Source organism: Polypterus senegalus, chromosome 7, assembly GCF_016835505.1.
Source record: "Polypterus senegalus isolate Bchr_013 chromosome 7, ASM1683550v1, whole genome shotgun sequence".
Taxonomy (NCBI): Eukaryota; Metazoa; Chordata; class Cladistia; order Polypteriformes; family Polypteridae; genus Polypterus; species Polypterus senegalus.
In genome coordinates this window covers 9,946,517-10,018,605 of record NC_053160.1, presented here as the reverse complement: position 1 = coordinate 10,018,605, position 72,089 = coordinate 9,946,517, and the positions used below count along the sequence as shown (strand labels likewise).

General features: G+C 40.2%; 2 protein-coding genes across 2 annotated transcripts in view; both read right to left on the bottom strand.

Annotated features, from left to right (window-relative positions):
* The window catches only part of srp72 (signal recognition particle 72), a 54,560-nt gene extending 37,811 nt beyond the window's left edge, over positions 1–16,749 (bottom strand). Inside the window, exons 1-6 of the mRNA XM_039758220.1 lie at positions 16,623–16,749; positions 8,957–9,077; positions 5,171–5,294; positions 4,904–5,047; positions 2,609–2,720; positions 2,155–2,186 (exon numbers count right to left, since the gene is read on the bottom strand). Coding sequence (XP_039614154.1) covers positions 2,155–2,186; positions 2,609–2,720; positions 4,904–5,047; positions 5,171–5,294; positions 8,957–9,077; positions 16,623–16,722 — 633 coding nt within the window. The 5' untranslated portion in view covers positions 16,723–16,749. The remainder of the gene's footprint in view (positions 1–2,154; positions 2,187–2,608; positions 2,721–4,903; positions 5,048–5,170; positions 5,295–8,956; positions 9,078–16,622) is intronic.
* Positions 16,750–36,668: 19,919 nt separating this feature from the next.
* Positions 36,669–69,938, bottom strand: leprotl1 (leptin receptor overlapping transcript like 1). The gene is made up of 4 exons (XM_039758219.1): positions 69,805–69,938; positions 54,950–55,025; positions 45,887–46,073; positions 36,669–38,754 (listed from the first exon to the last, which is right to left on the bottom strand). Exons 1-4 carry the CDS (start codon positions 69,818–69,820, stop codon positions 38,638–38,640), a joined length of 396 nt encoding a protein of 131 aa, XP_039614153.1. The 5' UTR covers positions 69,821–69,938; the 3' UTR covers positions 36,669–38,637.
* Positions 69,939–72,089: the final 2,151 nt, after the last annotated feature.

Here is a 72,089-nt window from a genome sequence, read left to right as displayed (position 1 = left end):
GGTACAAGCGGTTATCCCTATTGCTTGTACACTTTTTTCTACCACATCTTGTCCTTCCCTTCACCTCTCTATTAATGTGCCTGGATACAGAGCTCTGTGAACAGCCAGCCTCTTTAGCAATGACCTTTTGTGTTATGCCCTCCTTGTGCAAGGTGTCAATGGTCGTCTTTTGGACAACTGTCAAGTCAGCAGTCTTCCCCATGATTGTGTAGCCTACAGAACTCGACTGAGAGACCATTTAAAGGCTTTTGCAGGTGTTTTGAGTTAATTAGCTGATGAGAGTGTGGCACCAGGTGTCTTCAATATTGAACCTTTTCACAATATTCTAATTTTCTGAGATACTGAATTTGGGGCTTTCATTAGTTGTCAGTTATAATCATCAAAATTAAAAGAAATAAACATTTGAAATACATCAGTCTGTGTGTAATGGATGAATCTAATATACACGTTTCACTTTTTGAATGGAATTACTGAAATAAATCAACTTTGTCATGAAATTCTAATTTTATGACCAGCACCTGTATAACATGTTTCTTTGCACTGTCCATGCCTGTTGCACACACCACACGGAGTAGCTGGTGACTGTTTGAGCTCAGTGGGTGGCAGAATGTCCAGGTAGTGCCGTCATGACAAGTCAGATACCTGAGCCTACAGGTTCCACATCATCCAAGTGATTGTCACTATCTTAATCACTGTTAATTACCATCAAAATATTCATCTTGTGACAAATCTAGTTGTTTCAAAACAAAGGCTTTATACCATTTTTGAGACAACAAATACAAGCTGTCTATTTATAGCACTATTAAATAAAAAAAGAAAAACTTACAGCTATTCTCTGGAAGGCAGCACTATAATAGAGAAATGTGACCTGGCATCAAAGGTCATTGATATATTGTATGTTGCACCTTGACAGGCTCAATGAGATAGAAGTTAACTCGTACTGTCCTGAATGGATCCGTCTTTCTTTATCAGTGAACCACAACTTGTGACCACCCTTTCTCTTTTCCAATGTAATTTTTGTCCATGTTTGTATATCTCCCTCTTATAATAAAAAAATCCTGGGACAAGATGTGACTTTTTCAGAGAGATACTTTCAAGTACCATGAGACGAGACTTTGTGCCAAGAGATTTAACCACGCCCGGTGCCGGAAATAAAAGACAAACAGAGTAGATGACAAAGTAGAAGGTCGAAAAGAATTAAAAAAACGTTGCCGTGATACACATACAGAGCAGGTTAGAGATAATGAAAGAACTAAAATTCAAAAGTCTGAAAAAATTATAGTAAAGATTGCATTAGCGCAAACAAACAGAAATTATTACTCGGTGAAATAACAGAACAGCGAAAAGAGATCGAATATATTGTTCGGATTTAAACTTTAAGTCGGAGACTTGTACATCGTCTAATTCGTGTTGAAATCAGGGAAAAGTAGTGTTTCTTTTCAATGAAGAGATGTAACCGCGAGAATTAAAAGATTTGTCGTTTGGTGAAAGTGAAATCCACATACACGAGCGGCAGAGACAGCCCCTTTTGTTTGGTGTGCCCACTAGTTGTAATTATTTTAAAGATTATTTCCTTTAACACATTAAATAATTCTGCAGTTTTTGTTACCGAAAACTCGCATATCAAAACGCTCACTGCTAGACCTCTTTCATATATGACATATACAGTTAATTGGCAATTAACCTAATATGATGCATCTTTGCAGTTGTAGGGTAGATATCAGTCCACTAGAGATTTTTGGACTGCTTCCCAAGTATAAAATGCGCTTCACTGCACAACTCCATTTTGAAGGCTAAATGCACATACAAGAAAAATGTTGTTCCGCAGTGCTACAATAGCAAGTGGGACAGGTGAGATTAACCACTGAATCATTTTCATACAATTCCTGCAAATTCTGACTAAATTCTACAAAATGTTGCAGAATTTTTCGGACAACCCTCATATTTCTGATGTCTAAATACAAAATCATGACAGTCTCTAATTACTAGAGTCACCTTTGCCTGAATTTTCATCAGTGTATAACAAATACATATCAAAGGATAGTTGATTAATGCAAGATATGCCTGTACATCATTTCAAATGGGTGACAACGGACATTAAACAGTTTAAAAATAAAGAAAAAATAAAATAAGATTCAGGAATGTACAACTTACAGAATCCTCAGATAAAGACTGACTGCATAACACTAAAAAGAAACATAAAAAAAGATAATATAAGGAATGTTGCAAAACGCTTCCTTTGGCTGAACACACAGTACAAGTAATTAGATTTAATGATAAAAAACAAGATTTAATAAACAAAGTGGCAGTAATGGTAACGGGTGTCACTTGAACAGCAATGAAGATTCAAATGATACATGTTATTAGTATAACTGGCTAAAATAACAGTATTTGAATATGGGTGAAAAATTTAGGGGGCTACATGATGTCTACAAAACAAAAATTAGATTATTGTATAACGACTAATCTTTTGCCAGTGTACTAACTAAAGACATATGTACATGAAACCTTGAAGTTACTGTCAGTTATTTCACTGTCTGGTAATTATGAACAATGTCAAATGCCAAAAATCTTCAAAATTAATATAAAATGTTTTTAACATCCTCACCTTCTGCTTCCTGCAGCTTTTTCATAGCTTCTGTTAGTCTTCCTTGACCAATAAGAGAACAGGCCAAATTGTAACAAAGTTCATATGTGGTTTCATGTAATCCAAAATCATCCTATATAATAATTAAGAAACATTAGGCAAGGAAAAATGAAAAAAAAAATGTTCATATAATGTTAAACCTACATAGCACTTTAGTTATATCAAGAGTAACAATAAATGCTTATTTTGAGTTTTAATTAAATACAGCACATTTCCAGAATTCTATCAAGGGTTACGTGTATCAATGCCAATACAGGCACATCCTCAAAGAGATCCCTATCTGACAAAGCAGGTCAGAAAAATGTTACTTTTGCATCACACAACAGTTTTCAGTATTAACTGGTACAGGCGGACTGTGGAACACTGAAACATCCCACTCTAACTACTACCTATTAACACCAAAAATTTCAAACATTTTTATTCCACTTGATATTTAATACTTTTGTGCACAGTCAGGTCTTTAGTTATGGCAGCTCCAGAGACAAAAATAACACCCAAATGCTTCTTTTCAACTGAATTTCACTTTTTTTTATTTTTTTTTTTTTACACTTACAAATGAAGAAAACTAGTTTTGCGGCAGATGAATATGTAGCAGCCATTACTTGTCACTGAACATACCCAGGAGTGCACGTCACAGGTAAATAGTTAATGTCCATGTATGTCTTACAGCCATGCCATTTCAGCTGTTGGTGACACGTTTATTAATCTCTCAGCAAAGACACCATTTCTCTTCTGTGGGATCAATCGTCAGGTACTGTTGGATTTTCATGACTTTTGCAACTCAATGAGGTACTATACTGGTCAGGCTGGGGAGCATGCACTGGTACAGCGTGTTGCTGCACCCACCACATAAGGAAGCACTTCAAAATCCTGGTTGGCAACCCCTCAAAAACAAACACACAGTCAAATCCCGTCCTCTAGACATGACCATCTATCTGCTGCAGCCAGGTGTTATGTCGACATCCCCTTGACCTGGTCCAGCCACTCGGGTCCTCAACAATGAGGGTCCTGTGAGCTGCATCACCGTCGGAGAGTCGCGCCACGTGGCTGTAGTGCCATAACTACCATTCCCTCACAAAGCAGGTAATGTGCCTCATTCGTGACTCCATGAGCAACCACTCATTTGACACAAAGTCAAACCAGCAGTACTGTACCAGTATCAAAAACTATAGAATTTTTAAGCATAACATCAACATGCAGTATGTACTCTTGGTTCACTGTAAATTATTTATTTTGCAATTTAAAATACAGTAAAACTCCTTCACTGTCATTTTATTAATAAGTTGTGAAACATTTTAATGTCAAATAAGTATTGAAGAATTACACATTTCTGATGGCATTTCCATGAATGGATATTTTCAGGTAGAAAACAGGCTATAAAAATCTTAAAGAACTGAACTCATTCATAACCCAAGGGCCATCTGTATGTCATGTTGTTTTTCATTGATTGCACTAAACAGGTTTTGTTCCCGACTACCTGAATACAATTTATAAAAGGTAAGCCGCCTCATACAAATGCAGTTTAGAAAGTCACAGTGCTATTAAAGACTCATGCAGAGAAAACTGTGAAATTTTGAGTTTCCTAATGATGTTGAAGATTAGCTTCAGATTGCTGAAGAAATACAGAATCACTTAAGTAAATAAATGCATATAAAACGGCATCCCAGCCTGACTCACACTTCAGCCCAAGTACAGTGCTGCCATTAATCTATATATAATATAAAAGCCACATACCACTGACTCACTCATCACGAAAACTCCCGAACCATGAGGACTTGGGACTTTTAATTTGGAACGTAGGTTACCCGTGGCCCATAGATGCTCACTAAAAAACGGTTTTAAAAATTTCGTGGTCTAAGGTACGGTGCCCTCCTCACTCACACGCCTCCCTCGGCGCGTAACCTTAACTCCGCTTAGTCGGCAAGAGAACTACTTAACGGATTTAGACCTTTTTATTCCTATAATTTGCTTGAACATTCAGGATGATTTTGCAACTTCTCTCATTGCACTAAGAATCATAATTCGCTTGCAGGAGCAATATATTCGCGCTAATCTGAGACAGAGGCTGCGGGCCGAGGGGAGGGGAATGAGTGACGTCAGGAGCAAAGAGTCGGACAGGGCCCTCCTCACTGTCCTGTTTCACTAATACATGGGTGAAGCTGCGGGGGATGGCTAGTCTAATATATAGAAAGGGGAGGAGGGGTTAGGGGCATTACATGATAAAGTTGACAAAGTATTCAGTTAACAAAATATTACCAGAGGAGGTTTGTCCCAGATGTTCATTGCTGCCACCACTGCTGACATATTGGTTTTTCTCTCTTCTTCATAGTCATCTTGGGAGTTTCGGATCAAGTCCCTGTACACTGTCAAGCACTTCTCATAGCGTTCTAACCTATATAGCTTAAGTAATACACAAGGGTAAGAATTCAAAATATATATATATAGTATGTGCATTTTAAGTGGTGCCACTTATCATTCTGAACCATTTATTTATTAAGTACAGTGTAATCAAGAGAACATTACCACTTGGCCATAAAGTTCTTTCAACTTGTTTGTTTCCTGATTGGTATTTTCAATTGTTTTCAGGGCATTCTCCACTCGGTTCAACCTGTATTCCGAGTAAGCTTTTTCAAAGGCAATAGCATCACTATTATTTAAAAAAAAGAAAAAAAAAAATCAGTGAATAGCTTCTGGATTCTATATAATTTTGTTACACGTTACCGTTTCACACACAAGTGACAAACAGACTTCACACAAAATTATTCTAATGTGCATATTATGGCACTGAACCTTTACTTTTAAAAAAAAAAAAAAAGGAGAAAGTCACTTTAAGCGATTTACCCGGAATGGCCAACATGGAAATATGTTTTTGACATATAATTCAACATTCAGTTAAAATAAATTATGTTCAGCTAGCATGCGGGACCTTCTTTCTATGTATCCAAACAGGGCACTCCTGACACATCCCCAAACCCCGGTATTAACAGAAGAAGCCTGACAATACACAATAATAAACCTAGTGCCTCTGTGGACCTGTTCAAGAACACCAATAAGACCCCTTTACTAGCTCATGGGGTGGATGGTCCACTTGCCTTTGTACTACAAAACTCTTTGCATTCATTCCTACCTGCCTCCTACTTCTTTCGCAGCCACTTCCTCTGAATTGCCACTTACACCTTAACATTTGATATCCCAACTTCAGATACCATGGCCATTAGCATCTTTAAATTGTCAGCATAAATATTTTAAGTTACTTATTTTGAATAAGCAAAATAAGACATTTAACAAAACCAATAATGCTGAGTGGCGATATGCCAGCACAGTTATACTCGCCCCCTTTTCTGACAGCCAGTACCATGCTGCCTGATGGAGCCAGCACTTTAACAAATGCAGCCTGTTGAGCAGCAATCTCTGCCCTTTATTTCTTTTTTCCATTCTGTTGTAGTAAAATGTATGAGGCATCAAACAGACAAGTTTCTCTTCGGTTTATGAAGTCCATAGCCCCCGTGCTGCCTGACTGAGCCGGCGCTGTACTGGTGCTTTGTGAAGGATTTATAGCGATGGTGTGTTCATCCTCCTCATCGCTACATTCTATGCATTGTACTACTGTAACCAGAACTGAAAAATAATTATTTGTTAATTGTGCTTTGTGAGCCCAATAATGTTGGCATACATGCAGCAGAAGTAAACAGTTTTTCCAAGTCAGGGTAAAGTGATTAGGTCAGGTGCACAGTTCACAGATAGCCAAAAGAATGTGCTGTGTTTAAGAGTTTTATACGAGCACAGTACATGTATAAAATTTCAAATAGGTCAGGAGATAGTTACGCTTTCAGAATTTTCAGAAATAGCTTACTTACAAAAATGCAAAATGTATAAGGTCAGGAACCTTCTGAAAGCTATAAGCCATCTGCAAGAACAATGCTTCCTGCACTCTGGCGAACCAGGAGTACAATTATCAGCATTCCCCTCTGAAAAACTGGACAATAATTGTACTGCTCCAATGTCTGCTATTTGGCTTAAATCTGTATGTATAAATGATTATACTACAGCGTACAGTATACTGGGAGTTAAAGTTGCATTTTAAACAAAGTTAAACATATATATATCCTTTTATTTATATATTCCTCCTGCCTGCTTATTATCTCCTGTATTTCTAAAACAAAAAAAGAACATATTCCCCAGGACACAACTACCCGCTGAAAGCTTATTGGTTCACAACTCTCACACACAAAGAGCCCACCCCTGTAATCAATAAATCTAAAAAGTCTGACTTTATCCTAGACCGTCACAGACTTTCAGTCTCAGTTGTTAAATATGTCACATTAGGCAATTGGCTTCACAAGAGCACGCAGACAACTGGCTAAAATTAAGTAAAGGAAGGCCAAGACTGAAAAACGCTGGAAACGTTGTCTAATGTGACACTGGCTTTAGTTGTACTGTTCAATTAGATAGATTAGATAGATAGATAGATTAGATAGATTAGATTAGATAGATAGATATGAAAGGCACTATATAACATAGATAGATAGATAGATAGATAGATAGATAGATAGATAGATAGATAGATAGATAGATAGATAGATAGATAGATAGATAGATAGATAGATAGATACTTTATTAATCCCAAGGGATTGGTGATTCACTGGGTAAGTTTAAGTTATGTAAACAATTAAAAATGGGTATAAGCCACAGGCAATTAAAACAGTTTGTTGGAGGAAAAAAGGCATCTCTGCCTGGAAGGAGGTTGGTTTCTTACATGGAAGGGAGGCCAGAGCGAAAGACAGATAGATTGGCCGGCTGGACGAAAAAATAATCTTGTGCCCGGCCGGTGTAATATAATGGATGGACCAGCAGAAGCCAGAAATTGGGAGCAGTTACATTCCCCCATATTTCAGATGGCAGTCATCCTCATGAGGCAGTCTTGTCGGAACACCCGCAGGGGTACTTGGGAGTCCGGACTTGTAAACCTGTCAGGTCCCCTGGGTGCCAACAGAGAGTACTTTTGGGGGACCTCCCTCATTTCTATATGACCCTGAGGTTCTTCTAGGAAGAATTCCCGGCTTGTCCAAGAGCCTGCTGTCTCACATCATGGAATTAAGAGTTCGGGAAGCAGCGGGTGAGACTCAACAGGAGGACAGAAGAAGGAAGAATTTTTTTGTATTGTGTTTTGTTCACTGATCTTATACAGGTGATTGTTAAAAGGTGTCTACAGTGAATAAATATCCTTTATATTACCCCAGTGTCATGTTGGGCTTTATTGTGTCTGAGGTTTAGGGCTCAGTGGCACCAACTGATCATTATAAGTTTAAAAATATCAGGTATCAAACTCTCATTTAGAGGATCTGTACAAAACTTAAAAATTTGGCAGGGTCTAATCAAAAACATTTTAGAACAAGCTTTTAAATTGAGGAAGTGGGTTCTCTTCCCTTTTTTTATTTTATTGATTTATTTACTATTAAAGTTTTACTCTGTTGGCCTAGCTCTCTTTCTCATGGGTCGGGGATGATTTGATTCTAACCTAGTTTGGTCAATTTTGACTTGCTTGTATGGAATGTTACTTGATTTAAATAAATTCAATAAAATGTTTAAAAAAAAACATATATGCAAATAAATGTTACAATATTTCATCTTTTGAACAAATAACTACAGAAAAATAGGTTTCTTATTTCTTTTTACCAGTCACATCATTTAGTTAACATTATTTCATAATATTAAAGTTTGCAGAGGAAGTGTTGAGTTCTATACTTGAGTGCTGACTTTGTAGAGAGCACGTCATTAAAAAAGTGGTATAAGATGTGCTGACTGATCAATTACTTTTTAAATAAAGCATGAAACAGTAAATTCAACACATGCATTTTGGATAGTGATTTGTTGTGTACACCCTTAAAAATAAAAGGTGTGATGCCATAGGGGAAACGTTTTTGGTTCATGAAAGACACATCCACATTTATCTATCTAAATCTGTGAAGACTCCACACAGTAAAAAGTCATGAAAGGATGGTTAACAGATTTGTGAAATCGGCTCATAATTTTAAAAAAAGACTCTTGCTGCATACAACATATGCCAAGCCCTGGCTTACTTAATCTGTTAGTATGCTATCACACATTCAAGATTTCTTTTTTTTTTTTCTTCAATGTATTAGAAAGATTTCAAAGCAGAAAACACCCTCTCCAGGATGAAGTGGTGCTTGGTCAAGCAAAGGTTCTATGTAGAACCACAAAATCCAGTAAAGAACCATACAGTGCCATTAAGGAACCTGTATTTTTAAGAGTGTACTTCCATTTGTATGATTGTTTTAGAGAAATTACCTGCCAAGCACTTTAGTGTGGGTATTGATAACATTCAAGGCTTCCTTGAAATTTCCATTATGAATAAGGCAGACTACTTTGCAGTGCAGTGCAGTGGCATCATCTTTATTTTCCTGAAGAACTAGAGAAAGAGAAGAAAAAGAAGCATTCAATGTAACAGCAAAACTGTTTTAAACATATAACCAGATTTTACAAAACTGGCATTTCTTTTGGTTTAATTACTGACCTTAAAATGACCTTCATGAGCCTTACTGTTTGAATTTGGCTAAGGACTGAAATAAAATGGGTAAACTAAAAACTATACCCACTCTCGGAGAGGACTCTAGCCAGCTCAACAACCCAGATAAAATCTGAAATGCAAAAAGTTTTCACAAGAAACCACTCTAGAATAATAATAATAAAAATGTTAATATAGCACCTTTCTCAGACTCAAAGCGCTTCACAGAAATTCACAAAGAACAACAATATACACCAATGGATACAAATAATATCTGCATAAATATTAAATAAAGATAACATCATCCTAAAGTTAGCAGACGACACCGCAGTGATTGGAAGCATCACTGGTGGGGATGAGGTGGCCTACAGGAGGGAGGTGGATAGTCTGGCATCATGGTGTGAGGACAACAACCTCACCCTCAACACAGACAAGACAAAGGAGATGATAATGGACATGAGGAAGGAGAGGAGACCTTACCAGCCACTGTTCATCCGAGGGCTTGAAGTGGAGAGGGTGAGCAGCATTAAAAACCTGGGTGTCTACATCAGTGAGGACCTCACTTGGACACTTAACACCACACAGCTGGTCAAGAGGGCCCAGCAGCGGCTGTATTTTCTGAGGAGGCTGAGTAAGTTTGGTATGTCGACTAAGATCCTCGGCAACTTTTACAGCTGCATTGTGGAGAGCATCTTGAACAGCTGCATCACCGTGTGGTATAACAACACTACTGCTATGGACCACAAACGCCTGCAGAGAAGATCACCAGGACCCCACTGACCTCTCTGCAGAGCATCTATAACTGCAGAGTCCACAGGAGAACTGCCTCGATCCTCAGGGACCCCACCCGCCCCTAACACGAACTGTCCACACTTCTACCCTCAGGCAGGAGGTAATGAAGGATGAAATGCAGGACTTCCAGGCTAAAGAACTCTTTCTTCCCCAATGCCATTAACTCCTAAATAACTGACTGGAGTTTATAACCATGGTCCACCTCATTCTACCTACCTCACATAACTAACTGTATTGGACTTGTCCATCACACACCTACCTCCACAATTTCACTTTATGCTGCCTGTTACTTATCTATCTGCCTCTTATTATTTAGGTTTATCTTTATACGTTGGTTTGGTCATTTAGTGTGGACAGAAAAGAAAGAATTTAATGGTACAGGAAAATGTGTTTCTTACTGTGCACATGACAATAAATTTGAACTGAAATAAAAGGCATTGAAACAGAATAAGCGACAATAAACCAGAATAAAATACAAATACTACAAGAAAACTATGAACAAATAAAATAATTTGTGGAACAAACAAAAATCTCCTTGGGAATCCAGACAGAGTGGTTAAACTGAAATAAAAGTCAGAAAGTCAATTCCAGTGACAATGACAGGAAAACAATTAACAGAGCATTATTACTCTTAGAAGTGTAAGCCTTTCATGTGGAGAAATTGCAAAAACAAAACAGTGTCAGTAAGTGCAGTGGTGTCCTACACAATCTACAGGCAATTGGGAACTGGAAGAAACTCTGATAAGAAGAGATCTGGCAGAGCCAACGTCATAAGCCAATCAGAAGACAGATTTCTGAGGGTCATCAGCTGGTGGGATCCCAGGCGCCTCACAGCACAACTTCTTTAAGCGCAGCTTAACAGTTCAGGTCGACAAAAGCAAATGTCAGTGTCTACTGTGAAGAGGGGACTTTGTGCTGCAGGCCTGACAAGGCGAGTGGCAGGAAGAAAGCCATTCCTTAAAGGACAAAACAGGGCCTTGAAATACCAGCTGTGGACTACTACAGACTGGAAGGAAGTCTTAGGGACTAATTAATCAAAATTTGAAATCTTCATTTCATCACGCAGGTTGTTTGTACACCTTCAAGTTGGTGACAGGATAGTTCCTCTGTGTGTGACACCAACTGTCAAACATGGAGGACAAAGAGACAGAGTTGGTGACTGGCATTCAGAGTCAAAACAGTTTCCACAGTTTGGCTGTTATAAAGCAAAAGAGGGCTATTTTGATGAATTTAAAAATTGTAAATAAAATTTTATACACTTAATCTTTCCTTGGATTGTTTATTTGCCATTGTTAATTTTTCTATGCCTTGCTTTCATGAAACATTATGACATTAAAACTGTGAATTTCCACAACAATGAAAAAACTGAGGTGTTCTAAAACTTTTCACCCATGGTGTATTCAATTTAAAATATATTAATTTGCATATTTGAAATTAGCAGGTTTGACAAGCCAGAATACTATTCTGAACACTGAAGGCAGAAACTGTTACAAATTAAATTAGTTGTCTAAGGTATTAAATGTTAAAATAGCTTGCCAAATGTTTAAGTAATACAAGCTTATGAATCTTCATTTTAAAGACATTAACCCAGTTAGTAAAAAGGCTTCCAAATTTATTGAAACTCTGCTGTGTTAATCTTAATCCATCCAACTAACTATTTTCCAAATTTGCTTGTCCACAGCAGGGTTGTGGGAATGCTGGAACATCTCCCAGCAAGCGTCCGGTGCAAGTCAGGAACAATCTTTGGACAGGGTGGCAGGCTTTCACAAGGGTGACCATAAACACATGCATGTATTTCGACTGTGGCAGGAAGCCAGAGCACCCTGAGGTAACCCACACAGGCATGGAGAGAACATGCAAATATGTCGTATGGGAGAAGTGCTACCACTGTGCCGTCTTCTTTGATAACGTATAGGACGCTATTGACACAGGCTGCTCTCTCTCATTTAAAGCCATTCCCAAAGGTGTGCTCTCACATCCTCCTTCTACAAAAACAGTGGAAGACAATTATTTTAGTCAGTGGCGCAAACTGAGATCTCTGTCAGCTCAAGTGACAAGTCTGGCTTTAGACTTCACCTGTCTTTTCTCTCCAAAGCAGGCTTCTCTCATTTTACTTCTGCTACATCAACTACAGGGTGAGCCAAAAAGAAGTACCACATTTCAAATGTTTACTCTACAAAAATGCTACAAGATAAAATACATTTAATTATGATATAAGAAAAGATATACAAAATATATTTTTATTCCCTGTGTTTTAAAAATGATATCTTAAAAGGTAGTGGCTATCATTAGCGATACACTCTTCGAGATGATTTCTGAATGCTCGTATGACTCGTTCGAACATTTCAAGGGGAATAGCGACGATTTTGTGGTCCTTCAGGGCTTCAAGGTTTTGAGGTCGGTGTGTGTATGTATACCTTCAAGTTGCGATGTCCCCACAAGAAGAAATTGCACAAAGTGATATCTGGCAAACGTGAAGGCCACCCAACATCACTGAGCAGGGAGATCAGCTTCCCCGGAAACATCACTTGCATGGATCTCCGCACAGGCAGTATGAGCTATTGCTCCATCCTATTGAAACCAGGCATCCACCACAACCATTTCTTCCAGTTGGGGTCGCAAAAAGGTCTTGAGCATTTCGATGTAACGTTATGAAGTGACTGTGACCTTTGCTTCTCCCCCTCCTCAAAAAAGTAAAGGCCTACAAAGGCGCACCAAACTGTAACATGCTCACTGTGCGGGGGCCTCTGATGGAAGTCCACGAAAGTTGGTTTTAGCTGAATAGCAAAAGCTGTGCTTATTTACGCAACCATTCAAAGGAAACGTGCCTCGTCACTGCACATAATGATGGCATCTCAATGAACGGTTTGCAGAATGTTCGCGCACAACTCTCTACGGCTCTCCCAGTCTCTCTCATTGAGTTCCTGCACTACTGACACCCACTGAAGAATTATTTTCCGAGTTGGGACGTCACCTTTAGGAGGAATGCTGAAGTGCAGTCGGAAGACTCATTGCATAGTGATGATGGATTTGTTGTTTTTGAAGAACGCTTCGAAAGCAAAAGCATGGTGGGCACCAGACTAAAAACTACAAGGGATCGCCAATCGAAGGGCCCCCACCCACTCAGTTGCCTCTACCTCACACAAAGACTTTGAGAAATGTGATACTTTATTTCGGCTCACCCTGTATAAAAGAGAATTTTTGTTCAGCTACATATTATCCATCATCTTTTACAAAAATAGCTGGAATAGATATGGAACTAGTAAAGTTTAATAAATGGGTCTTTTGGGCTACCAAAAATCCATCCATTTTCTAAATCTGCTTCATCCTGAACAGGCTGTGAGGAAGCTGGAGCCTATGCCAACTAGCATAGGGTGCTAGGCAGGAACAAACCCTGATCGGAGCACCCAGCCATGGCAGGGTTTACACACACATACTAGGGCCAAATTAGCATCACCAATCCATCTAACTAGCATGTCTTTGGACTGCAAGAGGAAAGCCCACACGAGGAGAACATGGGCTCTGGTCACGTGACTACAAGGCAGAAGAGCCACTGTGGCGTGCTGCCTGCTACCAAAAATCTTGTGTAAAATTCTAGCAATGTCATGTCTGTGTAGCGAAGTGTAAAATGTTATTTATAATTTTGTTCATTTTAGTTATGAACTTCCCCAAAAAGCTATGTTCTCTTTGGAAAATTTGAGTCATTTTTTTTTTTTTTTTGTAAATACAAACCGGATTCCAAAAAAGTTGGGACACTAAACAAATTGTGAATAAAAACTGAATGCAATAATGTGGAGATGGCAAATGTCAATATTTTATTTGTAATAGAACGTAGATGACAGATCAAACGTTTAATCCGAGTAAATGCATCATTTTAAAGGAAAAATATATTGATTCAAAATTTCATGGTGTCAACAAATCCCAAAAAAGTTGGGACAAGTAGCAATAAGAGGCTGGAAAAAGTAAATTTGAGCATAACGAAGAGCTGGAAGACCAATAAACACTAATTAGGTCAATTGACAACATGATTGGGTATAAAAAGAGCTTCTCAGAGTGGCAGTGTCTCTCAGAAGCCAAGATAGGTAGAGGATCACCAATTCCCACAATGTTGCACAGAAAGATAGTGGAGCAATATCAGAAAGGTGTTACCCAGCAAAAAATTGCAAAGACTTTGCATCTATCATCATCAACTGTGCATAACATCATCCGAAGATTCAGAGAATCTGGAACAATCTCTGTGCGTAAGGGTCAAGGCCGTAAAACCATACTGGATGCCCGTGATCTCCGGGCCCTTAAACGACACTGCACCACAACCAGGAATGCTACTGTAAAGGAAATCACAGAATGGGCTCAGGAATACTTCAAGAAACCATTGTCAGTGAACACAATCCACCGTGCCATCCGCCGTTGCCAGCTGAAACTCTACAGTGCAAAGAAGAAGCCATTTCTAAGCAAGATCCACAAGCTCAGGCGTTGTCACTGGGCCAGGGATCATTTAAAATGGAGTGTGGCAAAATGGAAGACTGTTCTGTGGTCAGAAGAGTCACGATTCAAAGTTCTTTTGGAAATCTGGGACGCCATGTCATCCGGACCAAAGAGGACAAGGACAACCCAAGTTGTTATCAACGCTCAGTTCAGAAGCCTGCATCTCTGATGGTATGGGGTTGCATGAGTGCGTGTGGCATGGGCAGCTTGCATGTCTGGAAAGGCACCATCAATGCAGAAAAATATATTCAGGTTCTAGAACAACATATGCTCCCATCCAGACGTCATCTCTTTCAGGGAAGACCCTGCATTTTCAACAAGATAATGCCAGACCACATTCTGCATCAATCACAACATCATGGCTGCGTAGGAGAAGGATCCGGGTACTGAAATGGCCAGTCTGCAGTCCAGATCTTTCACCTATAGAGAACATTTGGCGCATCATAAAGAGGAAGGTGTGACAAAGAAGGCCCAAGACGATTGAACAGTTAGAGGCCTGTATTAGACAAGAATGGGAGAGCATTCCTATTTCTAAACTTGAGAAACTGGTCTCCTCGGTCCCCAGACGTCTGTTGAGTGTTGTAAGAAGAAGGGGAGATGCCACACAGTGGTGAAAATGGCCTTGTCCCAACTTTTTTGGGATTTGTTGACACCATGAAATTCTGAATCAACATATTTTGATACATTATGATACATTTTCTCAGTTTAAACTTTTGTTCCGTGATTTATGTTCTACTCTGAATAAAATATTAGAAGTTGGCACCTCCACATCATTGCATTCAGTTTGTATTCACGATTTGTATAGTGTCCCAACTTTTTTGGAATCCGGTTTGTAGTTTTATATGCAACGTGTTTGTATAAATAAAAAGGGGAGAAGCGTGGTGGCTGCTGTGGGGCATAGGGGAGCAGACATTTATGTGATACCCTGTCCATTTTTTTCCTTTTGTTTTGAAAAGAGTCTCTTGAAGAGGAAAATAAAAGCTTGTGTTTTAACCCTACATGATGATCATTTACACAACGCAGAGAAAGGCAGATTGCAGTTGGTTACATCTGCACTGGTTATCTCAATTTCTTTCCAAACTGAAGGCCATTCTGAAAAATACTGCACATCCTCTCTCTAGCACACCAAGGACTTTCATTTCAGCCAAGAAATGTGATGGTGGCCCCTTTATATCAATAGCAACGTGCCTGTATAGTGCCTCACGGTGACCGTCAAATCAGAAGTTCTCTTTCTTTTTGGTCATTCTGGTCTATGTGTTTGTGTGTATATACTTCTCTTTCTGTCTGTATTTATTTAAAGAGCTTAGTAAAAAGCAATATTTTCACATGGGGAGAAAAAGTTCTATCTAAATGATGGAAAAATAATGCAGTATGTTAAGGTAATACTAGAGCAGCTGCTGCAGGGTGGCACATATCAAAGCCTGTCACCTACTTCTCCTCCTTGTTTACATCATCATACATTTGGAAGAACATGTCAAAAGAAATGTTTGCCTTCTGCAATAATATCAGCACAGATGTCGGGCGGATTTTGATTTGTTCTTATTTAAAAGAACAGAGAAATACTAAGCCAGTCACAGAGCACTGAAGCACTTTCGTCGTTAAGGTTTTCCTCCATTAGACTGATAAAGCGCAAGGTAAATCAAAGAAATTTAACAAAAGGCAGCAAGCATCTACCCATTGACCATAGGATAGCGGCTTTTAATATTTGCGGACAAATGCCTGTCATTCACAGATGATGACTTCGCACTTAATGCGAACCGTACCGTTCATAACTCAACAAAATATAAAACAGTATGACAATTTACAATGCCACCCTAGACAGTTCTGAAGTAATCGGTCAGCACCCGCACCCCAACTCCGTTCACTCCTGCTGCCCGGAACTAAGGACACGTCGCCTTTACTGCTTTGGCTCTTACGACTATCGGAAGACAGGCGCAAATTCATATCCACACATATACGGATAAACCAGGTGTACTACTTTCTCCACGCTTCTAAAACTCCTCTTTCTATTATTTGTTTTACCAAACTTAAAACAGGCAACAACAAGCGGTAGCATATAAGCTTTTAAAACAGTGCTCGCCGTAGACCATTACAGCTGCATGTATATAATATTTATCGTTACAGCAGAAATGCAACGCCGTGCAAGTAACAAAACAAAAAAAAAATCTTTACGTTTATTAATTGCTTTGAGCGCCCTCGTGTAGTCACCGTTCTGTCCATGACGACTCACTTCATTCCACAGCGCTGTAACCGACAACGCCGCACTCGCCATCTTTCAGTCGACAGTCCCACCGGAAGAGGCGGGGTTTGCGGTGTGACGTGTTTCGCAGTCGACATCGTGGTTCATATTGCAGTGCATGCTGGACTTGATGTGGACTTATACAGTCGATATTCCTTGAAGAGCCGAGAATCACAGCAACAGAAGTAAAATGTAGCAACATGTTTATTAAGGATCTACAAATTCTAAAAACCCCTAAATGCTGTGCAATGTAAGTGGGCATCAAAATGCATGGCTGCCTGGAAAATGGTACGGTCATATATTTTAAAGAAGTGAAAGAAAAACCATGTATGGTTTTATGCCGAGGAGACGAATAACTGGTGCAGTCTGTGTATTGAATTGAGACAGCCCATACAGTAGCGTCGAGAAAAACAGAGAGCTTTGCACGTGGTGTTTTTTTCTGATTTGGAGAAGGCTTCTGATAGAGCAACACGTTAAGGGGTCTAAAGGTGCTTGAGAGAGAAAGGAGGACCAGAGAATAAGGTGAGAATTGTCCAGGGTATGTATGACGGAGTGAGGACTCGGGTTAAAAGCAGTGTTGGGGTATCAGACAAGACACCAATTAGAGGGTGTCTGCACCAGGGGTCTTCTTGAAATCCTGACCTCATTGATCTGCTTATGGATGTGTTGAGTTGTGGGACCTGGTGCAGGCTGTTAGCTGATGACGATACGTTGCATGACACCAGAAGAGAGGAAGTTTGAAGAATGGAGAAGAGCTTTGGAAGACAGAGGGCTAAGATAAAGAAAATGGAAAGGCTCTGGAAGAAGACTGGTCTGGCTGTTCACACCTTGGCTTACACTGAACACTTGAAGGAATACAGATGTGCCTTATCTGCTGCACGCTCAAAGTACTATTCCACTCTTTCTGACTTTGGTACTTGCCGCCCTAGATCTCTTTTTAATACAGTTAACAGACTTTGTCAGCCTGCTGGTAAAAATCCATATTTCTCTGTTGAGCACTGTAACCTATTTTTGGACTATTTTCACTCAAAAATTATGACCATATATCAGTTTCCCTGCTAATCATTCCTCATCTCTGTCGACTGATCATACTTCTAAACCTACAGTTTATTTATCTAAATTTAACCCCACTGCACCAACTTCTATTGCTGAAGTAATATCTAAATTAAATACGTGGTGTGGCAGAAAAGTAATGAGACTGGCAACACTGCAAGCGATCTGGCAACGCTGCGCTGTTGTCCTTGATAGAGCACGTGTATCAGTACCCTCCCATAGCTCAGTGCGAGTTTCAACTCCTTCCGTTAACTACGTGATTTTTGTGACTGCTATTAGCGAAGTTGTGTTTTTGGTTGTGCGTCACGCAAAATGGAACAGCGGAATTTGGAGCAACGTTGTGCCATTAAACGGCAAGTGTGACGTTTGAAAAGTTAAAACAGGCCTATGGGGAACATTCTTTATCCCATGCTCAAGTTTTTCGCTGGCACAAATCATTTTTGGAAGGCAGAAAACACGTTGAAGATGAACACCGTTCAGGGAGGACTTCAACTTCGAAAACCAATGAAAACATCAAACGTGTGAACACTCTTGTGAGATCAGACCGTCGTTTAACATTAAGAATGTTGAGTGAACAACTAAATTTGAACAGATTTACCGTTCATCAAATTTTGACTGAACATTTGCACATGCGAAAGGTCTGTGCCAAAATGGTGCCGAAAAACTGCCCTCTCCATAACAGAATTTTTGACCTCAAAAGGCATTCCTGTGGTTCCCCAGCCCCCTTATTCACCTGACCTCAGTCCGTGTGACATTTTCCTTTTTCCTAAACTGAAAAATGTCCTCAAAGGACGTCATTTCGGGACTTTAGAAAACATCCAAAAGAGTGTAACGGACATGCTGAAGACCATACCGGTTGAAGACTTCTAGTGCCGCTACCAACGGTGGGAACAACGTCTCCATCGGTGTGTAGCTGCCCAAGGGAACTACTTTGAAGGGGATAACATTGATGTTTGAAAAAAATAAAAACTTTGGTAAATAAAAAATCAGTCTCATTACTTTTCTGCCACACCTCGTAAATCTGCCTGCCACCTAGATCCTGCACCTACTGTACTTTACTTATTAAGGCTTGCACTGACAAACTTTCTGGCCCCATTTCTCACTTTATCAGCCGTAGTTTCCATACCTGTGTTGTTTCAAGTGATTTAAAAACTGCTGCTGTAATCCCTGTTTTAAAAAAAACCTAGCTCAGATCCCTTACAGCTAAAATTTTACAGCTTTGACTAAGATCTTAGAAAAGGTTGTTGCTGCTCAACTCAATGATTATTTAAATTTACAGTACATAACCTGCTTGAGCCTTTTCAATCTGGATTCAGAGCCCTACATAGCACTGAAACTGCTTTACTTAAGGTAGCCAATGACTTAATGATAACCGCAGATTCTGGGATGGCCACTGTTCTAGTTCTTCTTGACTTGAGCACAGCGTTTAATAGTTAGCCATGACATTTTACTGTCCCAACTTTCACCTATTGGTATCTCTGGTCCCGCTTTTTCTTGGTTCACATCATACCTTAGTGATCGCCAATATCACATCTTCATTAGGGAATACAAATGTGCAACTACTTCATTCACACAAGGTATCCCTCAAGGGTCAGTTCTCGGTCCAATCTTCTTCAACATCTCTATGCTTCCATTGGGGGAGATTATCCATCGGTATGGTCTGAGCTTCCACTGCTATGCCGATGACACACAACTTTATGTAAGCGTGGATGGAACTGCAACATCTTCACCTGTTGCACTCACTGACTGCATTCGGGAAATTAATCATTGGATGACAGATCATTGTTTTACAACTCAGTCCTGATAAAACAGAAATCTTATTGGTTGGCACCAAATCTGTCCTCTACCGTTCGTGGGCTAAAAATTGACATTGATGGGATCCTGGTTCAACCCTCAGCATCAGTCCATAATTTGGGTGCCATCTTTGATCAGCTTCTTACTTTTCAATCACACATCAGCTCAATAGTAAAGACAGCCTTTTGTCATCTTCGTAACATTGCTCATCTGCATTCTTTCCACAGTGTGAGTCACTCATTCACGCTTTCATCACTCCTCGTCTCTGGACTATTGCAATGCATTATTTAATGGCTTCCTGACTAAATATATCAACAGATTACAATATGTTCAGAATTCTGCTGCTCGTTTACTTACACACAATAAAAAATCTGCTTACATCACTCCTGTCCTCTATGAGTTACATTGGTTACCAGTTTCTTCAAGAATCAAATATAAGATTATCCTTCTCACTTTTAAAGGCCTTCATGGTTTAGCCGCTCATTATCTGTCTGAGCTGCTGCTTCCTTACACTCCTGCCCATGCATTTCGATCATCGGATGCTACCTGACTCACTGTACCTACAGAGCATCCGGAAAGTATTCACAGCGCATCACTTTTTCCACATTTTGTTATGTTACAGCCTCATTCCATAATGGATTAAATTCATTTTTTCTCAGAATTCTACACACAACACCCCATAATGACAACATGAAAAAAGTTTACTTGAGGTTTTAGCAAACTTATTAAAAATATAAAAAACTGAGAAATCACATGTACATAAGTATTCACAGCCTTTGCTCAATACTTTGTCGATGCACCTTTGGCAGCAATTCCAGCCTCAAGTCTTTTTGAAGATGATGCCACAAGCTTGGCACATCTATCCTTGGCCAGTTTCGCCCATTCCTCTTTGCAGCACCTCTCAAGCTCCATCAGGTTGGATGGGAAGCGTCGGTGCACAGCCATTTTAAGATCTCTCCAGAGATGTTCAATCGGATTCAAGTCTGGGCTCTGCTCTGGCTGGGCCACTCAAGGACATTCACAGAGTTGTCCTGAAGCCACTCCTTTGATATCTTGGCGGTGTGCTTAGGGTCGCCCCAGTCTGAGGTCAAGAGCGCTCTGGAGCAGGTTTTCATCCAGGATGTCTCTGTACATTGCTGCAGTCATCTTTCCCTTTATCCTGACTACTCTCCCAGTTCCTGCCCCCCACAGCATGATGCCACCACCACCATGCTTCACAGTAGGGATGGTATAAGCCTGGTGATGAGCGGTGCCTGGTTTTCTCCAAACGTGACGCCTGGCATTCACACCAAAGAGTTCAATCTTTGTCTCATCAGACCAGAGAATTTTGTTTCTCATGGTCTGAGAGTCCTTCAGGTGCCTTTTGGCAAACTCCAGGCGGGCTGCCATATGCCTTTTACTAAGGAGTGGCTTCCGTCTGGCCACTGTACCATACAGGCCTGATTGGTGGATTGCTGCAGAGATGGTTGTCCTTCTGGAAGGTTCTCCTCTTTCCACAGAGGACCTCTGGAGCTCAGACAGAGTGACCATCGGGTTCTTGGTCACCTCCCTGACTAAGGCCCTTCTCCCCTGATCACTCAGTTTAGATGGCCGGCCAACTCTAGGAAGAGTCCTGGTGGTTTTGAACTTCTTCCACTTACGGATGATGGAGGCCACTGTGCTCATTGGGACCTTCAAAGCAGCAGAATTTTTTCTGTAACCTTCCCCAGATTTGTGCCTCGAGACAATCCTGTGTTGGAGGTCTACAGACAATTCCTGTGACTTCATGCTTGGTTTGTGCTCTGAAGTGAACTGTCAACTGTGGGACCTTCTATAGACAGGTGTGTGCCTTTCTAAATCATGTCCAGTCAACTGAATTGGCCACAGGTGGACTCCAATGAAGCTGCAGAAACATCTCAAGGATGATCAGGGGAAATAGGATGAGCTTCATGGCAAAGGCTGTGAATACTTATGTACATGTGCTTTGTCAGTTTTTTTTATTTTTAATAAATTTGGAAAAATCTCAAGTAAACTTTTTTCACGTTGTCATTATGGGGTGTTTGTAGAATTCTGAGGAAAAAAATGAATTTAATCCATTATGGAATGAGGCTGTAACATAACAAAATGTGTAAAAAGTGATGCGCTGTGAATACTTTCCGGATGCACTGTAATTTGCACATTAATGGAGTGAAAATGCTTTCTATTTACAGAAGCAAATTCACTCTCCGAAGGTGCCTTTCTAGCAGTGTGCATGCAGTCGAACTCTCAGATTACATTCGAAAAACCAGATGTTGCTGTGAATTGCTCTTTGAGTTCAAGGAAATATTATCTATCTGGATAACAAATGCATAATACCATCCCAAACTGCTGGCACTCAGTGATGACTGAGAAATACCCAATCGGTCAGCCAGCTCATGTTGAAAAGCTCCTGTGGCTGAAATCCTGAGGGTGGACAGAACTTGCAAAGGAGCAGGTAGAGCACAATTCCTCAAATGTCTGCCTTTGTAAAGCCGGCACCAGTTCAGCACACAGCGCCAAGAGGATAGCTCTTGGAAATCGACTTAGAAACCAGTCGTCGTCATCATCATGGGACAAGAAATCAGTATGATCTCTAAACACGCACTCTCTTCAGATTCTTCCGTTTCTCTTCTAACAGCATTAAAGCAGCCTTGGCAATTGGAATAGTTTGACCATTCTGTGCACCATTGTAACCAATCTGTAACAATATAATCAAGTGCCTTAAATTTTTAAACGATATGCAATTCATTTCGGTGTATTTGATAAAACCTGCGTCACGGATGCAAATCTATAAAAGAAAGGGAAACCACACAGAAACAGTAGCACTGCTTTGACACTGGATGCCAACCGTTTGCAAAACTGAGCAGAAACGTGTGTACGCATGGTGTGAGGCTTGCGTGAAAATATGCGTAGCTTTACGTCAAGTGTAGTTTTTATACATCTAAATTTGAGCGTGGAAAGGGGTATACGCAACGTTTTTGTGTGTATGCACCATGTATAAATATAAATATATATGTATTTATATATATATATATATATAAAAAGAGAAATTATTACTCTGTGAAATAACGGAAAGGCGAATAAAGATCAAATATATGGACATAGGTGATATGTCAGAAGTATGGAAATATTGTAAGGCTTTGAAGTTTAAGTCAGAGACTTGCAGATCATCTAATTCGAGTTGCCAACAGGGAAAAGTAGTGTTTATACACAATGAGGAGGCGTATCAAAGAGAATTAAAAGATTTGATGTTTGGGGAAAGTGAAATCCACAAACAGTCAGTCAGTCATTTCCCAACCCGCTATATCCTAACTACAGGGTCACGGGGGTCTGCTGGAGCCAATCCCAGACAACACAGGGCGCACGGCAGGAACAAACCCCGGGCAGAATGCCAGCCCACCGCGGAATCCACAAACACTACAGGCAATATATAGAAGTCTACAATAATCATTCAATGCTCAAAACTTAGATTTACACAATAATGGACCATACGCTATGAGAATCTGTGGTCCAGCAACAGTTAAAGCAACGACAAGTTTAATTTCAAAGAAAACACAATTCAGTCAGGTGTATATTTATGATCACGGAGAAGTGATGCAAATTTTAACAGGTGACAAAGGTAATGTAGTAAATATTCGGCGCATAATCTTAGACACCAAAGGAGATCTAGATATGCCATTCGTATTAAAAAACATTTACAGTTTCCCGTTAGAATAGCTTTTGCTATGACAATTAACAAATCACAGGGACAAACATTAGAAAAAGTTGGGATTATTTATTAGAGAAAAAGAAACATTATTCACTCACGGACAGTTATACGTTGCATTGTCACAATGTATCTTCAAAACCGGAATCAAAACTCAATGCAATCTTGAAGAAAAGGTAATTCCAAATATTGTTTTTACTGAAGCTTTAAAAAGTGCAAATAATGAAATTGAAACAATTCCAAAGAAAATAAAAGCTTTTAAAATTGTATATCCGATTAACCAAACACGGGGGTTGGCGAGCAAAGCGAGCAGAAGGCAGAGCCCACTAGTATGTGTGTATATATTATATATATATTATATATACACACACACATACAGTGCATCCGGAAAGTATTCACAGCGCATTACTTTTTCCACATTTTGTTATTTTACAGCCTTATTCCAAAATGGATTAAATTCATTTTTTTCCTCAGAATTCTACACACAACACCCCATAATCACAACGTGAAAAAAGTTTACTTGAGATTTTTCCAAATTTATTAAAAATAAAAAAGTTGAGCAAGCAAATGTACATAAGTATTCACAGCCTTTGCCATGAAGCTCCAAATTGAGCTCAAGTGCATCCTGTTTCCTCTGATCATCCTTGAGATGTTTCTGCAGCTTCATTGGAGTCCACCTGTGGTAAATTCAGTTGATGGCACATGATTTGGAAAGGCACACACCTGTCTATAGAAGGTCCCACAGTTGACAGTTCATGTCAGAGCACAAACCAAGCATGAAGTCACAGGAATTGTCTGTAGATCCCCGAGGCAGGATTGTCTCGAGGCACAAATCTGGGGAAGGTTACAGAAAAATGTCTGCTGCTTTGAAGGTCCCAATGAGCACAGTGGCCTCCATCATCCATAAGTGGAAGAAGTTCAAAACCACAGGACTCTTCCTAGAGCTGGCCAGCCATCTAAACTGAGTGATTGGGGGAGAAGGGCCTTAGTGAGGGAGGTGGCCAAGAACCCGATGGTCACTCTGTCAGAGCTCCAGAGGTCCTCTGTGGAGAGAGGAGAACCTTCCAGAAGGACAACCATCTCTGCAGCAATCCACCAATCAGGCCTGTATGGTAGAGTGGCCAGACGGAAGCCACTCCTTAGTAAAAGGCATATGGCAGCCCGCCTGGAGTTTGCCAAAAGGCACCTGAAGGACTCTCAGACCATGAGAAACAAAATTCTCTGGTCTGATGAGACAAAGATTGAACTCTTTGGTGTGAATGCCAGGCGTCACGTTTGGAGGAAACCAGGCACACTCATCACCAGGCCAATACCATCCCTACTGTGAAGCATGGTGGTGGCAGCATCATGCTGTGGGGATGAAACTGGGAGACTAGTCAGGATAAAGGTAAAGATGACTGCAGCAATGTACAGAGACATCTTGGATGAAAACCTGCTCCAGAGCGCTCTTGACCTCAGACTGGGGCGACGGTTCATCTTTCAGCAGGACAACGACCCTGAGCACACAGCCAAGATATCAAAGGAGTGGCTTCAGGACAACTCTGTGAATGTCCTTGAGTGGCCCAGCCAGAGCAGAGCCAGACTTAAATCCGATTGAACATCTCTGGAGAGATCTTAAAATGGCTGTGCACCGACGCTTCTCATCTAACCTGATGGAGCTTGAGAGGTGCTGCAAAGAGGAATGGGCGAAACTGGCCAAGGATAGGTGTGCCAAGCTTGTGGCATCATATTCAAAAAGACTTGAGGCTGGAATTGCTGCCAAAGGTGCATCGACAAAGTATTGAGCAAAGGCTGTGAATACTTATGTACATGGGATTTCTCAGTTTTTTATTTTTAATAAATTTGCAAAAACCTTAAGTAAACTTTTTTCACGTTGTCATTATGGGGTGTTGTGTGTAGAATTCTGAGGAAAAAATGAATTTAATCCATTTTGGAATAAGGCTGTAACATAATAAAATGTGTAAAAAGTGATGCGCTGTGAATACTTTCCAGATGCACTGTATATATGTATATATATGCAGCTGTGTAACAGGTGACACCTCAGCAACCACACTGAAGAGTGTCAGTCCTGCCAGCAACTTCCAAGTTTTCCTTGAAAGTTGGAGGACCTGCTTGCAGAGCTGGATACAGATTAACAACGGAGCAACTGCAGGTTAAGGGCTTTGCTCAGGGGTGAATTGCCATATGCAGCGTGTGAAACGGTTTGCGAGGGGTATCCCATGGGATCCTTAAAACAATCCTTTACAATTGAGGGTAAAGCACAATGAAGTAAGCAGTCTTTAAAAAACAAGTTTTCGGTTACGACGCACGACCGCGTGCACCATAGCAAACCGTTTTACATGCTACATACAACTATTCGCATCCGTGACAAACATGCGTCTTCTTCGATGCTCCTGCAGGAACACGGAAGACGTTTTCCTGCCCACCAACGCTCCTTTTTCACCGGCCAGCGTCTACCCTCGCTCTCTAGGCATTCACACTGCCTGCCCATTTGCCCGCACGCAAAAACTCACCGACCACCCAGTTAGTCCCTTTCGTCTGTGGTAAGAGTCCACATGCACGTCTGAGCCACGCAGCGTTTGTTATGCCACGGGTTCACTATTGTGTTGTATTTTGCTCTTTCCAGAGTTCCATCTTTTCATTCACTCACTGTTGTATTCTCACACCAACCCGTTTTAGACATCCGTGTCTTTCCAGAAGTGTTTAGCATTCAATAAATAATTATGCATGAGATTGGCCGTGTGTCTGCCCAGCGCAGAGAGGCGTGGGTAAGCCGTTGAACCCCATTCGGGCTGCAAGCCGTAGAATTCCCACTAAGTGTGACTCATACGCTCCCACTCATTACGTCCCAACCCTTTGTACACACCCCTGTCCCACCTCGCTACTACCGTGGTCGGGTATCTTGGTGGATTATATATAGAAAAGCAGCCAAAATCGAGGGGTATCCTATGGGGTCCTTAAAACATTCCTTTACAACTGAGGTTAAAACACAATGAAGTAAACATTCTTTAAAAGCCGAGTTTTCGGTTACGACGCACGACCGCGTGCACCATAGCAAACTGTTTTACACGCTACATACAGCAATTCGCATCCACGACAAACATGCGTCTTCTTAGATGCTCCTGCACTTTGTTCACACCCCCCTCCTACCTTGCTACCATTGTGGTCGGGTGTCTTGGTGGATTATATATAGAAAGGCAGCCAAAACCGCACAGAGCAATGAAAAGTCTAGAGTTCCATCTTTTCATTCACTTTCTGTTGTATCCTCAAACCCTCCCTTTTTAGACAACTGTGTCTTTCCAGAAGTGCTCAACCATCAATAAATAATTATGCGGCGTTTGTTATGCCGCAGGTTCTCTATTGTGTTGTATTTTGCTCTCTCCAGAGTTTCATCTTTTCATTCGCTTACTGTTGTATCCTCCCACTAACCCATTTTAGACAACCGTGTCTTTCCAGAAGTGTTTACCATTCAGTAAATGATTATGCATGACATTGAGTGTGTGTCTACCCGGCGCAGAGAGGCGTGGGTAAGCCGTTGAACCCCATTCAGGCTGCAAACCGTGGAATTCCCACTAAGTGCGACTCATATGCTCCCACTGGTTGCGCCCCAACCCTTTGTACACACCGTCCTCCCACCTCGCTACTACCGTGGTCAGGTGTCTTGGTGGATCATATATAGAAAAGCAGCCAAAACCGCACAGAGCAATGAAAAGTCTACGTCAGTGACAGGTACATCTGGACTGTGTAAAGACGACGACCCAAGTGACGAGTTGGAGGTGGGCACATGAGCGGGCAGTGCATACTGAATGAGAAATCAGCAGACTAGCATGACGGAGGGAGCTGAATGGACGTCCTTCTCCTCTCCTCTCGTTCCACACTCCACGCCGTGCACCCCCATCCCTCCGTCTGGCAGGAGAAGGCGCGAGTATGGCCTGCCAGTTTTCAGTCACGGACGATTGTGTGTTGGTTCGTTCCGTGCATTGTTACAATGTTGCTTTTCTTGCTGATTTATTACATTACCGATTTTTCAAATGTTAATTTTCTCCCTGTGCTTAGAAATCATTAAAAAAGCGGCCTGATTATGCAGCGTATGGTACGCCGCGGGTTGGCTAGTAGAATTAAGTAGACTTACCATAACATTTTTTTCTCAAACTGGGACGATTTTTTGTTTTTGCTTAAAACAGAAAATAACGCTTTCTACACACTAGAAATTTATTTTAAGTTAAATAACAGATAATTCACAAAACACAACAATTACGTGATAATTTTTAATCAACTAAACTGCTCAAAAAAATTAAAGGAACACTTTAAAAACACATCAGATCTCAATGAGGAAAAAGAAATCCTCCTGGATATCTATACTGATATAGACTGGGTAATGTGTTAAGAACAAAAGGATGCCACATCATTTGATGGAAATGAAAATGATCAACCTACAGAGCCCTGAATTCAAAGACGCCCCAAAAATCAGAGTGAAAAAATGATGTGGCAGGCTAGTCCATTTTGTCAAAATTGAATTGCAGCAACTCCAAATTGTACGCAGCACTTTGTATGGCCCCTGTGTTCTTGTATACATGCCTGACAACATCAGTGCCTGCTTCTAATGAGATGACAGATGGTGTTGTGGGGGATCTCCTCCCAGATCTAGACCAGGGCATCACTGAGCTCCTGGACAGTCTGAGGTGCAACCTGGTGGCATTGGATGGACCAAAACATAATGTCCCAGAGGTGTTCTATTGGATTTAGGTCAGGAAAGTGTGGTGGCCAGTCAATGGTATCAATTCCTTCATCCTCCAGGAACTGCCTGCATACTCTCACCACATGAGGCCAGGAACTGTCGTGCACCAGGAGCCACTGTACCAGCATAGGGTCTGACAATGGGTCCAAGGATTTCATCCTGATACCTAATGGCAGCCAAGGTGCCTTTGTCAAGCCTGTAGCGGTCTGTGTGACCCTCCATGGATATGCCTCCCCAGACAATCATTAACCCACCACCAAACTGCTCATGCTGAATGATGTTACAGGCAGCATAATGTTCTCCATGGCTTCTCCAGACCCTTTCACTTCTGTCACGTGCTCAGGGTGAACCTGCTCTCATCTGTAAAAAGCACAGGGCACCAGTGGTGCATCTACCAATTCTGGTATCCAGTGGCGAATGCCAATCGAGCTGCATGCTGCTGGGCAGTGAGCTCAGGGCCCATTAGAGGACATGGGGCCCTTGGGTCACCCTCATGAAGTCTTTCTGGTTGTTTGGTCAGAGACATTCACACCAGTGGCCTGCTGGAGGTCATTTTGTAGGGCTCTGGCAGTGCTCATCCTGTTCCTCCTTGCCCAAAGGAGCAGATACTGGTCCTGCTGATGGGTTATGGACCTTCTATGGCCCTCTCCAGCTCTCCTAGTGTAACTGCTTGTCTCCTAGAATCTCCTCCATGCCCTTGAGACTGTGCAGGGAGACACAGCAAACCTTCTGGCAATGACACGTATTGATGTGCCATCCTGGAGAAGTTGGACTACCTGTGCAACCTCTGTAGGGTCCAGGTATCGCCTCATGCTACCAGTAGTGACACTGACTGTAGCCAAATGCAAAACTAGTGAAGAAACAGTCAGAAAAGACGAGGAGGGAAAAATGTCAGTGGCCTCCACCTGTTAAACCATTCCTGTTTTGGGGGTCATCTCATTGTTGCCCCTCTAGTGCATCTGTTGTTAATTTCATTAACACCACAGCAGCTGAAACTGATTAACAACCCCCTCTGCTACTTAACTGACCAGATTAATATCCCATAAATTTCATTGACTTTATGCTATACTCTGATTAAAAAGTGTTCCTTTAATTCTTTTGAGCAGTATGTTAACTATTATTTAAAAATATAAAAACATATTGTTTTGAATCGAATTATTTTCACAATATTTTGACATAACATGGCATTTAAGGGAATCACCATGAAACGGGAATTCCCCATCGCCGATGGCACCAGTATGCAGAACGCACTGTGTAAGGCGCCATCTACGAACAGTGACGGCATAGGGAGGTACAGGGAGGCATTATTCATTTTTCATTAACTTTCAAAATGGCTATAAATTTAATTAATAATTTATGTGATAAATTCGGCCATGAAAATTTTTTGTGGTGCCCCCTTTACCCTTGATGCCCTAACCATGTGCTTACTTTGCTTATATGGTTAATCCAGCACTGAACTGATGGCAGAAGTCACAGGATGAATTCTGACGAGTTCACGCCACGATACTGGCTGCTCAGATTCAGACAAATGCTGCAAAAACCGAGAGGATGGTGCTTCACAGTACAGATGGACGATGACCCAAAATATTGGGATAGCAAACCAAGGGCTTCCCAAGGCAAGGAAATGGAGTATTCTTTAATGGGCAAGTCAGTCAACTGACCTCAAACCAACTGGACATGCAGTTCACTTACTGAAGACTGACTGATGGCAGAAAGTCCAACGAATAAGCAGCACCCGAAGAGAGTGGCAGTAAAGGCCTGGCAGAGCATCACTGGGGTGAGAAGGCCATGGGGTTCAGGCTTCAGACAGTCATTGATTCAACCAATATTGAAAATGATCATTATATTTATGACTATGTTAGTTTGTCCAAATACTTTTTTGAGCTCCTGTAAATGAGGGATTGACCATGGATAAAAATGTCTGTTATTCTTAAATGGCTCATACGATATTTTTGAAATTAAGTTTGAAGCGTACACTTCAATCACATGATTTCTTCATTTGACATCCATTGTGGCGTGATACAGAGCTAAAATTAAGAAAATTGTGCCATTGTCCGAATACTTCTGAACCGGACTATATTTATAAAACACAAGAAAATGACCACAGGCTTCATGCTTGTATTTGGATTCACAGCAGTCGATGATGTTTAACTCTTTTAAGTGCGATTTTAATGATGTCGGAGTGTTATGCCAAAGGAGAATTCCAGACTTGGAGTCGTGTCTGTAATTTTTTTTTTTAAAGTAACCTGGTTACTGCCTTACCTGGTTACTCACCTTATCCCAGTTTTGTCCATCCATCCATTATCCAACCTGCTATTTCCTGACTACAGGGTCACGGGGTTTGCTGGAGCCAATCACAGCCAACATAGGGCAGAAGGCAGGAAACAAACTCCGGGCAGGGCGCGCACACACACACACCAAGCACACACTAGGGACAATTTAGGATCCAATGCACCTAACTTGCACGTCTTTAGACTGTGGAAGGAAACCCACGCAGACACGGGGCGAACATGCAAACCCAACGCAGCGAGGACCCGGGAAGTGAACCTGGGTCTCCTAACTGCGAGGCAGCAGCGCTACAACTGCACCACCATGCCGCCCTCCCAGTTTTGTGTGTGCAGTAAATGCATTCACTAAGAGGGTTAAATTTAAACTTGGACTTACCTTCTGCTTCTCTGGCCATAGATCTTTGCCTGCATGTTGTCCTTGATGTGTCCTCTTCTACTACGGGATAATGTCAGAAACTTCAGCACAACTCTTTCATTTAGCCACCACATTTCTTCTTTTTCAACATTCACCCTTCCCCACTAACTGTGCCTGCCATTCAGTGCATTGTTCAGTTTCTTCTTCCGTCTTGACTGGACAGTTTCAATTCTTTTTAGGTAGGGCTCTGAGCAGGTCCTATCAGGCTTCTGAAGCGCCTCTACAGTGGAGGACAAAAGTTTTGAGAATGTCACAAATATTAATTTTCACAAATTTTGCTGCCTCAGTTTTTAAGATGGCACTTTACATCTAATCCAGAATGTTCTGAAGAGTGCTGAGGTGAATTACAATTATTTGCAAAGTCCATCTTTGCCATGAAAATGAACTTCATCCCAAAAAGCATGTCAGCCCTGCCACAAAAGGACCTGCTGACATCACTTCAGTGATCCTCTCGTTAACACGGGTGAGAGTGGCGACGAGGACAAGGCCGGAGACCACTCTGTCATGCTGAGTGAGTTAGAATAGAGGAGGTTCAGTTGTTGTCAACAAGGCTTCACGGCGCCCAAGAAAGTTCTGCAAGTGCCAGGACCGTCTTCTAAAGTCGATTCATGGCTCAGGATCGGGGACCACCAGTGCAGAGCAGGCAGGTGTGAGGTAGGCGAAGACTTTTGGAAGGTTGGCCTGGTGGGTGTCAAGAAGGGCAGCAAAGACACCAAGAAAAACATCAGGGCCAGACTGATATCCTGGGATTGGACTGCTGAGGGAAAGTCATTTTCTCAGATGAATCCCCTTTCTGATGGTTTGGGGCATACAGAAAAAAAGAAAAGGTGAGCGGCACTACCATCAGTCCTGTGTCATGCCAACATTAAAGCATCCGGAGACCATTCATGTCAGCCAAGGGAGTGCAGGGCTCACTCATCATTTGGCCATGAATAAAGAATGGGACCAAAACATCCTAAAAGAGTAACTTCTCCCAACCCTCCAAGAACAGTTTGGTGACCAACAATGCATGATGGAGCACCGGGCCGTAAGGCAAAAGTGAGAACTAAGAGGCTCAGGGAAGAAAACATCGAAAGTTGGCCAGGAAACTTCAAAGACCTTAATTCCCATTGAGAACTTGTGGTCAATCCTCAAGAGGCAGGTGGACAAACAAAAACCCTCCAATTCTAACAACCTCCAAGCATTGATGATGCAAGAATGGGCTGCCATCAGTCAGGATTTGGCGCGGAAGTTGATTGACAGCCTGCCAGGGTGAATTGCAGAGGTTTTGAAAAAGGAAGAAGGGCCAATACTGCAAATATGGACTTTTTGCATAAACTTCATGTCATTGTCAATAGAAGCCTTTGAAACTTATGAAATGCTTGTAATTCTATTTCAGTATACCATAGAAACATCTGACAAAAAGATCTAAAAACACAGAAGCAGCAAACTTTGTGAAAACCAACACTTAGGTCATTCTCAAAACTTTTGTCCACGACTGTAGTATGCAGGTGTCCAACTCGGACTCGGCTGTTCCTTGTTTCACCCACAAGTACCCCTTTTCTGCTCTTGGTAGTGTCACTGCTGTGCCATATTTTCTCTACTTATTGATGATTGCCCTCACTGAGCTCCACTGTATATCTAATGCCTTGGTTATTCTTTTGTGCCCCCTCTCCTGATCAACATCTTTTCAATAACGAGATCCTGTCTATGGTTCACAGACCACAGCTTTTATCATGGGATGGAACCAAAATGATGTCAGGATAATCCTACAGGAACAGCTAAACCTTATGGAGGCCATAAGAGCCACTTGAACTGATGTCAGGTGTGTGCTAACTACTATTTAACATGAGATTGAATGTGATTGGTTCATTCTAAACACAGCTCATCCTTAATTAGGATTATGTGCGCACAATTACAAAACCTTGTTTTTTGATTTAGATTTTTTCCTCCCTAAAAGGATTCTGATTTGTTTTCACCTTTTTGTACAAGTTTCAGTTTCACAAGAAAGGTAGAAAAGGTACTGACATGATTTATCTTAGTTTCATGTTTTAAATCACAAAAAAAAAAACATGCAACTTTGACAGGAATGTATAGACTTTTTATAACCAGTACAGCTTTGTGGTGTGAGACAAACTGGCATTGTCCATTATGCCACGAACATTTTCATGACAACAGGCAATTCAACCCAACAAAAATCGCCAGCCCTATCCACCATCCCCAAAATAACATCAAGTTGAGTTTTGAAGGTCCCTAAAGTTCTACTATCCACCACTCTACCTGGTCACTTACTCCATGTGTCTGTGGCTCTCTGTGTGAAGAAAAACTTCCTAATGTTTGTGCGAAATATACCCTTAACAAGTTTCCAACTGTGTCCCCATATTCTTGATGAAGTCACTTTAAAAATCAAAGTCTCATGCCACTGTACTAATTCACTTCATAATTTAAACACTTCTGTCAGGTCTACTCTTAACCTCCTTTTCCTTTAATTAAAAAAGGCTCAGCTCTTTAAACCTTTCCTCAATTCATCTCCTGTATCCCTGGAATCAGCCGAATTTGCTCTTCTCTGGACTGTTTCTCATGCTGTTATGTCCTTTTTGTAGCCTGGTGACCAAAACTGCACACAGAACTCCAGATGAGTCCTCACCAGTGTGTTATAAAGCTTGAGCAGAACCTCCTGTGACTTGTACTGCACACATCAAGGCGCTATATAACCTGACATTCTGTTAGCCTTCTTAATGGCTTCTGAACATAGCCTGCCAGTCCACTACGACTCCTAAGTCCTTCCTAACTCATTTTAAAGTCCCAGTCTCAATCCACTGGCCTAATTCCCTTCATAATTTTAAACACTTCAATCATGTCACCTCTTAATCTTTTTTTGCTTAAACTGTAAAGGCTCAGCTCTTTTAATCTTTCCTCATAATTCAACCCCTGTAGTCCCTGAATCAGCCTAGTTGCACTTCTCTGGACCTTCTCTAGTGCTGCTCTGTCCTTTTTGTAGCCTTGAGACCATAACTGGACCCAGTACTCCAGATGAGGCCTCACCAGTGTGTTATAAAGCTTGAGCAGAACCTCCTGTGACTTGTACTGCACACATCAAGGCGCTATATAACCTGACATTCTGTTAGCCTTCTTAATGGCTTCTAAACACTGCCCAGCAGTTGAAATTGCCGAGTCCACTACGACTTCTAAATCCTTCTCATAAGGTGTTTTCAGGCCTGCCACTGTGCATTCAAGCCTAACGTTTTTAATTCCAATGTGTAATTCTCAACATTTACTAACATTAAATTTCATCGTCCACAAATCTGCCCAAGCCTGTATGCTGCCCAAGGCCCTCCGTAATGATTTTAGATTTTCTGCCCTTCCACCTCACTTAATCATTTGCAAACTTAACCAGCTTGTTAGTTACATTATCCAAAATCATATAATATACAGGGTGGTCTAGATCGTCTGGATGGCTTTGATTTATGCGGGGACAATTCCAGTTCAGCGCAAAGACAATTCTTCGTGTCATCAGTTTACTCACTTCTCGATGGTCCGGGATTTTTCAGGTGATTTTCTATAAAATAAACTTAAGTTACAGCGTAATGAAAATTGCATAATTAGATCTAGACCACCCTATAGTTATATATGAGTATATATAAATTGTATATTATACAGATATATTAAACAGCACAGACAGCTGCTGGACATCACTGTTAACATCAGCCAATTTTGATCCGGTTCCTCACACCATCTCGTCTTGTCGTGTCTGAGACACATTTACACCCATCTAAACAGAACACCCTGATCTCCCACTTCTTTTAGCTTGATGCCCACCCTCTCATGTTGCACCTTATCAAATACTTTCTGAAACTCAAGATAAATATTATCATATAATGGTCATTTCCTTTTGTTGCTTCCTAATTGAATTCCAGCATGTTGGTAAAACACAACCTCCCTTGTCTGAACCCATGCTGACTGTTCAGTAAAAACTCTTGTTCTTGCATTGTGTTTAATCTTTTCCTTAATAATTTCTTCCATTACTTTACCTGTGGTGCACGTTAAATTTACAGGCTTGCCTAGATCACAAGTCCTGGCTTAAAAAGCTGATGCCAAATACTCTTAATATCAGCTTCTTCTTGATTGGGGCTCTCTTCAGAATGCAGCAGGCTCTGCACTTTATCTGCTAAAACAATCACTCATCAAGTGACATCCCAGAGATATCTCCTTATGGTAGCAGTTAACATTCAGCTTAAATAAAGGGCCATAACTCAACAACTGCCAACCTTGATGAACAAAACTTCGCTCCAATAGTCAACAAAAAAAGGATGGGCTTATGTGCATCCAAGAAAGCAATGGCAAGACTTTTATTCCTTCCTTTAACAATCCTTACATACCCCAAACTTGGCCCTCTCTATCAAGCTCACTCCTGAGGCTGGCCATAACTTCTTTGCTTTGAAGTGGGGAACCCCACAGGATACGGCATAGACATAACAAAGGCTGAAGCAATCCCTTTTACTTCAAGGAGCAATATGATGCAGGACTAGAAAGGTGGAAGACTTGTCTTTATTGGAGCTGGATGTGGAAGCCACAACTCCAAACCTTGAGGTACAAGCAAGTAAGAGACCAAACCAAAAGCCAAGCATTTGTCTTTATAATGATGGAGGCTGAACACCAACTGCCCAACTGATGCAATTCTCCTGGCAACGGAGGACACTGTATGTAAATACCTTGAAGGGAAAATTGTGGTACTGCTAACAACTATACCATTTGACCAAAGCAAAGGAGGTAAAGAACTCCTGAAATAAAGAAAAAACACACTAAAGATCTTCCCACAAAGCCAATCAGGAAATAAGCCAAGCATCATTTGTGTCAAACCATAAGTACACCTACTTTGAATCCAAGAGCTATTAATTGTATCTTAGTAAGTAGGACAAGGCCAACTAATGTATTTTGGCACTGGTGTCACTGTAATTGCAACTGAAACCTAATAACATTTGTGAAGGATAAGTTCCAGCATTTATACAATTCTTCCTACATATATCCAGTAAGAAAGTTCAGAGCAGCATCTCACACACGCACACACTGCTTGCTGGGAGTTGTAACCCAGCGTAGACTAGCCATGAGCAAATGAACACAACGGTCCAGGCAATGGAAGCATAATAACTAGCTAAAGAACCTGTCAATTCTGACCACATGAATCGAAAGATCAGAATCAACAAGTTACATGCACTTCTCAAAAGAAGAGAAAAAGATTTTAAGTCAAGAGATAGAATTCATAAGTCATGCGCCTTTTTCCATAGGAGAGAAAAAGATAAAGTCAAGAGATAGAATTCATAAGTCATGTGCCTTTTCCTATAGAAGAAAAAATATTTTAAGTCAAGAGATAGAATTCATAAATCATGCTCCTTTTCCTATAGGGAAGAAAAAGTTAGACTATGGTGACATAATTGAATGTTTTGTGTTATTGTCCTTCGTTATACATATCTGTACACATAAATACCTATACATGCAGTGCACTTGCATATATCTATCTTTTATTAACATTTTGTTCAAATAATTGTATTTTTGGTTTATTGTGGCAAGCATGTTTGGGTTATTTCTTGAAAATAAGTGTCACCACATTCAAAGTACGGCAGAGAAAGTGAAAGTAATTACTGTAGACTTTCAACAATTTAAGAACTTACTTCCTAAATTGTATAAATCTTCATATTTCTGACATCTTGGGTGAAGGATGAAACAGTTAAAATGCTCAAATTTCCTGTAATAATCTGGCGTCCTTCTGTGGGTGTTTTACTAAATCTCTTATACTACCTAATTACTAATATTAATATTACCTAATTAATTGTTAGCACTGCTAAATGCAACACTGATAATTAACTGACTGAGTGATTATCAATCATCGATCATCTCTTCTCATACACCATACAACTTTTTCTTACAGTGGTCTGCTGTTTTTTTAAACACACACTCTTTAGGAGGAAAAATCTACAATACGTAAAAAAAAAAAACAAAAACAAAAGAGAGGTACTCAAAAAACTTATTTATTCTCTTTCCTTGAAAATGTCCCAGATTTATCACAATGGCAATACAGTTCAGTGCATGTTATAGGAAACTTATATAAAAGACAACAGCCTACGTGGTAAAAGCATACAGCAAAAAACAAATACCAAATATACAGACGTATTACAGGCAATTAAGTGTTGCAAATTAAGCATAACAAGTCTGCATGAAGTTAACTACACAATAAAATTAATACAGAAAATTGAAACCTCAACGGACAGCGGAAACCAGCTTTTGGTTTGTACAAACCAAGAACTTTGTATTAAAATATAAAAAAAAAAAATTAAAATGAAAACTTGGCAGTTTTTTTTCAGTTCACCTCGATACTACGATATCTGGAGAGATTCTGCCAATATGCATATGTTGCCAAATCAGAGCTCCTGTGGCAATTTGTGCTGTAAAACTGAATCACTCAGTGGGTGGTATGTGTTTATACATCATTAATTAAAAAAACAAAATTTGGGATTAAATGCAGATTCTTTCATTACTTTTCACCCCCCAAAAATATTGATTTATGAGTGTAAAGTACACAGTGCCATAGCAGCTCAGTGAAAAAAAACAATAATCGAACAGTGGTATCGCACACTCATTCAAGGAAACTGACAAGTAGAAGTCATGTAGAAGTGTATTTATACATATTTATACCAGTTATCACAAACGATTTTGGTTTCATACATATGGGAATAGTAAGAGTTTAAGGTTTAGAAAACAAAAAAAAAAAAGATATTAGTCAAGGTCTTCTGGCAGAGAGCAGCTTAAAATACATAGCAGTAGCTTTTACACCAGACCAGTAAAGATGTCAGCCAGATCGTTTAGTACATGAAGTGACATTTTTCAATGCTTTACTATCAAGAAGAGACTACTGCACAGTTAAAGGATTAATGGTGGGAAGTGCAGTATTGAAGATTAAGTTTTCTAAATGCCAAGAAATTATTTTACTCAACCATGCAAGCACTGCACATACAAGTGGATTGCTGCTCATATTGGGCCTGAAACTTGAGCGTGCCTGGCAGGCAAACAAGTAAAATGCAAAGCACTGTTTGGCTAGACTGTACAAAGAGTGTTAAATGATACATATCATTATTATGAAACATTCTTTCATAATATTTTAAGGGGACAAACATTATATAAAAAGAAAAAAAAAAAACAAATAAAACATACTTGTCAAGTTCACAGGCACCTCAAAAGCTTCATTAATTAATGGCATCAGATTAAAGTATGTCTTCTCCGTATTTGTAAAATTATTTAAAAAGCAGCCGCACCCAGTGAGATGGCAACAATAAAGCAAACAGAACCATATGCTGTGTATTATGAGATTCAAAGTGCTCCTCCAAGCAGGAATTAACAGCAGTCTTAAACTGTAATTTTATTTTATATATACACACACACAAATTCTATAAAAAAGTACTATTGGTATTTTACAGAAACACGTTTGAATCACATGGAAAATATATTGAGCGTTATAAATGAAAGTGATGATTTTAAAGGAAAACAAAGCCTTCCATTTGACACATCCAACTGTGCGTCTTTTCGACAAAGAAAACAATGAAATTATGAATGTCTCTTACTGGGGGAAGAAGCAGTAGTTCTGCTCTTTTACATGCTGCTAATGCCACCCTACTCACTAGCTTGCTCAGTTGCCACCCTTTGGCATCTTTACTTTCAAGGACAGCACTTGATACGTGGACTAGCTTAAACCCAAAAGCCAGAGGGTTTCAACCATTTTTGTTTTTATTTTATTCTTTGTAAGGAATAGCCAGAATATCTGAATACACTTTATGACAGTTATGCTGTTTCCGTTTATTGCACGGCTTAATTTTGCTGCAAGGATGACTGCTCGATAAGAAAAAAAAGCTATTCTCGGACGTTATTATTCTTATTTTTCCTGCAGTGCTCAACTTAAACACATTAGCATAGGTTTGTATTGTCTTAATCACCACTGCTGCCAACTGAAATCATCATTGTTGCCAAAAACTAAGAAGAACCCTAGTATTGTTCCAAAAATGACACCATTTCCTGTGAGCACAAGTGCACATGCACCCCATTCAATCTGAAAATATAAAAAAAAATGGAAAAAAAAGAGACCTGGTTAGTCAAAGGTGTCACATTATATAGTACCTAACACTGCGAAAATCACATGCTACAGTCATGACCAAAACTATTGGCACCCCCTGCATGTTTTTTTCCACAAATTGATGTAGTTCCAAATGCTTTGATATTTACAGGTTTATTACATATACACACACATTATATAAATACATACATACATATACATACACATACCCATACATATAACATACATATACCATACATATAACATACATACATACATACATATACACAGTATATATATATAATATTATAATAATATTATTATTATTAATAGATTTTATTTATAACGCACTTTTCATTGACAAAATCTCAAAGTGCTACAACAAGAGCAATAACCACAAAGATTAGATTAAATTTACAATCTCAGCAGTTATATGCTTTCCTAAATAAAAAAGTCTTCAAATTTGCTTTAAAAGTGTCCAGGTTTTGTGTAGTTCTCAGTTCAACAGGGAGCTGATTCCAGAGCTGTGGGGCAGCAGAGCAAAAAGCTCGACCCCTCACATAGTACGGAGCTTAGTAAGGGGAGTCTGAAGCTGCATGCTACCAGATGATCTGAGGATCCGATTGGAAGTTTGTAAGGGAATCAGATCTTGAAGGTAAGAAGGTGCCTGGCCATAGATACATTTATGGGTTAATAGAAGAATTTTATATATATATATATATATACACACTCGCCTAAAGGATTATTAGGAACACCTGTTCAATTTCTCATTAATGTAATTATCTAATCAACCAATCACATGGCAGTTGCTTCAATGCATTTAGGGGTGTGGTCCTGGTCAAGACAATCTCCTGAACTCCAAACTGAATGTCAGAATGGCAAAGAAAGGTGATTTAAGCAATTTGGAGCGTGGCATGGTTGTTGGTGCCAGACGGGCCGGTCTGAGTATTTCACAATCTGCTCAGTTACTGAGATTTTCACGCACAACCATTTCTAGGGTTTACAAAGAATGGTGTGAAAAGGGAAAAACATCCAGTATGTGGCAGTCCTGTTGGCGAAAATGCCTTGTTGATGCTAGAGGTCAGAGGAGAATGGGCCGACTGATTCAAGCTGATAGAAGAGCAACTTTGACTGAAATAACCACTCGTTACAACCGAGGTATGCAGCAAAGCATTTGTGAAGCCACAACACGCACAACCTTGAGGCGGATGGGCCACAACAGCAGAAGACCCCACCGGGTACCACTCATCTCCACTACAAATAGGAAAAAGAGGCTACAATTTGCACGAGCTCACCAAAATTGGACAGTTGAAGACTGGAAAAATGTTGCCTGGTCTGATGAGTCTCGATTTCTGTTGAGACATTCAAATGGCAGAGTCAGAATTTGGCGTAAACAGAATGAGAACATGGATCCATCATGCCTTGTTACCACTGTGCAGGCTGGTGGTGGTGGTGTAATGGTGTGGGGGATGTTTTCTTGGCACACTTTAGGCCCCTTAGTGCCAATTAGGCATCGTTTAAATGCCACGGGCTACCTGAGCATTGTTTCTGACCATGTCCATCCCTTCATGATCCTCTGATGGCTACTTCCAGCAGGATAATGCACCATGTCACAAAGCTCGAATCATTTCAAATTGGTTTCTTGAACATGACAATGAGTTCACTGTACTAAAATGGCCCCCACAGTCACCAGATCTCAACCCAATAGAGCATCTTTGGGATGTGGTGGAACGGGAGCTTCGTGCCCTGGATGTGCATCCCACAAATCTCCATCAACTGCAAGATGCTATCCTAACAATATGGACCAACATTTGTAAAGAATGCTTTCAGCACCTTGTTGAATCAATGCCACGTAGAATTAAGGCAGTTCTGAAGGTGAAAGGGGGTCAAACACCGTATTAGTATGGTGCTCCTAATAATCCTTTAGGGGAGTGTGTATATATATATATATATATATATATATATATATATATATATATATAATATTATGAATCCGGAAAGTATTCACAGCTCATCACCTTTTTCCACATTTTATGCTACAGCTTTATTCCAAAATGGATTAAATTCATTTTTTTCCTCAGAATTCTACACACAACACCCCATAATAACAATGTGAAAAAAGTTTACTTGAGATTTTTGCAAATTTATTAAAAATAAAAAAACAAAAGTTGTACTTAAAAGTAAAATAAGTCTCTCACACATCACTCGTAAAATAAAAGCGTGGGCGCTTTTCATCAATCAAGAAAATCTTAACTTGTTGCCTTGACTATGTTTACAGCATTAAGAAATCTGAAGATTACTAAAGAATTTAGCAGGATAATGACCCAAAGCATTATTTTAAAAAAGCACCCTGAAATTGTAAGAAAAAAAAAAAGAAAAATAAATTAATAAATAAATAAATCGCTGGAGAGGTCTAAAATGGCCAGCAATTAAATCCAGATTAAAATTCCATAGAAAACCTGATTAAGAGATCTCAACAGTTGGTAGAAAGCACCCTTCAAACCTGAAGCAGATGGCAAAAGAAGACTGGTCTAAAATTCCAATAGAGAGGTGTAAGAAACTCGCTTATGGTTACAAGAAGTGACCGATTTCAGTTATTATTCAGTTATAGTTTTATGTGAAATTATATCAGATTTGACTTTTTTTCTTTACTTGTTTGTGTTGCTTCGATGCAAATTAAAGAAATAAACAGGAATATCAAAGCATTTGGAATTGCAACCATGTTTTGGAGAAGTGGTGCAGGGGCGCCAGTATTTTTGACTGCGTATCATGCACGTAGTCATGATGTGCTAATGAAATGGTCAGCATTTCTCTGTACAGCATAAAAACAAAGAACAACTGGCTATATGATGGCTGCTTATGACAGTTACTTTCTTTTCCTTCGTTCTCCACCCAAATATGATCTTGTTTTATTCTGTGTTACTAACTCCATCATGTAGTTTGAAACTATGGCAGAGGAAAAAATTTTAATCTCATGTTTTCATGCAGATAAAAACAATGGTGGCTCAACAGTAGCGCTGCTGCCTCACAGTAAGGACACCTGGGTTCGCTTCCCAGGTCCTCAATGCATGGAGTCTGCATGTTCTCCCAGTGTCTGTGCGAGTCCTCCGGGTGCTCCAGTTTCCTCCCACAGTCCAAAGACATGCAGGTTAGGTGCATTGGCGATACTAAATTGTCCATAGTGTGTGCTTGGTGTGCGTGTCCTGCAGTGGGTTGGCACCCTGCCCGGGATCTGTTCCTGCCTTGTGCCCTGTGTTGGCTGGGATTGGCTCCAGCAGACCCCTGTGACCCTGTGTTAGGATATAGTGGGTTGGAATGTGACTGACTGACTAAAAACGATTATGATCTAACACAAGCCAGTGGTGACAAATGCCATGCAATTGCAAACACTGTGGATAAAACATTGGGGGGTTAGGGGGTGACAAAAAATTGAATTGCATTGGTTACATTTAGCTTATATTAGATCATAAACATATTTTTTTTTTATCATCTCTGTTCTGCATGCAATTACATTTTTTTTGGCAATCACTATAAGCTACATGGGCTAGGTAACATTAAAAAAAAATATATCATTTTTGGGTGAAGTATTCCTTTAAGCCTCCATAGCAACTAACATGAAGAAGGTACATACTTAGAAAAAGGGCCAGAGTACGGTGGAATCAGAAAGCATTCAGATCCCTTCACTTTCTGTGCACTTATTTTGTAGATTTCATTTTTAAATGGATACGTTTGTGATTTTTGACCATCACTTAAAAGCAATATCCCATTATGACTGTGAAAAAATATGTTTTCAGAAAGGTTAGCATATTTATTAAAAATCAAAAGCAAAATCTCTCATTCTTAGAAGTATACAGACCCCTGAACGAGAGTTCATATTTCATCGCAACAAAGACCCAAAGTGTACAGCCAAGACGACCCTAGGGTGGCATTGGGACAAATCAAGACTATCGAATGAGTGGCCTGGCCCAAGCCCAGACTTAAACCCCACAGAACATGTGTGCATGGACCCGAAGATGGCAGTTTGCAGACACTTCCCATCCAATCTAATGGCGCTTAAGTGTGCCACAAAGAGTGGGATAAACTGCCCAAATCCAGGTGTGCAAAGCTTGAAGAGACACCCAAGAAGATTCAAAGCTGTAATTGCTATCCAATATTTCAAAAAGTACAAAATTAACAGTCTGAATACTTAAAACGTCTGCAACATTTCAGTGTTCAATTTGTAATAAATTTGAAAACCTCTTTGAAAAGGTCTTCTCTTTCTCATTATGTGTTACTGAGGGTAGATTTAAGAAGATTTAAAATTCATTCATGTAAAATTAAACCTATAAACACAGGAAAGTGTGCAGAAAGTGAAGGGAACTCAAAAGTGTCTGAATCCACCGTACACACTACAGAAACTGTGTTTTACTCTACTATAGACCAGAAGAAAGAGTCCAATACTACCTACAGTGAGAAACAGAATTGTGTATGACAGGATTATATCAGCTATGTAAGAAAGACAGAGTGCCCTCAACAATGTTTGGGGACAAAGACACATTTTTTCCTTGATTTCCCCCTCTGCTCCACAGTTTAAAATTACTAATCAAACAATTCAGACATCTTGATTAAAGTCTGTGATTCATAGACATCACCAAGTGCTTAGGATGTTTTCTAGTGATGCTCTGCCATGCCACTAATGCAGCCATCTTCAGCTCTGTGGTGTTATGGGTCCACAGTTCACTGAGTAAAGGCCATTTAAATAAATTATCACCGCGCTCGCAGTTTCGTGAGGGGGCGTAGTGGTTGTAGCAAGCCGCCGGGCGATCTGCGGTGTGGGCTTTTCTCACCGAGTGTACTGGTGAGGAACTGCCCACATCCGTGATTGCTGCAGCTGCTATGGCCCCTCGCTATATAAAATGAAGCGCGAGTTGGTTAGGGGACGGATCAGGAAAAAAGGAAACGAAAAGGACGGAGGTTACAGGGAGCAAGAGAGGAAGCAGGTCGGTGAGAGAGACAGAGACACACGGAGCGTGTGGGCGAGCGAACGAGCGCTCGCGGGTAGCTGCGAGGAAGCTGGGTGTTAGGCCGACAGGCGTTAGAGTTGATGTTGCTCCCGCTGAGCAACCAGGTAGCGGGAGTGACCAGGGGAAGGCGACTGGCCGCAGAAGGCCAGAAAGGCAGCAGGAGTCGGGAGGCTTGGTCAGGGAATGTCCATTGTGAGCGTCCTGGCCATGGGAGTGAACCAAGTCTCGGGACTGGGATGAGTGCCAGACCGAAGCCAGGGATCGGGAGGTCTCCAGTCTCGTGTGAAAGTGATTTGGAAAAGGGCAGCTGCAGAGAGCGTCTTGCCTGCTGCTAAGCCCAAGCGGGAGAAGCAGGTGAGACGCCAGCATAGAAGAGCAACCAGGCATTGTCATTGTTGTTGATTTTAAAAGACTGCTTCCTAGAGAACAATTTAACCTTGTTTTAAAAGGATTGTTTTTGCTATTTTAACTTCCACGATTTCTTTTATGGATTATTTATTTATTGAACTTTGAAATGCACTGCACTTTATGGACACTTTGTTTCTGATGGACTGTTTTTAATAAAGGCACTATGCACTTTTTTTTTTTTTAATAAAACCATCCCCTTGCTCAAATGTTGTCTCACTGTTTAGCTCACTCGGTGACATTATCGACGGTGTTGGGTTCAAGGGCTTCAAATATCAGATGGGAGCATGGAGCTGAACCCGCATCGTCACAAGCTCCTGCTTGTTTTGGGGGCTTGTACCCTTATGTTTTCTCTTCAGCAGACAAAAAAAGTATTTGTCCCCAGATGGAAGGAGTGCTCAGGTGACTGGCTTGGAAATTCAAGAATTTTCAAATTTTTAGCTTTGAAAAACTCCTGCGTTGCCTTCGCAGTATGTTTGGATCATTATCTTATTTTAGGACAAGGCACCATCTCGTGAGTTTGGAGGTTTCTACTGGAACCTGAGCAGATCAGATGTTTCTGCACACCTCTGAATTCATGGTGTGGCGGCCATCAGTATTTACATCATCAGTGAAGAGAAGTGTGCCACTACCTGTGGCAGGCATACATGCCCAAGCCATAACACCCCAAAGCTCCACCATGTGTAACAGATGAGGTAATCTGTTTTGGATCTTGGGTAGTCCCTTTTCTCTCCATACTTTGCTCTTGCCATCACTCTGATGAGGTTAATCTTTGTCTCGTTGGTCCATAGCACCTTTTTTCCAGAATTCTGTGCAGGCTCTTTCAAATCCTTTTTCACAAACTAATCTGGCCATCCTATTTTTATGGCAAACTAGTGGTTTGTATCTTGTAGTGTGTCCTCTATATTTCTGTTCATAAAGTCTTTTGCTTATAGTCATCTCTGACACACACACACACACACACACACACACACACACACACACACAGATCGGCCACCTGAAGACTGTCTCTGATCTGTCGGTCAAGCGTTTGGGGCTTCTTCTTTACCATAGTGTGGATTATTCTGTCATCAGCAGTGGAGGTCATCTTGTCACCAGTGCATGTGTTCTTCTTCATGATATTCCAAAAAAATTATTTCAGTCATCCAAAGGTTTTACCAATGTCTCTAATGGTTTTATTCTTGTTTTTCAGCCTCATAACGGCTTCTATGATATACATTGGTACAGCTCATCCTCTTGTTGAACAATGGCAACTACAGACTCCAAAGGGTAGACGCAAGCCAAGGTATCTTATGAAGCAATGAAACCCACTTGAGGAATCACAGACACCTGTGATGCCACTTGTCTCAAACATTATAGTGTCCTGAAATGGGGGAGAGAACGTAGAAAAAGTGTTGTCATTTCTACATGTTGAGACCGAAATATATTCAAATCCCCTTAAATGAAGGTCTGCAATGTGCATTTTAATCATATCTGATTTGTTTGATTTGTAATTTTAAACTGTGAAGCAGAGGGAGGACAATCAAAGAAAAAATGATCATATCCAAAATATTATGGAGGGCACTGTAATGGATAAGCAAGAGAAGAATTGATGGGCTATCAGGTCTTAAGTTTAGCTTTATATGCCTACAGTAATTTTTTAATTAAACATCATTGTGCCAATCATACTAAAAACAAAGTAGCTGAAAGAAAAAGAAGCAAATTAAAAGTTCTATAATTACCAGTTCTGCTCTAGCAAAGACTATAGGCAGTCCAAACGCTGAGACAACTATCCCAGTTGTCAGGAAAATAGCCAGTTCTTTACATGCATTACTTGCAGCATCTGTGTCATCCACTACTCTTCTTGATATACAGTATGGGATTGGAGAAAGAACATAAAAAAACAAAACAAACAGGGGCCAGTATTTGCTGTAAAATTAAACAGATAAATGTTAATTTAATTACTGGACACAACATTCTGCATTGTAATAAATGACAGCACTTAACAAATACATGATAAGGAAAGGGATACAAATGCAAGTTATTAATAAATGATACAGTACATTGCAAAAGTCTTAGGCACTTGTGGAAAAAAAATGCCATAAATTGGGAATGCTTTAAAAAAAAAAAAAAACGACATGAATAGCTTTTATTATTCAATATCAGGGGTCCTCAATCACGGTCCTGGGAGGGCCAGAGTGGCAGCAGGATTTTGCTCCAACCCAATTGCTTAATAAGAAGCACTTATTGCTCAAATAACACGTCTGCTTCACTTTAGTTGTCTCGCTCGTTAAGATTTTGAACCCTTATTGCTTATTTTAGTCTTAAACAGCTGTAGTCTTGGTGTTTAATTGTTCCTAATTAGCAATAACATGCAAATGACAAAACAGACCAGCCTTTCTCCAATTAGCTTGTTACCATTTACACCTGTGTGTATTTATCACGCACTGTTTGGTTTAGTTAAATACTTGGAAGGAAAGTGAAGAGAAAAAAGTGAAGGACTGAGAACTATTCCTCCATTTTAGCCAGCCTTCAAATCCTTAGAAAGGGGAAGAAAATCGAGGATATGAGAATGACCTGACATGGCAGAGTTAAAGCACTAACAAGCCATGAAATTAAATTATTACCAAGAATTGCTTTCTAATTAAGAAACCAGGCAAGAACAAAAACCTGCAGCCACTGCGGCCCTACAGGACTGTGATTGAGGACCCCTGCTCAATACATTTCCCAGAAAGTGTAGTAAACAGAAAAACAAACAAATTAAATCAATATTTGGTGTGGCCATCCTTTGCCTTAAAATGAGCAGCAGTTCTTTAAGTCCACCTGCAAGCCGAATTCTGAAGGTCCTCATGTGCCTGGCTTTTTCAGGCGTCTGAGAATTTGCCACCTTTCTACTGCAGATTCTGGATGGCTATTTTGTATCCTGAAATCCCCCCAAGTAGATTAGATTAGATTAGATTAGATTCACTTTATTGTCATTACACATGTATAAATACAGGGCAACGAGATTCAGTTTAGCATCTAATCAGAAGTGCAAAGAGCAGAAGTACAATAAATATAATATGTGCATATTATGTACAGTTAAATACGATATTTACAGTTAAATGCGATATATACAGTTAAATGCGATATGTACAGTTAAGAGCACAGTGAAGATGGGAATAGATATATAGATATATATAAATAGATATACAAATGTTCTAAATGCGGATGGCAAATATACATATTTTACAATATACATTTATGTACCTATACATGTATCTGTATGTACTATAATACTATAAGTACTATATATATATATATATATATATATATATATATATATATATATATATATATATATACATACATATATACACACACATACATACATACATACATATACATACAGATGTACAACATACAGGTGTGTTATGTATGTGCAGTAATAATATAAGTACTATTATATATATATACACAGATGTACAATATACAGATGTGATATGTATGTGCTGTAATACTATGAGTATTGTAATATATACAGATGTACAATATATGATATATGATGTACAATGTACAGGTGTGCTGTGTGTGCACAGGTATGTACAGATATGTACAAGGAAGGGAGGAGGAGTAGTGTAGAGGATTAAGTGTGTGGATGTGAAGGTTCAACGGGGGACTGAGTTCAGAAGTGTGACCGCTGTGGGGAAGAAGCTGTTCCTAAACCTGCTGGTTTTAGTTGGAAGGCTCCTGTAGCGCCTTCTGGAGGGGAGGAGCTGGAAGAGTTTGTTGGCTGGATGAGAGGAGTCCTTAAGAATGCAACGAGCTCGGCGTAAACATCTCTTCTTGTGAACGTCCTCAATGACCGGAAGTGGAGTCCCTATGATGCGTTGTGCGGTTTTCACCACCGCTGCAGTGCCTTGCGGTCAGCAACAGAGCAATTCCCATACCAGGCTGTAATACAGTTAGTCAGGATGCTCTCTATCGCACAGTGGTAGAAGTTGCCCAGTATGACAGCAGATAGTTGGCTCTTCTTCAGTATCCTCAAGAAGAAGAGGCGCTGATGGGCCTTCTTGACCAGGCTGGAGGTGTTGTTTGTCCATGACAGGTTCTCCGAGATATGTATCCCCAGGAATTTAAAGCTGGAAACCCGTTCGACAGCCATGCCATTGATGTGAATGGGGTGGTGGGTGTCTCCTTCTTCTTCCTGAAGTCCACAATGAGCTCCTTGGTTTTGGTGGTATTCAGGAGCAGGTTATTTTCAGCGCACCACGCAGCTAAGTGTTTTACCTCCTCCCTGTAATTAGACTCATCGTTATCACTGATGAGACCGATCACCATGGTATCGTCTGCAAACTTGATGATGGAACTGGATCCATACATGGGCCTGCAGTCATGAGTGAAAAGGGAGTAGAGGAACGGGCTCAACACGCAGCCCTGTGGAACGCCAGTGTTGAGTGTAATGGTGGTAGAGCAGTTATGGCCAGACCTGACATGCTGGGGTCTGTTGGTCAGGAAGTCCATGATCCAATTACAGATAGAATTATTGATACCAAGATCCACAAGTTTAGTGATCAACTTGGAAGTGATGACTGTATTAAATGCTGAGCTGAAGTCAACAAACAGCAATCTTGCATAGGTGTTCTTATTGTCCAGGTGTGAGAGTACACCGTGAAGCGCTGTGGATACAGCATCCTCTGTACTCCTATTGTTACGGTAGGCAAATTGGTGAGGATCCAGTGTGGGGGGCAGGCATGTCTTGAGGTGTGCCAGTACCAGTCGCTCAAAGCACTTCATAGCTATGGGCGTGAGTGCTACAGGGCGGTAGTCATTCAGGCACATTGGTGATGAGTGTTTCGCACTGGCACTATGGAGGTGGTTTTGAAGCATGCTGGCACTGCTGCCTGGGCAAGGGACAGGTTGAAAATATCCGTGAAGACCCCTGCCAGCTGTTCAGCACATGCTCTAAGGACACGTCCAGGGATGCCATCAGGGCCAGCAGCCTTATGAGCATTGATGCGGCTTAGTGCGTTATGAACCTCCGTGTGGGTGAGTGTGATGGTATGGCAGTCATCAGAGGGTAGGGTTATGGTGGACTTTTCCTTGTTGTCCTTGTCAAAGCGGCGTAGAAGTCGTTCAGCTCATTGAGGAAGGACATATCCATGGCTGTCTGTGTGGAAGTGCCGCACTTATACTCAGAAATGGCCTGGATGCCCAGCCACATACGTCGGGGGTCAGAGTTGACAAAGTGCCCCTCCACCTTCAGTTTGTAGCTAAGCTTGGCCTTGTTGATGCCCCTCTTCAGTTCTGCCCTGGAAGTACTGTAGGCCTGTGTGTCACCTGATCTGAAGGCATTGTTACGTGCCTTTAGCAGAAGCCGCACTTCCCTGTTCATCCATGGTTTCTGATTTGGATGCGTTGTGATCCGCTTCTCTGTGGTAACACTGTCAATTGTGGTGCTGATGTGTTCCAGTACTGAGTGTGTGTAGTAGTCAATGTTTATTTGTGAGTCGAAGGTGGCCTGAGAGGCAAACATGCTCCAGTCTGTGTCCTTAAACCTGTCCTGGAGTGTAGAGTCAACCCCCGCTGGCCACACTTTGATGGTCTTCACTGTTGGTCTCACACGGTTGATAAGTGATGAGTATTTGGGGGTGAGAAACAAAGAAAGGTGATCAGACTGTCCCAGGTGGGGGAGGGGTGTAGCTGTGTAGGCTCCAACAATGTTAGTGTAAACATGATCCAAGGTTTTATCCCCTCTGGTATGGCAGGAGACATGTTGGTGAAATTTAGGTAGCACCGTCTTTAGGTTGGAGTGGTTGAAATCACCTGCTACAATAAATGCAGCCTCAGGGTGAGCAGATTGTTGTTTGCTAATGGCTGCATAGAGTTCTTTCATAGCAAGCTTAGCATTAGCATCCGTGGGATATATGCAGCTGTTATTATAGTGGAGGTGAACTCCCTCGGCAGATAGAATGGTCTACACTTAACCATGAGATACTCAAGGTCAGCTGAACAGTGTTTTCCAACAATGACAGAGTTTGTACACCAAGCCTTGTTAATATAAATGCACAATCCTCCGCCTCTTGTCTTACCGGAATCATCAGCTGTTCTGTCCGCCCGGAGAATGTGGCGCCCGACTAGCTCTATAGCATCGTTAGGTATACCGCTGTGTAGCCATGTTTCTGTGAATATCATGATGTTACAGTCCAGTATTCTCCTATTGTCGGTGATCCAAAGTCGCAACTCGTCCATTTTATTCGCCAGGGACCGCACATTAGCAAGGAAAATACTGGGTAAGGATAGCCGATGTGGTGTTAGCCTTAGCTTAGCTGTTAGCCCTCCGCGTTTCCCCCGCCTTTGTTTACGGTCTCTGCGCCGTCTTCGAGTACTTCCAGTCGGCCGGGTAGCCTGCGAAGCGTCGGGTGTTCTTCTTATCTCAGGGATGAGATGAAGGTTGCTAATAAAACAGTCCGAGTTGTGTAGATCAATATCCAAAAGCTCTTGTCGGGTGTAGGATGTAAAAGTGAAGCTGTTCTGAACGAACAGACCCGAGATGAGCAGGAATAACACTGCTATTTTGCTAAATCTGAAGAGACGCTGAGCCTCGCGTGACTGTATATACTCACAGAGAAGTTCTCCCACGGATAAGTCAGGACTTGATTTTACCGTTTAATTTCTGGTATTTTATAATGTTGGTCGTATAAGTCGAATTGGGGGAAAACTCATGCTATTGGTCCAAGACATTATGATATGCTAATGCCCACCTCAGAGAGTAACCACGGAGGAAGCACACGGCCTTTTTTCCTTATGTGGGTGCAGCAATGTGCTGTATCAGCGTGTGCTCCTAACCTCTCTCTCTCTGTCTCTATTGTGCCTACGTGACCACACGGTAATACCCAAACTATTTCGAAGCAATGTTTGCACCGATTTGTGTTTTTTGTATCTCACACCCTCATACACCTTTATCGTAAGAGCATCCCTTATCTACGATGGAGCATTCGATCAGAAAAAAATATGAAGCTGGTTTTAAGTTAAACGTTGTTGAAGTGGCGAAAGAAATCGGTAACAAAATTCAATGTGTCTGAGAAACTGGTGTGAGATTGGAGGAAGCAAGAAGATGGAAAAAAAAAAAAAAATTTAAGTGTCGCATTTTTGGATGGGCGTACAAGTCGGAGTCTAATTTTATGATCGATTTTTCGGGTTTCAAGACCCAACTTATACGTGAGTATATACTGTAATTTTAGACTTGGGCCATACCATCTAATGTGGGATTCTTTATTTCTCTCTTCACTTCAGGTAGAGCTTTATTAATATTGGCTGATGGTACTGCATGATACATAACAATCCTTCTAAACTTCATAGGAGAAAGGCAGCCATCAATTCTGATCAAATCACCATCTCCGTTTGTGGAAATGCTACCCAAACCCTGGAGTGACCCTCCACCTTGCTTCCCTGTTGCCTGCACACATTCATCCATGTACTGTTCTCCAGCCCTCTGACAGGTAATCTGCTTTCTGGTAGAACCAAAACTTTCAAATTTTGACTCTTGAGTCCAAGGCACCTACCATTTTTCTGCACCTCATTTGGCTTGGTTTCCATATTGGCAAGAGATGGCTTTTTAATCACAAACCTTCCATGGAGACCACACTTCTGATAGACTTCTCTGTACTGTAGATAGGTGTACCAGGGTCCTAGTGGTTTCTACTAGTTCAGAGCAGTGCTGGATGTCTTCCGATTCTGAAGGCAAATAAATTTAATGTATTTCTTATTTTCTGCACTCCATTTCCGTGGCCAACCCCCATGTTTCCCGTCCTCAACCTTGACTATCTGTTTGTGCTTCGGCAGAAGAGCTAGGACAGCACATCTGAAAACACTTTTTGGCTGCAAAATGTCTGCTTGGGAGAGATCTTGATGATGCAGGATGACCACCTTGTGACTTGTTGCTATGCTCATGATTGCCAGGTTGTGATACTTGCAGGTTAAACCAACATGTCTACCATCACCTCACCCTTTTAGTTTTGCTGTCTCTTGCCCAGTTTGAATCCCTCTATCCATCTGTTTGTTTCAGTTCATCACTTTAGGTCAACTTCTCCATCATGTTGTTGATCATTAGGACCTAGCACTGGGCAGTATGCTGATAAATTCTCATGTTTTTTTAACTGGCAAGTGCCCCGTTTTAGGTCTGTCTCTTTCTTTATGGACATTCAACTATCTTAGTGAACCACTTCACTTTCTGCAAAAGGAATGCTTGGAGTACGATCCGATCTATTGGCACCCTAACCCAGAAAACATAAAACAAGTATCTAAGGATAACATTTTTATGAAATATCATAAGTGACTTAAGACTTTTGCACAAGTACTATATATAAATCTCTCTCCCTGTATTCTGGAATGTTCTAACAATGCATCCATAGCTTCAAAGAGTTAGGAACATCACAAAGCACCTGTGCTGTATACGAGGTGAGACACAAAAATAACTGGACTGGGCTTGGGGCTTTCCTGGAAAACTGTCTGAAGGTCGGCCGAATGTAAATTATAGAACTATATCCCCTCCTACACGCCCTCTCAAACCGCCGACCGGCTAGGCATATCCTGTGAATAGCCCAGTCAATATTTGTACAACAATTGCTACACGAGTTGGCACTATAATGCCTGGTGGGGAAAAAAAAAAAAAAATCAAACCCGAATCAACATCAAATTTCTCACAAAATTGAACTAAAAGACCACAGACACCTATGAAAAGATAAAAACATTGTACGGCGATAACAGTTTGTCTAACGCACAAGTTTTTGAGTGGCACAAAACAGATTTAGCTCCGTGTGATTTTTACTTGCTCTTGAAAATCAAAAGTGACCTAAAGGGAATACATTTTTTCTCAATGGATGAAGTGACGACAGAAACGGCAAACCTGTTGAAGAGCCTCAAGCAAGAAGACTTACATCACTGTTTCAATCAATGAAAGATAGGTATGGAGCGGTGTAGAGATCGGGAGGGGGAAGTACAGTCAACCCCCGTGAAGTCACAATTCAGAGCTCGACGCCCCAGTTGTTCACGGATTTTTCCATAGAACCCAACTAATAATTGTTTGTGGAAACAGCAAATATCCACCACAATTTTTTTTTATGGCAATATATAATTTTTCATGCGTTTTAATGCTAAATTATTAAAAACAATTTACTAATTTTGTACCATACATTTTATGTAAATTCTGATAAAGTTCCATATAAAACACTGTATACATATTTTAGTACTGTAGAGAGGAACACAAAGCAACCGTTGAGGAAAACACGGCTTGGGATTGTGAAATACTGTACCCCTGCACTCAGGGGCAGGAGGTTTGAAAGTAGCCAATCCGAGAACATTATTCATTTCTCCTTGCTGCCGATTGGCTGCTGCCCTGTAATGCAGCTCTGGCAGATGCAGCCCAGCATTCCCGCATCATAACATGTAGCTATCTCGAGTGTTTTGCTGACTGTTTTTGTGGTTTTCGTTTTGTTCTGCTTAAAGCCCTAAGATGCCACCTAAACGCCCTGCACCTCCTGAAGCTTCTATCAATGAACCTAAGCATGGGATTCCCATATGGTTTCGGCTCTCAAAGTTAATAATGACATCAATGATGCCATTCAGACATATAAAACTGTCCTTGCCACCATGAAGAAATGACGACAGCAACTTCCCATCACAATGTTCCTCAAACCTATCAAGAAAAGCCAGCACGAGACCCCACCAAAAGAAGCGCCTGAAGAGGCGCTACCCGAGAAGCTGTAAATCCTCTGCTTTGCTTGCAGTCATTATCTTCATTTCATACCTTCATCATACTGCACATCTAAATTCATCATTATCTTCAATCAATATCATTCATTATTGGCGAGTACCTGTACATTTTACTGTATTTTTATTAAATTAAATTACCGTATTTACCCTACTTATACAAAAGAAAATGACAGCGCATACCAAAGAAAACGCACTTGCATGAATTAACAGTACATATAGCAGTAACATCGGTATTTTACATTCTAGCACTGCGGGAGACATAGCAGTACAGCACTGTACAGTATACGGGTTTACCTTTACATTCTTTTCTTTAGGGTAATGTATTAAGCTCAGTTTGAAATGAAATTAAAGTGTTTTGGGGGTATATTTAGTGTTTAAACTATAAAAATAGGCGTTTATAGGTGTTTTTTTGACCACATACAAAATTTGCAGTTTCACAATTCGCAGCTGCTCTAGGAATGTAACCCCAACAAATTTTGGGTTGGACTATATAGAAAGGTGACAATGTTTAGAATGCTGTAATTCAACAATATATATTTTTTTTTACCAATCCAGTTATTTTTGTGTCTCACCTCATATACATTGTGGCAGATAGTGAAAACAAGTAAAACTTTGATCAATACAATCTTAATATTTTTCATTTCTTTACTCTTCATCCAAGAGTGATTGCCTTTAAAAAAAATGTAACATATTAATGTCACAAATTTCATTACAATCAAATACTTGCATTTGTTGTACTTTAAAGATTTTTCTATTGATTTTAGAACTGTTGGTCTAATTGCTTTAAAACACTAAAAACACATTAATGCCACAAATCTAATTGTAAACAAGTAATGATATCAACTGCATGTTATCCTAAGACACTCAGAGAGAAAACTGATTGCCCTTTGTAATTGTAATATGATTTGACTATCTATTGAAGAAATCAAAGATGTTTTTATTTGAAAAGATCTCAAATATGTCCTTCATTCAGCACATAGTTTTAAAACAGCAATAATATTTCACATGCAAAAAATCCAGTCCGCTACTTGTGCTGTAAACAAGGCACTTACTTGTAGGCGGGCAGGGCACAACCAAGCATCAAAAACATAAGACCAATTGCTCCCCCAAAGGACAAGCTAACAAGAGCTGCAGGAGAAAAATGAAAATAATCAAATATAAGATGTGGCATATCTGCAAAGTAATCAAACAACTTAATTTAATCACAAATATCTTTAATTATATCCATCCATCCATCCATCTTCTGCTTATCCGAGGTCGGGTTGTGGGGGCAGTAGCTTGAGCAGAGATGCCCAGACTTCCCTCTCCCTCTTCCTCTTTAATTACAGTTCAACTTACAATATACCTTCATTTCTAAGGCCTTGTTTATACTTCATGCTCAGAATGCGTACGCGCCCGCATCATGGCTGCCACGCGTTCTGAGCGTTTATTTGATGCATCTTCTGAGCAGGTCCTCAGAAATGAATACAACATGTGCGCGAGTTGCAGTACCAGCAAAAAAGTCGGGTGGCGCAGTGTGCTAAAAGTTGGAATGTGACGTCAGAGTCTCTGTTTAATATCTACATGTGACAGAAAGCCGCTTTGCAGATCCTACGAGATCGGTGCTCGCGCTTCGATATTTGATAAATCGTGTGGTGAAGCAAAATGCCGACATACAAATGTATTCGTGGTGCTTTTATATTCAATCATTGTATATTCCCGATCGTAATGGCACGATGCGTTTTAAAAGTCTCACATACCGTTTTCTAGGGCTTTCTCTGCTCCTGACAGCAGCGAATCGCCAGCAATAGATCGCCACACTGAGCACATTAAATGTATGATATTCCAACTTTCTGCACATTTAGAATTCTTAGATTATACTTAATATCACTTTCATGATGAAAAGCATTAAAGTATGTATATTACATTTTACAGATAAATCGGTAATTTCATTTAAATAATGAATACTGTTAATAATTACACACATCGGGGTGACACAGTGATGGAGCGTTAGCACTGCTGTCTTGCAGGGAGTCACGTCGCTCACATTCCCTGCCTGGAGTTTGCATGTTTTCCTGCTGAGTTTTCTCAGTGTGCTCCAGTATCCTTCCAAAGATATGCAGATTTGGGGATTTGGTGCCGCTAAAATGAAGCTAGTGTGTATGCGCTTGTATTCACCTTGCAATTAGCTGAGGCCTCGTCCAAGGATTGTTTCTTACTCGTGCCCAATGCTTGCTGGAATGGACACATCCCTGGATTTAATCAATAAACATCCTTTTCAGAGATATTGCGGTAAGGGGTCATCGGAATTTAAATTCACAAAACAAAGAAACCGAACCTGTTCTCACCGTGATGATATCCTGCACTGCCACATGGTGGATTCCTCCAGATTTACGTAAAGTAACCGCGCAAGTATAAACACTACAACGCTTGCGTAGCAGGAGTGTCAAGCATTTCAAATGGGTTATGGTAGTGTCAGGGGGCGAGACATTATTCTCAAACAAGAATACACATCTGAAGACCTCCCGCTAACCCTTTGAAATCTGCCCTCCCCAGCATTTCTGCACTATATCCGTAGCCTCCCAAGCCATTTTCAGCAATTTTGAAAAACACAAAGTTTTGACTTACAGAACTGCAATTTTATTTAATGACAACTAGGGGGCTCTGCCCCCTGCACGCTTCGCTCGCCCACCCCCTGGTTTGGACAACCAGATATACAATTTTAAGAGATTGTTATTTACATGAGAATTTTTACATATGCATTATTTTCACTTTTACTTTAAAACTTTAGTAAAAACAATATTTGGAATTAACTTATCTTCAAGATCGCATTGAATTTTGATTCTGTGTTTGGACTTGCATCGTGACAACGCAACGTATAACTGCCTGTGAGTGAATATTGTTTCTTTCTCTCTAATAAATAAAACGACTTTTTCAAATGTTTGTCCATGCGCTTTCTTTGCTTCGTCGTTGATGTGTAATCTAGAACATAGAAATTTTATCAGGACAATAATTTTATAAGGGCTGAGAGCACGAGAATTGTGTCTACCAAAAGCATTTGCATGACTAAGAGCTAAGAGCATAGGAACTGTGTCTGCCAAAAGCATTCACATGACTGAGAGGTTATATGACCGTGGTTTTGTTTGAAAAAGGTTGTAAGTAGGGCGTGACTTGAAAGAATCACATGTTAAAAGTCTCCGTCTCACGGGACTTCATACCGCGTCAACGTTTTTGGAATCTTTTCATTCTCGCTGGCAACATGAATTAGATGATCTACAAGTCTTTGACTTTTAAATCTGTTTAAATCTGAACAATATATTTGATCTCTTTTCGCTGTTCTGTTATTTCACCGAGTAATAATTTCCATTTGTTTGCGTTAATGTGATCTTTACTATGCTTTTTTTGAAACTTCCAAATTTTCATACTTCCATTATCTCCAACTTGCTCTACATGTGTACCGCTCCAACATTTTTGAATTCTTTACGACATTCTACTTTGTCATCTACTCTTTCTCCTTTATTTCCTGCCCCAGGTGTGGACCTATCTCACAGGACGTACAAGTGTCTCTCCGAGAAAATCATGTCTCGTCTCCTTCCAAGGTTTGTTTTTTTTTTTTAATAACTGAGAGATGAGCCACAATGTTATAAAAGATTGATACTAAAGAATAAGCTGTATCAGTTACAGTCTTGGAGCTTTCATCATTTTGTACTGTCCATTGTACAGACTTAACGCCAAAAATGCCCCATTGAGCAATATCCTACAAAACAGTTTTCAGTGCCAGAACCACTTTACATGATTTATTACGCCAGTACGGAGTTATAAAGCGCTTTGGCAGGTCCTTGACTTTGGCTCCTGGATTCACTACCTTTGCCTGCTTTTACTTCTCTAAGCATCTATTTTCTCACCTGTGCAGCAGTGCATCACTGCTTTTTCAGTTATCATCACCAGAACCCTCTCGACTACTGCCAGCTCAGTTTACGGTTTTCCTTACTTTGATTCTTCACAACCTACTGTTTTTTTTTTTGTTTTTTTTTTAACCTCACTTGAGTTACCTTTAAAATTTTGGTATGATGAGATCATAAAAACCACGCTACTGTACTGTGGGTATCGGTTTTGTTTCCTTCTGGAAATAAGCAGCTCAATTTACATAACAAGACAGTGGTGTATTATGTGCATAGTCTAATCTAGCGGTATTCTGTCCAGCAGGGATATGATAGCAGATAGGTGAGCCGTTTGTTCAGCCTTTCAGGGATATACTGCTAAGCAGCTTGCTCAAAAACCAGCCTATCAGGTTCAAACATTTGTTGTGAGCAGAGGAGAAATCCACTGCTGCAAAGGCTCCGCCGATAGCGTTCTAGATGGGCCGTCTTCAGGGAACAACTAATAGGTTACAACCTACAGACGTTCTGCAGCAATTAAAGTAAATGTAGCCTTGCAAGTTGAAGCAAACAATTTGCACAAGTGCCCCTACATCTGTTGATTACTTAACACTAGAATCCCTGAAGCCTACAAAAAAATTCACAAAGCCAGGCCACCTTAAATTTCCTCGCACCTCCTCATCAGTGTCTTTGTTTTGCAAATGTGTCAATCACTCATCCCCCGCCAAGGCAGCTGAAGCCTCTTTATCTGAAAGTTTGGTGTATAGGGTAAATAATATACAGTATCATTATTTGGAATAAAGTACATACATTTCATGTGTGTTCTGTGTGTACAACGATCCATGTAAATGTAGGATTACAGGAAATGCAAAGAAAGAAATGTTGAACACATAACTAAAACAGGAACTTTTTTCATGTTATAGTAATAATGGCAAAATGCTGCCATGAAGTGTATAATGTGTGAAGACTGAAGTCCAAATATCAATAAACACTTTCACAAAAGGTACAACAAAACAAGTGCACTTTTATTTAAGAATATCCATCCATCCATTATCCAACCCGCTATATCCCAACTACAGGGTCACGGGGGTCTGCTGGAGCCAATCCCAGCCAACACAGGGCGCAAGGCAGGAAACAAACTCCAGGCAGGGCGCGCACACACACACACCCAGGACAATTTAGGATCGCCAATGCACCTAACCTGCATGTCTTTGGACTGTGGGAGGAAACCCATGCAGACACGGGGAGAACATGCCAACACCACACAGGGAGGACCTATTCAAGAATATAACCGAAGAAATTGGTCCTCCCATACATTTACCGTTTTGAGCAGTGAGCCGCTATCATTATTACTATTGTTGAGAATTTTGATTAAGGATCAGTATGCTTTATTATTAGTTTTAGTGCTGCTACCTATGAAACGTTTAGGCCTGAGGCAGCTTAAAAAGGACACCATTTACTTTAGCAGAAAGGCCCTAGCCTGCCTACCTACCTTTCTACTTGTTTTGTTTTGAACTTCTGCTGAGTCAAGGACGTTATGTTCTATGAAGAAACAAGCAGGCAGATTTTGGTTTGGGAACACCAGTGCTGAGCTTTTGACAGAGTAAACAAGCTGTTGTAAGCATTAATGGCCTTTACTTGTGCAAGTCCTAGGCAAGCTCTAAAGTTGGCGTATAAGCATATACTGTAAACACAAAAATGGAATTTAGATTTATTATGGCTCGTCAATGCCTAAGGCAATAAAGATAAAATAAAATGTATTATGATACCTCTTTAGTCTTAGCTACACTATGTTTCCAAAAGTATTGGGAACCAAATCTTTGAATTCAAGAATTCCAATCACTTCCATGGCCACAGGTGTATAAACTCAAGCCTCTAGGCATGCAGACTCCGGCTACAAACATTTATGAAAGAATGGGTCACTCTCAGGAGCTCAGTGAATTCAAGCCTGGTGCCATGATAGGATGCCACCTGTGCAATAAGTCCATTTCTAAAATTTCTGCACTACTAAATATTCCACAGACAACTGTTAGTGGTATTATAACAAAGTGGAAGCAATTGGAGACAACAGCAACTCAGCCACGAAGTGGTAGGCCACGTCAAATCACAGAGCGGGGACAGCGCATGCTTGATTGTGCCAAGTGTAAAGTTTGGTGGAGAGTTTGGGGGGAAATTATGGTGTGAGGTTGGTTTTCAGGGTTTGGGCTTGGCCCGTTAGTTCTAGTGAAAGGAACCCTTAATGCTTCAGCATACAAAGCCATTTTGGACAATTTCATGCTTCCAACTTTGTGGGAACAGTTTGCAGACGACAACATGACTGGGCACACACCAGTGCACAAAGTAAGGTCTATAAAGCTATAAAGTCATGGAGGAGCGATTTTGGGGTGGAGGAACTTGAGTGGCCTGCACAGAGCCCTGACCTCAACTCGACAGACCACCTGTGGGATGAATTAGAGCAGAGACTGGGAGCGAGCCAGGCCTTGATGTCCAACATCAGTGCCTGACCTTACAAATGTTCTCCTGGAAGAATGGTCAGAAATTCCCCTAAACACACTCCTAAACCTTGTGGAAAGTCATCATAGAAGAGTTGAAGCTGTTCAAGCTGCAAAGGGAGGGCCAACTCCACATTAAAGCCTACGTGTTAAGAATGGGATGTCATTACAGTTCGTGTGTGTAAAGGCAGACATCCCAATACTTTTGGCAATACAGTGTATACAGGGGCTTAACAGTTGATTATTGAAGGAAGGGGACTTTTCCTTTGCAAACAGATGCCTATGAAGTGAACAGCAGCTCAGTCTCTGTGCTGGCTATCAGACAGTGGGCCGCTGTGCACTCTGCTTAACGGTGCAACTGTGTTCGCAGGCTTTCACATTAGCTTGCATATGGATATTTTATATAGGATTTAAGTTCATATGTCAATGCTTCTTTAGGTATCATAATGATAATAAATAAAGTTACACCAGAACATATTAAACTAGTCAGCTTTAAGGTATGTAAGATTCAATTGTTAAAGGCTTGTATTTTTCCCCTTCTTTCAAGCACCCAGGAAGCACTGTGTTGAGGCTGTCCGCAGCATGTCCCTTACCAGTGAAGCTGTGTGCTACTACTTACTGGCACAGATGTCTATTATTCTAGCCATAAGGGATGCTAGTGCAACAATTAATCATTAGTTGAATTATTAATTGAGCAGTCTAGTTTTCACACGTGGGTCCTTCCGATTCCACGTTAATTGTAAGAACTGATTAACTAAAAGGCCATCGACCTTTAACAGCTGATACATATGTCGTTTGAGCCAAAGTGGTTGTTATGAGAAGATGGACAGGGAAGAAAATTTGTTATGAGAAGGTCTACTGGGAAGAAGATTGTTGTAGGGAAGTCTATGGGGGCATTGTTATGAGAAAGTCTGCAACACCAGGGGCCTCATGTATAAATGGTGCGTACGCACAGAAATGTTATGTACAAACGTTTCCACGTTCAAATCGCGAGGTATAAAACCTAAACTTGCCGTAAAGCCACGCACATTTCCACGGTATCTCATACCCTGTCGTACACAAGTTCTCCACTCGGTTGTGCAGACTGGCAGCACCCAGCGTCAAAGCAATGCTACTTTTCCTGTGTGGTTTATCTTTCTTTTTCAGGTCCACGTCCCTGACGCGGCTTTATAAATACACTGAAATTAACCACATATTGCTTATTAGTTTAATACATCTGATTGTAATTAACCTGTAACAATATAAGGGTCCACAGAATGGTCAAACTATTCTAAATACCATAGCTGCTTTAGCGTTGTTACTCTCACTGCACCTCCTCCTTTCAGCTGCTCCCATTAGGGATTGCCACAGCAGATCATCTTTTTCTATATTACTCTCATCTCACCACTCTGAGCAGCTGATCGGAAAGAGAATCATCGGTATACAGCATCAAGCACAAACTGCTTCAGCCATGCGCACAGTCTATTTGAACTGCTTCTCACACGGCAAACGCTTCAAAACCTTTACTGTACGGACCTCGCGGTTCAGAAACAGTTTCATCCCAAGAGCAATAAACGCACTCAATCAGTCCATCAACTGCTCCTTGTAGAACTGTTTGGACTTAAGTACAATCACCTCACTGTAAACTTGCGATAGTTTTACACAAGCAGAGCCACTTTATAAAGCGCATATTTACATATGACGATATTTTTAAGATGAAATGCAGCAAAATGTTTATTATATTATACAGATAAAACTTTAACTTTATTTACATAATCTATATTGTTAATCATTAAAGGACACGGTGTCGCTACGCTAGCAAGGATCTGGCGCTCCGTTCACGGATTGTTCCTGCCTCACTGGCACTGGCGTGAAGGATAGAATAATTAAACATGTACTACAAAGATATTTCAGTGTTCCTTAAACGTTTTGAAGAATCGGTGTTATAAGCTTACAGATGGCTTAACGTCTATTACAGAGCTGATTGTGTGGCAATTGGGTATTTGTAGAAAGAAAGGTAAGGACAGAAACTGGGGGTTAGTACGTTTGAAAGAGACAGTACTGCTGCAATAAATTATTTTATCGAAGGTCGTGCACAATCACTGCGCCGTGTTCCCATGTTTAATAACGTGCTTTAACTCCTATCATCATGAAAATATCAGGTATACATCTCAGTATTTTAGTTATTCAGAGAGCTGTAATATCATGAATGTAATGGATTCTGTGTCCTGTCGGAGGTCGAGAAACACCGGTTTAAGAAGCACATAGCGATTCGCACACATAGAGCACATAGAAAATCAAATACAAAACAAAGCATTTAACGTACTACTTTAAGTTACGATGGGATTCAAAAAACTAGTAAATTAAACATTTTAAGATTAAGTTTATGATGTTCTACTTTAATGACAAAATAAACTGCGTGATTAAAGTGGAAATTTCGAGATTAGAGTTGACATTTTGTGCTTTTTCCCAACTGTGTGCCTATTTTTTTTATTCTCTGTACCCTAATAAGCTTTCATAGGACACTGAGACGGTAGGCTACAACTCGCCTTTTCACGGCGACTTTGATATGCAACTTCTTTTTTATACTTCGTGCACTGTGTGACTTTATGAACTTGAGCTTTCGAGTTTCTCAAACACGTTATGTCACTCGATCAGCTTCCTTTTGTTGTCTATACCACTGTTTAAACCATAACAAATAGTACATCTTTCCTTGCCTCCACTTGGTACTCACTGAAATTGTTCCATTTTTCCTTGTGGTTTTGCCATTGTCTTTTCACAGAACGTTGAGCTTAAGGGCTATTAATATTGATTTACATCTTCAAAGAGGCGTAATTCTGGGAGGAGTTGGGGCAGGACAGCAAGTGCATGCATGTGCGTTACTTTTCATGCCAATCGGGATTTATGTAGCGGAAGAACATGGAAGTTTGCATACGCACAGATTCCTGCATCTGGATTTTTCTGTGCATACGCACATTCCCACTTTTGTGCTTACGCCATGGTATAGTGCGAGTTCTACACACGCTGTTATACATGAGGCCCCAGGTGCTTGTAATGAGAAAGGGTGCTGAGCCAGGTCATCATCATGAGAAACCCTGTAAAGCAGATGATGGGAAACGGTGTGAAGGGGGGACATATTCTCACCCAGTACTCAAGGCTCTTTTCAGCTGAATTGAGACAGGCTTAAAGTGCTGTGCAGTGGTTTCGAAAGCTGTACATTAAAGTTTAAATGCTAGATAGAACAGACAGACAGACAGCTATTAATCCCAAGGGGAAATTCATGCAGGCTGCTTTTCTAAAGACTCTGCTAGTTTTTTTCTGAAGATTTCTCCACAACACTATTATTTAATTAAAAATAAATAAATAAAATAAAAAATAGGGAATGGTTTCTCTTTTACTCAGATATGGGGATGGATATTTGAGGAATAAAAATATAACCATTGTCTTGCAGTTTGTTATGACATTAAAGGACCATCAACAACAAAACAAATAACATGTATACAACATTGAACATTTATTATAAAAGTAAAGTTGAATAAATAGGACTCTGCAGCTGCATGGATAAAAGGTAAAGTACCACTTCCAGTTCAGAAATTGCACAAAAGTTGATAGAAATCTTCATTTTGTACCTAATACTTTAATGCAAACTTTGGTTGACCTAAGTGAAAGCATACTCAGGGTATCGCGTTTACATACAGTACATACACAATTCTAAAAATGGTACTTTCGGACTCATGGAGGTCTAAAACGTTGAGATTCATCAAAATCTCGAAATGGAATTTTTGGAAGATTCCACCACTTTCCCTATACTTTGTATACAAGAAAGTAGACATACATTTGATCAGAGCATCAACCAAGCAGCAACTGTGGTTATCATAGCTCTTGTGAAAAGAATGGAGATAAATCAACTCAGAGACAAGTTTGTTATACCACATCTTTATTTGAAAACTAACAGTGTCAGATCATGGGTGTGAATGTGACAGAAAGTAAAACGGATTAAAAAAACTTTTACAAGTAATTTTACACCAGGTGATACAGACTGAAATTAAATGTATGTTTTTATTATATAATAGTAATAATAATAATAATAATAATAATAATAATAGCAGCTCACTACTCAAAACGGTAAATGCGGAGAGGACCCGGGATCAAACCTGCAACCGCTTGATTACGAGACAACAGTTCTTACCTCTCCAACAGCCAAGCGGACATGTCTACTTTGTATTGACTGAATGTGGGCTTTGCTTTTTACACATTGACCACAACATATAAATTGAACAATTTCTTTTTATTCAGCTATATTCTTGAATAAAAGCGCACTTGTTTTGTTATACCTTTTATGAAAAGTGTTAAATTGATATTTGGACTTCAGTTCACACATTATACACTTCATGCCAACATTTTGTTATTAATACTATAACATTATAAAAGGTTTCTGCTTTAGTTATGTGTTCAACATTTCTTGCCTCGCATTTCCCGTCATCCTACATTTACACGGATCGTTATAGACACGGAACACACATGAAATGTATGTATTCCAAATGACAACAACATTTAAAAGTGGTAAGGCGGCCATCTGCTGTCATGCACCTAAAATCTGGAACAGCCTACAAATAGAAATCCGCCAAGCTAATACGGTGGAACACTTTAGTTATTTTAACATGTCATTCTCATAGCTTCATTTTAGTTTAACCTTGATATTCTGTATATGCATTTAATTATCATCATTCTTGGTAGCTCTGAAATCCATACTAACCCCTTCTTTTTCTGCTGTTCTCTCTCTCTCTTGCCACAATGTCAATATTTGGGAATAACCAACACATGTAAATATAAAGCTTTCTCCCAATATAATTTTGGAATTATTATGGATAAACTGAAAGTAGATGTTAACTGATGGTTCACATTCTTCTCAAACTTGCAGAGAAAATGAATATTGTCAAAATGAACATCCTCCCTAAGCTGCTATATCTACAGTCATATGAAAAGGTTTGAGAACCCCTCTCAGCCTGCATAATAATTTACTCTCCTTTCAACCAAAAAGATAACAGTGGTATGTCTTTCATTTACTAGGAACATCTGAGTACTGGGGTGTTTTCCAAGCAAATATTTTTAGTGACACAGTATTTAGTTGTATGAAATTAAACCAAATGTGAAAAACTGGCTGTGCAAAAATGTGGGTCCCCTTGTCATTGTGCTGATTTGGATGCCTGTCACTGCTCAATGCTGATTACTTGCAACACCAAATTGGTTGGATGAGCTCATTAAGCCTTGAACTTCATAGACAGGTGTGTCCAATCATGAGTGGTAAAAGGTATTTAAGGCGGTCAACTGTAAGTTGTGCTTCCCTTTGACTCTCCTCTGAAGAGTGACAGACAGCATGGGATCCTCAAAGCAACTCTCAAAAGATCTGAAAACAAAGATTGTTCAGTCTCATGGTTTAGGGGAAGGCTACAAAAAGACATCTCAGAGGTTTAAACTATCAGTTTCAACTGTAAGGAATGGAATCAGGAAATGGAAGGCCACAGGCACAGTTGTTGTTAAACCCAGCAGGTCTGGCAGGCCAAGAAAAATACAGGAGTGACATATGCAGAGGCAGGATTGTGAGAATGGTTACAGACAACCCACAGATCACTTCCAAAGACCTGCAAGAACATCTTGCTGCAGATGGTGTATCTGTACATCATTCTACAATTCAGCACAATTTGCATAGATAGATAGATAGATAGATAGATAGATAGATAGATAGATAGATAGATAGATAGATAGATAGATAGATAGATAGATAGATACTTTATTAATCCCAATGGGAAATTCACATAATTCACAAAGAACATCTGTATGGCAGGGTGATGAGAAAGAACCCCTTTCTGCACTCACACCACAAAGTCGCTTGTTGTATGCAAATGCTCATTTAGACAAGCCAGATTTATTTTGGCACAAAGTGCTTTATAGTGATGAGACAAAAATGGAGTTATTTGGTCAGAACAAAAAGCGCTTTGCATGGTGTAAGAAGAATACAGCATTCCAAGAAAAACACCTGCTACCTACCGTCAAATTTGGTGGAGGGTCCATCATGCTGTGGGGCTGTGGCCCTTGTTAAAGTCGAGGGTTGGATGAATTCAACCCAATGTCAATCAAATTCCTAAGGCTAATGTTCAAGCATACAGTCACAAAGTTGAAGTTACGCAGGGGTTGGATATTCCAACCAGACAATGACCCAAAACACAGTTCAAAAATCTACAAAGGCATTCATGTTGAGGGAGAAATACAATGTTCTGGAATGGCCGTCACAGTCCCCTGACTTGAATATCATCGAAAATCTATGGGATGATTTGAAGCAGGCTGTCCATCAAATTGAACTGGAGAGATTTTGTATGGAAGAATGGTCAACAATACCCCCATCCAGAATCCAGACACTCATCAGAGGCTATAGGAGGACAGCGTCGAGAGGCTGATAGATTAGCAAAAGGAGGCTCAACTAAGTACTGATGTCATATCTCTGTTGGGGTGCCCAAATTTATGCACCTGTCTAATTTTGTCATGATGCATATTGTATATTTTCTGTTAATCCAATAAACTTAATGTCACTGCTGAAATACTACTGTTTCCATAAGGCATGTCAGATATTAAAACGGAAGTTGCTACTTTGAAAGCTCAGCCAATGACAAAGAAAAATCCAAAGAATTAAGAGGGGTTCCCAAACTTTTTAAATATGACTGCATTCCTCGGTACCCCTATATACGTAAACCAATCATTCTTCCAACAAATTAGACTAAATTATAACATCATTCATATGGAATTTGAATTGGCAAGTCTTTGAAAAGGCATTTCTACAAAGATCTAAAAGAAGAAAGTGGCTTGGCACTATGTAACCTTCCGTTTTAACTGACAGAAATTCATACCAAATGTTTCACATCTCACAACCATATCAATTCCAGAGGCTATACTGATTACTCTTGATGAATTCTCAAGAGAGAATTTCAACATTATAATAATAAAAATGAAAGAATTTACCCTTCAAAGATCCAAGGGTACAGCGGTAAAGAGACCTTTCAATTGGCATCTCAGAAAAGGAGTGGAACTCAGACATGCACAGAATACAACTTAGAACAATTCAGAATTTAACTAAAGGTCTGTCATCAATCACATTTATATTGTTTAAAATTGTCCAGAACGTACCCAGGGTAAGACCCAACCTACAAGCGCAGTCATCTAGCTCCAAATTCACCAGGCTATATGTTTTGGGATTAGAACACTCTAGATGAGAACAGGCCATTCAGTCCAACAAAGCTCACCAGTCCTACCCACTTATTTCTTCCAAAAAAACATCAAGTTGAGTTTTGAAAGTCCCTAAAGTCTTACGGTCTACCACACTACTTGGTAGCTTATTCCGAATGTCTATCGTTCTTTGTGTAAAGAAAAACTTCCTAATGTTTGTACGAAATTTCTGCTTCACAAGTTTCCAACTGTGTCCCCATGTTCTTGATGAACTTATTTTAAAGTCACCATCTCAATCCACTGTACTAATTCCCTTCATAATTTTAAACACTTCAGTCAGGTCACCTCTTAATCTTCTTTCGTTTAAACTGTAAAGGCTCAACTCTTTTAATCTTTCCTCATAATTCAACCCCTGTAGCTCTGGAATCAGCCTAGTCGCTCTTCTATTGACCTTCTCTAGCACTGCTATGTCCTTTTTGTAGTCTGGAGACCAAAACTGCACCCAGTACTCCAGATGAGGCCTCACCAGTGTGTTATGAAGCTTGAGTAGAACCTCCTGTGACTTGTACTATACAAATCAAGGCGCTATATAACCTGACATACTGTTAGCCTTCTTAATGGCTTCTGAACACTATTGGAAAGTCGATAGCTTAGACTCCTAAATCCTTCTCATAAGGTGTACTCTCGATTTTCAGAAAGCCTACTGTGTATTCAAACCTAACATTTTTACTTCCTATGTGTAATACTTTACATTTATTGACAATAAATTTCATCTGCCAATCTGCTATCCAAGTCCTTCTGTAATGATATAATGGATTCCAAATTATCTGCTGATCCACCTATCCTGGTATCATCTGCAAACTTAACCAGCTTGTTACTTATATTCCTATCTAAATCATTTATATTTATTAAAAATATCAGCAGCCCCAGCACTGACCCCTGCTGGTCACCACTCTTAACATCACCCAATTCTGATTCGGTTCCTCACACCCTCGTCACCCTCTGCTTCCTGTGTCTGAGCCAATTCTGCACCCATCTAGAAACATCACACTGAACTGCCACTTCTTTTAATCTGATGCCCAACCTCTCATGTGGCACCTTATCAAATGCTTTCTGATTGCAGCAATTAATTGTGAATACAAATCTTTATATACTTCTCAGTCAGCATCGGGAGAACAATCACTCCAAATATATTACCGGCGATATGTGGTGCACTACTGGATGGCTTGAAAGTGCATTTTGATGAGTTAATTGTTACTGTCTAAATCACAAAGAATCTCAATGCCCTAATTTTTAACTATAAGCAATGTTCTGTGTTATCTCAAATTGGAAGAGACATCAAACTGTCTCTCAGTGCATAAGTACAAAATTTATTAAACATGGTAAAAATGTATTATTATTTTGTAATAAGCATGCTGGGCCTGTGATCGGACCTGTCATGCTATTAATTGCTTTATCTTTTTTTTATTAAAAGCTTCAAAGTTTTCCTTTGTTTTTTGATTAGGTCGATCTTTTTTCTTAGGTGGGGTTAAATTCTGTTTTTTGTTTGTACTTCATAAGTGATTAGCTGTATCTGTTAAGTTATTGTTAGTTGTCTGACCGAGCAGAATAGCGTCGTAATGTTCTGGTTTTTGAAAATAAGGATTTAAAAAAAAAAGAAAGAATGCGTAAACACACTAAGAAAAAACGCTAAAAGGAAAATTTAATATGCATCGGAGAATCACTGTGGATATCATGTGATGCTTTAGCAAAAAAAACACAAAAGTGATACATTGTTCCCAGTAGAAGTATAATAGGTCCCAGAGGCAGCTGGGCGAGTCTCCCGGTTACTAATGCATTCACTTTACGAAGGTGGCCGTTAAGAAGGAAAACTAATTTGTGGAAGCGTCAATTACACAGTAACATGAAGTATGTGATAAAAAAAAAATTACAATAGACGACTACTCGGTGAACATAGCAATATTTGATTAAAGATGGGAGTTTTTTCTTGGTTCAGTGACAAGAATTTACATCTCGTTAATTGCTCGTTATTGTTTTGAAAAGTGTCTTAAGATGGTCTCGTATAATGCTCTAATGTGAATAAAATACCGATCGACTATTAGTTTTTATAAAACACGCAGTGAAAGCATTATATTTACATTTATATAAAAACGGAAACACAGTTAACCTCACATATTTTCATCTTTTCCTGCCCTGACTGTAGTCACTGTATTGATTTGCAGGTGCTGGCCTGTGTAGAATTCGTCTGCCAGGATGTGCTTTTATTCGTCTTTTATTAGAATGAGACCATTTCAAAGCGATACGTCTAATATTACAAACAACAAGGTACTCTTTACAAAATGTAGGAAATCGGTCACTCACCTTTAATTCCGGCCATTTTTACACAACATGAAACAGAAGCAGACAACAGCTGATGCCAACATCCACTTTAGTTTGGTCTTCTCGAGCAACGCGCAAAAGCCCCGCGGTCCTTCTCCAATGCGCATGTCTAACTCCCGCGGCGACGCATGCGGTCTGGCGTAAAAAGGTGCTGTTTTCACTTGGTGCGCATGTACGTGTCTAGTGTTGGCGCATGCGCAGGAAGACCCAGAGTGAGGGTATCGTTTACCTTCAGTTTGAACTGCTGAAGTGGGTTGCAGCGGTTTTGTTTTTTTCAAGCTATTAACCAAACTGTTATTCTAATGTCGTAGCGTTAAACATTTTTGCTGTGATACAGACTCTAAATGACGCTGAGTCATGTGCGTGTTTTTAGTTATATGCTTAAAAAAATCAGTTATTAAGTATATGGCACTTCATTTCATGTTGATTTTATAGATGATTTTTGAGTTATTTAACATGTACCAATTAACGAGTCGAAGATTGGGAGTCCAAATCGGTCTTGATCGTCAGTCTCACCTTTTCCGAGATATAAATGATTAATGAATAGTGTAATTTAACTCTAAAAAAAAATGGACATAATGAACCGGTTACAATAACAGGACAACTTTCAATACGTAAAACGTATTATAAAACTGGAAGGCATCCAGGGATGCTTTCCTGTTCATTGTAAACTGGGTTATTTATATATCTCTGGACAGTGTAAGTGAATAGCACGGGGTCATGAGGTCTCTTGTGAAGAGTGAACTCATGTCCGTGTGGTTTGGGGCCACAAATCTTTAGCCACTGGGCTGCGTTTTTAAAAAGTCAAATACAAATAAATACTCCTTTCAGAGCTGCCGCCTCAGAGCTTCATTTCCCAACTTTACCAATTGTATATGTGGTGTTTTGTTCAGTGAGTCCATTCGCCAATTTGTTTTACATTTCTTAAACATGTTGTAAAATGGTTGGATTTTTTGCTTGCTCTGTACTTATGTGTTGTTTATTTCCAGTCCATTAGCTCTATAATTCATACATCGAGATTAGATTATATTTTATTTGTCCCCAAGGGGAAATACATTTTTTTTACATAAATATATATAACTAGGGGCACTGCCCCCTGCTCGCTTCGCTTGTTAACCCCTGGGCAGGCGCTACGTGCTAGCCACTTCGTGGTTCTGCTGCTTGCATATGGGGATGCAGATGTGCAGTTTAAACCAGATTGTTATTTTCATGGGAATTGTAACATATGCATATTAGACCAAACTATTTTACATTACAGTAAGTAATTAACCATAGTAAAAAATAGCAAAACATAATAAATTGAAAGAAAATTATGTTGGATTTGAACATGCAAATACTCTTTTTAAATTTACACTTTTACTGTAAAACTTCAGTAAAAACAGTATTTTGAATACATTTTTCATCAATATCGCATTGAATTTTGATTCCGTGTTACATACTTACATCGTGACAACGCAACGTATAACTGCCCGTGAGTGAATATCGTTTCTTTCTCTCTAATAAATAAACTCAATTTTTCGAATGTTTGTCCCTGTGATTTGTTATTTGTTATAGCAAAAGCTATTCTAATGGGAAACTGTAAGCGTTTTAATACCAATGGCATATCAAGATCTCCTTTGGTGTCTAATGTTATCCCCTGAAGATGTACTACATTACCTTTCTTGTCGCCTGATAAAATTTTACATGTTAGAATTGTTTGACTAATTTTGAATACAACTAATCTTGTCCTATTGCATAGCCCATCACTCAGACATAAATTACACAATAACATTATGATACGTCCTTCTTTCAACAGTAATTTGGCTGGTGGAAGACCGGACGGTGTTAACGGTTGTAGATATTCTTCATGATATTGTAAGTTGATGTTTTCATCTTCTGCACCATCACCACCAACTGTTTCAGCATAGTCTGTTGATACGATTCCTTAACCCTACAGAAGTTGCACAGGTTGTCCAACTTCTCCAGGATGGCACATCCACACGTGCTGCAGCAAGAAGGTTTAATGTGTCTCCCAGCACAATCTCCAGAACATGGAGGATATTTCAGGAGACTGGCTGTTATTCTCGGAGAGCTGGACAGGGCCATAGAAGGTCCTCAACCCATCAGCAGGACCGATACCTGCTCCTTTGTGCAAGGCGGAACAGGCTGAGCACTGCTCGTGCCCTACAGAATGACCTCCAGAGTAAGTATAAGTATTGCAAGTATAACAGCATCTAGACGCTGTCCTCCTATAGCCTTTGATGAGTGGTTGGATTCTGGATGGAGGT

Coding starts and splice junctions, on each gene's coding strand:
- leprotl1 (XM_039758219.1), bottom strand. Junction 46,074..54,949: donor TGTGCCCTGCCCGCCTACAA/GTAAGTGCCTTG, acceptor TTAATTTTACAG/CAAATACTGGCCCCTGTTTG. Junction 38,755..45,886: donor TCTTTGCTAGAGCAGAACTG/GTAATTATAGAA, acceptor TTATATTTTCAG/ATTGAATGGGGTGCATGTGC.